This window comes from Castanea sativa, chromosome 2 (genome assembly GCF_040712315.1).
Source record: "Castanea sativa cultivar Marrone di Chiusa Pesio chromosome 2, ASM4071231v1".
Taxonomy (NCBI): Eukaryota; Viridiplantae; Streptophyta; class Magnoliopsida; order Fagales; family Fagaceae; genus Castanea; species Castanea sativa.
In genome coordinates, this window is record NC_134014.1 from 16,761,694 (window position 1) to 16,815,305 (window position 53,612).

Below are 53,612 nucleotides of genomic sequence, written 5' to 3' on the forward strand. Positions count from 1 at the left end.
TAAAAACAAAAAATATTGAAGTTGACAACAATGTATGTCACAAATTCTGCATTTTTCCAAATCTATATGTGCTATTGGCATTTCGCATATAACTTGCAACAACTCATATTTGCCCAGGAAAAGTAGCACCAAAAAATACCGCTAAACCACAAAACTACAATCAGTTTGTGTAGGAGTGTACACGGCTCGGTGTGATCAGTGGAACTGGCCAGTTTTGCACCGAACCTCATGGGTTAGTTTGGTCTATTCCCCAACTGCACTGCACCAAGTCGGTTGGTCTTAGCCGATCCCATGCAGTCTACTTTTATGGTGTCAGTGCGTTGGGCTGATATTGTTCGGGTCACACCATTCTTCACTAACACACTGACAAACCCAATCCCAAACCTAAACCCAAACCCAAACACGAGAAGGTATCCAATGAGACAGGTGCATGCGCCCATTGTCTCACCCAAGATTTTTTCACCCAAACACATTGTACCCACAACACTTAACTGTTCAATTCCTTTTTTCTTTTTTCTTTTTTGAGAAAGAACTGTTCAGTCTAGCAATGAGGAATGTGGATTTACAAAAAAAATAGCAGGACTTTATAATTATAGGTGTAAATTACAGTTCATATTATCAAATAATTCTAGTTAGCTGCAATCTCCATCAAAGAATTCTGTATGCTATTCATCATTTCTCCAAATTTGATAATATGAACTGTAATTTACACCTATCAAAAAAATAAAAAGAAAAAAAATCCCCAAATTTGCAAATATATAATGACAACAGAGAAAAATTGAGGCTGAGCACTACCTTGACTGAGAAAACTCTTATCATTTCCCCAAATTTGCAAATATATAGACTACAAAGTTCGGGGGCGGGGGTAGGGGTGGGGATGGGAACACTGAATATTGCCTTCACTAACCTGAAAGTCAGAAGGAAACATTGAAACAGTTGGTTGAAATTCCTGTAAAACACAAGACCAAAATATCAAACAATCAAAACAGAGAGAGAGAGAGTTACCTGGCATTGGCAAGATAAAGATGACGATGAGTTGTTGAACAAAGAAGGACGATGGTGATTGGCTATGGAGAGAGGAGAGATGGAGACACAGAGGACAAAGACATTGAAAGTGAGAAATGAGAAAATATAGAAATTTTAGACCTTAGAACTCCCAAATGGCGTCAATGCCTTCTAGCTCAATTAATTGGCACCTCCTTGCGTTTCCAAGACAATCCAAGGTTCAAATCTTTACTCTCTATTGTAATTGTTGCATTGAAAAAAAATATAAATAAATAAAATAATTCCCAAATGGAAATCAAAAGTCATTTAAGTATGCATGAATACGAAGAAGGTTTTCTTCGAAACTCCAGTTGTCTTTAAAATTCAAAAACCCTAACCGGGCACCAAATCAGTTGATGTTGGTTTTGCCCAAATTCCATTAACAGTGAAACTGAGAACCTTCAACAGCCGTCTGAGGCTATCCTTTCTGATCAGCTGCTGAACGCCCCTAAATTGTTGTGTGTGAAATGATGGTCACTATTGCAGAAAGCAATTCTTTTATCCACTTAAAAATATAGGGTAACCACGCTTAAAAAGATTCCTCCTTCACATGTTCAAGATGACATTCAAAATAGAATTTCCTACTTTCAACTAGAGATTCATGCTTTGCACATACAATGTTGCAAACATAAATTTTTTTTTTTTTTAAAATTTACATATGCTACATAAGAATGCTTGTTAACTGTCTTACTTCTCACTTTGCATTTGTGTGAGTTAGAATTTTAATTGCCGACACTAATAAAGATATAATGTCTGAAATCAGGAGATTCCTAGAAGCCTAACACTTTTCTCTTTTTGACTTTCAAATTTAAATCTTCTTCAGATGGGATCTGGGCACCATCCCTTGAGGTTGCACTCCACCATGCCATAAGCTCATCCTGCAAAATGTGGTGGGAATTTAACCACTTCACATTGAATGGGTAACAAGCAAGATTCAGAATATTGTCAATCTCACTACTAGGATGGAACCTTGCTAATCACCATCCCTCAACTTTGTGTACAGTAATTGACCCAATTGATATGAAACCAATTGATCTAAACATTAAGAGTGACCATAAAGGTGAAATGTAATAAAAATTAGCAGTTGATATTATACTATATAATAATCCATTAACAGATTTACATGATATGTAGCATTTTCGAAGAATTATGTCATCCAGTTCTTGAACTGATCATCATGAGGCATTTTTGACCTTATACCGTTAGAATTTGCCAAGTTTGAGAGACAAGGCCTGACTTAGCTTTAAGTTGTGACTCCCATGATTTTGAGATTCCATAATCGCTTCCAGTTCAAATGTTAAATTGAGCATTTATGGGTCAAGTTATACCATTTTTTAGGGAAAGCAAAAATTTTAGTCCTAAAAGTTTGGTCCCTAGAATTTCAAAAGTGACAATCAAATCCTTAAAATTTGTAATATGATTCAATTTGGTCATTAAAGTTTTCACCGTTTTCCAATTTAGCCAATAGAGTTTCAAAACTTTGTAAAATGATTACTCCCATTTTTTCCCCTTTTATATTCTTGTATTTTCCTCACATATTCTCATAAACCAAACATGGAAATACGGAATAGACAATTATTAAGCAAATTCATATTCAGAAAGTGAAAATTATTATTCTATTTTATAAACTTGGATAATTTTATAAACTTCAAGGATTTGATTGCTACTTTTAGGCCTCTAGAGATCAAATTGGATAATAGAGCTAACTTTAATGACCAAATATGGTGTTTGCCCTTTTCTTTTTTTAAATGTATACATCTATACCATATTTGACTGAAGGAATCCAAAACATTGCTGTGTTGCAAATCAATTTATTTTTCTAAATGACACTGTATTGGATATGAATCAGATAAATATATATGAGATGATTCTCAAAAAATAATAGTAATAATAATAATAATAATCAGATACATATGAGATCGTTAATACATGCAAAATCAAATATACAAAGAGAATTCCAGATGGATGGTATTTTTGGTGTCATCAATGAACTGGATAAAATGATAACTAAAACTTTCGAAACTGTCGTACACAATGTTCCCTGAATTGGAAACAATGTGCCACTTTACAGAGTACTTTGGAAGGGGGAAGAGAAGTAAAAGAAAAAACATAACTATCATTTGACTAAGTCATACCGTCATGCATTCTAAACGCGTAAATGGATGTGTCAATAAGGGAAGAAAACCTCAAGTAGCCATATAAATTTTATGTAATGCTATCAAATATTTCAAGCTTGCAAGATCTAGAGAATAATAAGTGAATTGAGCTTGAAACTGAATACTAGTAGCTTAGAAGCATAGACAAATATAGTGTGAGGAAAAACTGATATGCTGTCAGACTATTACTTACCTCAAGGAAATCATGGTTGGAGACATATTGACTCTCAACCAAACATTTGATTCCCCCTACGTTTACAGAGATAGAATTTTTTGCATTTTGTGGTGCATTCTCTCTTTGCTTCCCTGTGTGTCCAGAAAAATAAAAACGAGTCAATTACAAAAGTAAGACTTAAAGAAGTGCATTAAGATAATCCACAAATTTGTTAACAAGTATGCAAATTATCTCCCTATCAAATTGATTAGTTATACAACACAATAACAAAATAATGAATTATACCAGTTATGTAAGCCACATGGTATCCAGTTCCACCTAGTCCTTCTTGCCACTTCCCAAGCCGTAGACGCAAGAAAAAACCATCAAGAGGTGATAGTGACATATGGGAATTCATCCATCTGGTGGCCATGCAACATAGAAAAAATCATTTTTTTTTCATTGCACACAGAATATCAAATTACAGAGACGATGTACTACAGCAAGACTAAAGTTTCAAAGTCAGCCCTTGCAAGTGCAGTTCTCTAAACTATGCATCTACTAGAAGTCTAGAAGAACGAGTTCTACCACAATAAACCAAAATTCAAGATTGAAGAAAGAAGAAAGAAGAAAGAAGAAGGAAGAAAGAAGAAAGAAGCAATTTGTAATTTGGTTGATCTCTAAAAGGTATTTTTGGAAGCCAAGCATTTCATTAAAATTGAAGAGTACCAATTAAAATTAATCCTCCCACTGAAATTGGGGTTTCTGATGTCACTTTTTGTCATGTAGACATGCAACAGATTCTCTAGAACGCTAGCATTACTATGCCATCCCAACCATAAAAATAGGCTTAACTTATGTAAAACGAAAAAAGAAAAGAAAAGAGTGCTCTAGAAAAACAGGAAAACTCTATTGCCTACCATATACAAGAATGACACACAAGCACGGGTGTACTCACGCCACTGATGAAAACTGAGGATCCTGAGGACTCAAAAGAATTGAGAAAAGATCCGATCAAAAGCGCAAAAAAGACCACCATATCTGTTTAGCTTGAATTTACATGTTTGTAAATCTCCTATACATCAAACATACATTTATAGGCTGACTACTGTATGGCGTTCATATCATAAAGGGATAATTAAGCAAATTGTTAATTTTGCTGTATCCTTGAAATGCATGTGCAAACTGTCAAGAGTTAATATCAACTGTAATTAAACATACTAGTTGCCATGTATAAATGGAAATTCCAATCAAACGAGTAATTAATAATGTGAGTTTACGAATGACAGGTTAATTAGTATGATCTACTTACTTTAGGATATCTGAGCGAGACAAACGAAGGCTTTTTACGGCGTTAAAGATTCCTTTTGGTACATCAGAAAGTTTCCTATTGATAGACATGATCTGATTTTCTTTTGAATAGTTTTCCACAGGACTTGAAGCAATGTACTTCTTCAATGAATTTGCATTAGATCCTATTTCTTCAGGGGCTATGAATTCATTTGGTTTCCAATTAAAATTATGGTCTGATATACTAAGAGCACTCCCGTCACAAGCAGCTGGAAATTGATTCTTCCAACCAGTTAGCAGCTTTGAATTTTCTTTACCTCCTGTTTTATTCTGCATTTCTCTAGGACCAACCAAACCACATCTTGTTTGATGTCGCCCTCTTGAGGATGTACTGGGACATGCAACAGCCCAATGATTGAACTGGAAACATCTAATGCACAAACAAGGCGATTCTTCTGCCCCATTGTAGGAATTGATATTCCTTAGAAGATCCTCAATCTCACTTTCTGTTATCTCAGAACACTCTTGTAAATGGTGACCCTTTATGCCACAAAAGAAACAGATTACAGTATCTTTTACATCTGATGGCATGATGTGTTTTAGGGCATCCAATCTTCTTGCAAAGATAGAAGCCATTGCCTCTGAACTTTCAAACTTTGGAGAAGGCAATTTAGGGTTCAATTTATTTACAGATTTCTGGTCATTGTGGCCTTTGATCCAATTAGAACCAACAACCGCGTCAGTATCAGCAGGACACTTCTGTGATTCTTTGCCCAAAGCAAGCATTGGACCTTCAGCAGAGAGCTCCCTTACTGCCACACTTTTGTGGTTTTTGGAAAAGCCAACATAATTCTCAGGACAAGGAAGAGGTCTTGTGCAATCAGTGGAGCACTCAAGACCTACACCAATACTCTGGATGCAATCATCCACGTTTAACACAGGGCCAGAAGTTTTTGCACAAAACCGAGTTATCCACAAGCTATTTCTGTAATCATTAGTTGTCTTCCCTTCAGCTGGCAGCTCAGAATCAAAGTTCTCAGCACTGATAGTCCTACGCTTACCCAGAGAAGAATTGGAGCTTATTCCATCTTTCTCATTTCCAAAGTCCACGTTGCATGACTTTTTATTCTCCCTGGAATTAATCTTGCTATTTTCCTTGCTGGAAACAAATGTCACTGGAAATGTTTTAGGCTGGTTTAATGAATCTGCTCCATTTCCAGAGGTTGATTCATCAAGCTTATCATTTGGCAGCAGATTTTGTCTGCATATTTTATCACCATCCCCACAAATGGATATTGGAGTAGCATTAATGTTGCACATCTTGTTATCCAGCTCATGCTCCTTAGATCCTTCTCCAGTTTGATAATTGGCATTAAACAATGTTGTTTCTCCTCCTGCCTTTGGACAATATAAGGACTGAAAAATTGACTGAAAACCATTATTTTTGAATCCTGGATCATGATTCTTGTTGCATGTGAGAAGATTCTGATGTCCATGATCAGGATGTGCAATAGCAAGAGAAAGAGAAGGTGCCTCACCTTGCATTGGTTTTGAGAAACCCTTCATAATGTTCGTTATCCAATTCATAAAGGAGCTATCTTGTTTAACATAGGATGTTGAACCGGGTGTATCTTGAATTTGGCTTTTGATTTTTTTACTCCCAACAATCATGTGTCCTTCAACGCTCCACCTCTTCTTGCCTGTTGAAAACAACCCACTGTTGCAGCTTTCAACACTCTCATGGCTAACATCCTCCTCTTTTGACAATCTTCGATCAATATCTCCATCAGATAAAGCCTTTTCCTTGCCTTTGCTTCGAGGCATATGGATTCTGCTGTTAGTTGGAGAGACTTCAATCAGAACGGTCTTGCCTCTGCGAAGTACAACTTCATCCGGCTGAAAGCCAGTTTTACCTTCATTGAACTCTGGTTCTACAATCTTATTCGCTGCACCACAAGCACTATCACCAATCAGAGTTCGTAAATCATTCTCTGCAGTGAACTCCAGCATTTCCAAAGGTCTTTTGCCTGGGGAACTAAGATTCTGGACTGGAGTTTCAGAAGCTTTGCATTTATCCACGGGGAGAACATCAGAGGCCAAATTAATATTCTTTCCCAATATATGATTGCCACTTCCAAAATCTCTGCCTCCACCTCTAGAGTCCTCAGAAAATGATTCATTCGCCACCATGTCAGGTTTAGGTTCAACTATTTTGGTTGGTATAATATCAGATAATCCTCCATTTACCAGACCTGTAGGTAAATCAGCAGGTTAAATACTTAAATCATAGCAGATGTCAAGAAAATAATGAATGCTCCATCAACTTTGAGAAAAGTAAGATATAAATAAAATGTCCACTTAACATGGAAGGAAAAACACTTTGCATGGCTTGTGTGGTTGAGGCAAAATAGGAAGTGCCAAATATTTTGATGGTTCTTGCAGAAAGCATATGATCCATTCCTTTTGTTAAAATAGAAATAACAAAATAAAGAGACGTACAAGGAGAGAAGGTAGAACTGTAGAAGCAAGGAGAATTAATGTGGTTTAACCAAATGGTACGTCCTTTGTGGAAAGCCCATAGCAGCTACAGTTTTGCCATTTAGAATTGTGTATTACAAGAATCCAATATAGGGTATATACACACAATGGTTGACTTAGGGCCATTGATTATGCCTGGGATCAAGGAACAGGACTAAGGTATGTACATAGTAAAACGTAGAGAGTCAAACAAAGCATGTGCAGATACTAACACCCACCTCAAACTCAAGGGGAATTATAATCTCATGAGGAAAACCATGACCATGAATGACCGGATTAGATATAGAATGGACCAGCCATAATGTGGAATGATTGTGCGAAATGCTAACAATAGTTGATGGCAACTACCAATGAAAATCTGCAACCAGAGAACGGTTGCACCAGTGACCAAAGAGTAGCTCCTATGGTCAAAGAAAGGCTACACTGGTGGCCTGAGGAATATCAACAGAGGATAACATAGATTGAACCTAAAAAGAATGAGGGATATACCAATTTGGTGGGTTTCACATAGATTGAACCTAAAAAGAATGAGTGATATACCAATTAGTGTGACTTGGGAGCCTCAAATGGGGAGATAGAACCCAAAATTGGAATCTATGTGAAAAATGGACTAGGAAAGAGGTTGGGACAGTGGCTGGCAATGACTGGTCCAAATGATGATCAGCAGTGCGATCTGAGCGATGGTCAGCAGTGGACTACTTGAATCTTATTGATAGCCACAGAAAAGTGCCTCTCATACCATGCTAAAAAAGAAATAAGAAAATGAGGTGATGTAAAAAGAAAGAAAGTGGAACCAAAGAGAATTAACATAGTTCGGCCTAACAACGTACATCCAAATCCAAAAACTCTTAGCAGCTACATCTTTGCTATTCAGAATTGTGTATTACAAGAACCCAATACAGAATAAATATACACACAATGGTTGACCTACTCATTGATTATGCATAGATCAAGGATAATTGATATATCTTGGTTCAAGGTATAATAAAAGGCCATGATGAAGGTACATACACAATAAAACACAGAGAGCAGATACAATAAGTCATATAAAATAAGTGCATATACTACCACGTTTCTAGAACAATAGAAATAGATCGGTTGTAGACCAAAGACCAGAGTAACTTCAAAGGACTACCTAGAACTGTCTTCTGGGAAAAAAGAGTAAAAAGATAGGGGCATGCACCTGGCAAACTAGGAACATTGTTTTCTCCGGTCTCAGATATTTCATCCATTTGAACATTGATTGGGGCACAAATATCATCACCTTCACTCTTTCTTATATCCTCCTTTCGAGTAACTTGTAGAACAGATGATCCTACCATGTTGTTCACTTCCTCCATATTACAAATAGGTCCTGCCAAACAAGAGTCCTCAGGTTTTGTTAAACAAGTTTCGAGGGGAAAACATGAAACAATACATATAAAAAGATTGATCTTGATAGGTCCACATTCATCATTATACAACTTGATACCATAAACTTTTTTCTCCATTACTAAGAAAAATTTAGACCAAATATCTAGCCCAACCCCACGTACCCTACAATTTAACATAAAAAATAATTTACCTAACCTGTCTTATGTTCATGATTTGGCTGACATTCTGGCATGCCACCACCAGCACTTGTAAGAGATGCATTTGAAGTATTTGCACCAGCAAAATCATCCTTTGTATGACTTGCCACTTGTGGTGTAATGACTTCATCTACAGGTTTGTCAGTTGTAGAACTCCCGCCCATAAAGCTTTGAGGTGCTGGAAAATCCACATTGCTTGGTCCTGCACCCCACAAAAGTGAGGGTTTTTTATTGGCAAAGCTGGAATCAGCACATTTGAGACTCAAACCTTTATGCGGAGACCAAACTAGTTCAGAAAGGGGATCAGAGGCCACAAATGTCATGTCTATCCTTGAACCTGCATTTGCACCTGCACCTGAATCAATGTTCATTGGTCTCTGAATACACTGATTAGAATAACTCGGTGCAAGTCCTAATTCAGTCACTGGTTCTATGTTCTCATTGTCCACATTCATATTTGGTTGGATGGATTAGTAGGCAATCCTGAAATGCCAACAGGGACCAATTAGTCTGCTAAACATGTGAATTATTAACAATCACAACAATCGCCTTTTTTTTTCCTCTCTCTCCCTCTCTCTCTCTCTAGTTTTTAAATGGGGAATGCAAGTATCACAATATAGGGAGAATAATTGGAGTTTCCAGATTAAACATACTGTAGCAGCATTGCTTTGAAATGTGTAGCATAGGAGATGAATTAATCTTAATATGTTTGTAAACCTTTTAGACAGAAGGTCAATAAGATTACAAAGACCCTACTAAAGAGAGGTGAAACTTTTAATCCAATTTATGGAAGGAGATGCCTTAGTAACTTTCTCTTCCTTCTCTTAAGAGAGAAGAGCGAGAAAATAAACAGGACCTATTAGCACATCGGAAAAAACAAAACCTCATTAAATGCATCTTCGACTATGAACACTTTGATATGCCAACAGAATGTGTTGAAAGTATGAAAATCAAACGTAAATGACAATTGACGAAGATGTTATCTTAGAATATTATAACGGCAGGAATTGGCATATTGACAACGTATTGAGTTTGTACAGTGAAAACAAAAACTCATTTCAAGAAAAAACTTTGATTGAGACATAGAGTAGCATATCAATCACTAGATTGCATCCATAAACACACACAGAGAGTGCATAGTCATATTAAAAGCCAATGAGGATAATCATGATACTAATTTCTAATAAATGAAAACCCATTAAGTCAACCCACAGTTTTCTACTATTCAGTTGCTCCCATGCATATAAGCAATAATTCAAATTGCTTATGCAATCATTTTCCATTTTACCTTCTCATTCAATAGAAGAAGCATTTCAGAGAAAAATGTTTTGAATAAATATGAAGAGAGTAATTACAATTTAGCAAAGCATAACTTTGAATTCACACAGTGACATTACGATATCAGAATATTGCAGGACAAATAATTCAAAAAATAACATGGAGTATCTTTTGCAGACAGAAGTAAGAATTAAATTTAACTAAAAAAATAACAGACAAACATTAGGGGTAGTACGAAGGTCCTTTGAGGGTACACATTATCCTTTGAATAACAAAACATGTAGACTAAGATAAATTAATAATGAGGAAATTCATAGGGAAAGTTCAAAGATTTCAACAAAAGTATAAAAAGATTGTCTGAGAATTTTGGAATTAAATTAAAATAGCAAACAAAGGAAGGAAAAGGGATTGTGGCCATTCAACTTGATTCAGAAAAAAAAAGCCATTCATATATTTGTAAAGATATCCTTCAAACTTCGAAGGATACTATTAAGTATTACTTACAAGTAATTTAATTGTTAGGAAATTTAGGGGAAATCAAATGAAAGTACACAAGAACAAACAGGCCTACAAGCATGGATGAATAATTATCTAGAAGAAATTATTTTCCCCCACTTGAATGAGTTTCCTAATGGGTTGCAGCCAAATTGTCCTAGTATACAATAAGCCAAGATTCTACAACAGCAAACTTGGAGAATCCTATGAATTTCTCTCTAATGGTGTGCAAAATCAGTAAAATGTTAAAATTCCTTTTCAAAATTATGTAAATAACTATATATAAATGCTTATTTATAATCAATGAAGAGTTGCCAATAAAAAGTCACCTTTGAAATGTCACCCATGATAGGAATGAAGAGTTTCCAAAGAAAAGTCACATTTGAAATGTCACTTAAGAATGGGTTTAGCACCCTAAAACGTTGCCAATGCTATTACTAGCTGTTTGGAACACAAACAGGTTCATTTTCCTTATTTTCCACATAATTATGCTGAAAACATACTTTCTGCAACTATTGCGCACAAGCAAGATGGAGTGAAAATGCACTTTGCTCGGGCAAGCTGCCCTGCTTGCTTGAGTGAACTCTTCAATAACCAAAATAAAACTCCAACAGAAAGTTTCGCTTGTCCCTTGCTCCTCTCTTGCCTGTCCCTCGCTTGGGTGAACTTCAATCTTGCTCAAGGGAGATTCTTAAAACCAGTTTTTTATTACCTTAAATCTTTTGCCATACTTCTACTTTTCTAGTTGAATCTTCTCACGTATAACAACCTACATGTGAATATTTATATATACAACAATCCCCCACTAGGTTGTAATATCCATATCCAACTTAGGTTGACATTATGTCACGCATAAAGAAGGTGTTTTTCAACTTAAACCTCCCACTAGTTTAGTAATCTCACGACTCCAAGAAGACTCCTAGAAGTTAATGATGGTCAAAGCTTAAAGCAAAACTATTTGCCTCAAAGCAAGAGAAAACATGCATATGAAAGCATCCTTTACACCAAAACCTCACATCTTGTTAACACTATTATGGCTATGTGCTACTCCATTGAATCCTAACTCTAGTTTAAAAATGGCACTTTATGCCCACATAAGTGGAATTTCTTATGATGTCCCTGTTACACAAAAATTTAAATGTATATTGACCTTCATTAATAGTATAAACTCATCCTCTATAACGTGTTACAGTAAGCATTAATCTATTTTGAATGTGACTTCAAAATTTTAGTTCTCAACTAACCACTTATTAACACACCACTTATTAAAACATTGTTGCTACCCTTTAAACCTCTTTAGATTGGATCTATTTGAGGTTCATTTCTTGCTATTGGTAATTCTATACAAAGGATTTTAGTCCCATTCAAATGGATATGGTATACCAATTCTCAAAACACACAATTGATAGGTGGGTCTATTAAGTTGCTTTTAGATTTAACATAGACAACGGATAATCCCATTAACTATTACGTTTTCTAGTTATTCTTGTTTGAGATTCATATGTCTAAAGTTCATTCATTTAAATATAGTGGATGACTACACTCAATGCACATATATTTACTTAATGAAACATTGATCAAATACCATTTCGGCTATACCCTTTTACAATCTTTTGTCCAACTCATTGAGTTGACAAAATCATCCATAGTGATAACATACCAAAATTTGACATTCCTTCATATTATTCCTCCAAAGGCATTATACATGAAACTAGTTGCACTACTCTTTCAGGGCCACCGACCTAAATATTTTTGGTATTTGATCAATAGGACATGCATAGCCCTCCTAAAATTGTTTTAGGTCCAGCCTCTTATAACCACTTCAAAGTTTTTGGTTGCTTTGGTTTCGCCTCCGCCCACTTCCAAAAACCCTCAAAATTGATGCATGTGATACGTAGTGCATTCTCCTTGGTTATCTTGTGGCCAAAAGAGAAATTACCTTTGTCTCTCGGGATGTCCTCTTTTATGAAGACCATTTTCCCTTCTCTCTTACAACTTCCCCCTCATTATCACTTCCATTGTCCTTCCCTTTTGACAATCCCGACATCACCCACCCCTCTAAAGCACCATACTCCTGACATCTTTACCCCTATCCCTGCCCCTCCCTGAAAATCATCATAATCCACCAAGCTTCCTACTTAATTTCACGTAGAGGTGGCAACTCATGTTCACATGTCAGGTTTGTGTCGTGTTGAACCATGAGTATTCGGCTACATGGGTTGACCTGAACCCGACCTATTTAGTAAACGTTTCAAAAATCCTCAATCCTAACACAACTATTTATCAAACAGGCCAACTCGACACAACACGTTCAACCCATTTAATTAACAAGTCATATAAAAGTCAATATAAATGACCCGTTTAATAACCTATTTGTTAATAGGTCATATTTGATCCAAATAACATGTTATCAATTTTCATATATCTAAAATTAAAATACAATACAACCATAACTATAGTAATAAAAATATAATTACAACCATATATTAATCAGTAAAAACAAAATAATAATAACAAAAACTAATACATTTATAAGCTAAACGAGTCAAACGAGTTCGCATGTTGAACACAAACACGACCTATTTATTAAACGGGTCAGCCACGTCAACCTGAATATGCCCGAACCCATTTAGCCTTAACCCATGGCCTCTTTATAAACGGGTTTGTCGTGTCGGGTTTGTGGGTCGTATTAGATTTTGCCACCCCTACTTGCACGATATCCACCTTGGTCAAGCTCTCTCAACTCGGCCCACTACTTCATCCAACTTAGCTTTGGTTAGCCCTTCTGGTACTTCTTACCCCTTTTCTTTCTCTCATATGATGATTTATCGCCCTCACCAGGCTTTCACATTTTATCTCTCTCTAGAAAAAAATAAAAAATAAAAAGATTTTCTTGCAAGCTATGCAAGATCCTAAGTGAAAAAATGCCATGTGCGCCGAAATTGATGGCCTTAGAGCCAACAACACAAGGACTCTCACCGATTCTCCACCCAACAAAAAGCCCAATGACTGCAAATGGGTTACATGGCTCTATGGAAGGCTATAAGGCTCTCTTGATCGCTAAAGGATACAATCAACAAGAGGTCCTTGCCTACTTTGAGACTCACCCCAGTTGCCAAGTTAGTCACTATCTATGTCTTCCTTGACCTAGCCACAACACACAATTGGCACCTTCACCAGCCAGATGTCAAAAATGACTTTCTGTACGAGATCTTGATGAGAATGTCTATATGCACCTTCCTACTAGTTTTGAATAAAAGCGGGAGATAAGAGTATGTAAACTCAATAAATCTCCAAATAGTAACAAACAAGCTTCCCGGCAATGGTTTGCAAAGTTTTTTTCAACTATTCTAGATGCAAGATACAAGATATCCAAAGCAGATTACTCATTGTTTGTTCGATCCTACTAACATGAGTTTACCACGGCCCTTATCTATGTTGATGACATTATTCTACCAAGGAACATTTTGGAGCATATAAGAACTCAAGAAATTCTTAGGAGAACAATTCAAGCTTAAAAACCTTGGAAACCAAAAACAATTTTGGGTTTTTGGGGATAAAGGTTGCACAATCAAAGAAGAGAATATCCATATCACAACACAAATATGCACTTGAAATTCTTGACGAAATAGGGTTTCTAGGAGCAAAGCCATCCTAGTTCCTAGTGGAGCAAAATATGCTACTCAATGAGTGTGAAGGAGACTTCATTATTGATCCCTCATCATACCATTGACTAATTGGGAGACTACTCAATGAGAGTTCCATGCCTGATCTCAAGCTTCTATTTTTCTGAACCTTACTTGACTGGTTCTTTGTGTGGAGAAACCAACATTTTTCTTCTCTTTTGGATTTACTTGACTTTTGTAATGTTCATTTTTTATTTGTTTCCCCCTGTATACTCCCTGTGTACCTGGGTGTAATGTCCCTCTCTTTTTATTATCAATGAATCTTTATTACTTATCAAAAATATATATATACTTAACCATTACCAAGCCAAATTTGACTCATATAATGCATATTATAAGTTAGTTCACGGACAAGCCTCGAATACCCCATCTAGATGGGGCACATCAAGTATTGAGATACATCAAGCAAACACCAGGTTTAAGGAATTTTCAAGGATGCTGGTAAATTAGTCACTACATACTAAATATTACTTGGCCAATCTCTCATTTCCGGAAGACCAAGAAAAAAACAAATGTTTAACCTTCATCAGCTGAGGTAGAATACAAATCCATGGAGACTTCATGTTGTAGGAAACAACTCTTGGTAGACCCCAATATCTCACACCTAAAACCATCTAAATTATACTACTACAACAACAACCCTGTCATTCATTTAGCTTCAAACCAAGCCTTTCATGAATGCACAAAACATATCTAAAGAAATTGTCATGTAGTGATAGAAAAACTCCAAAGTTGGCTCATCCAAATTGCACATGTCTCTACAAATCAACAGCTAGCAAATTTGTTCACTAAAGCACTTGAGGATTTACAAGCTGAATTTCTACTTGGCAAGTTGGGTGTCCTGAATTTTCACTTCAACTAGATGGGGAGTGTTGAAGATCAAACATATAAGCAAAACTCACCCACCAAATTTGTTAAGGAAGACTAGATCAGTATGGAAAGTTCACCAACCACATCAACATCTCCATGTAATTAGCAAAATCAAGCTTATAAGGAAACTAACGGCAATATCAATCAAAGTAGATTTCACAAGAGTAGGGATTATGTTTGTAAGAAACATGTATATATAGAAACCTATATAATAGAACAAAGCATTGCAAAATAGAAAATAACACTAACTTTGTGGATGTAGGCTTGGCTTTCATAGCCGAATTACGTGCTCCCTTTCTTCATAGTCATATATGTTTTACAGCTTCACCATTATTGTACCAGGAAAATGGCTCACAAAGGTCATGACCGCAACTCTATAGATTGGAATTAAAGAGTCCTATTTTATGGTTCTCTTAAGATAACCAAGAATTCTATGAATCACTTTCCAATGATCAACACTAGGATTACTGTACTTTGAAAGTTTGCATACTGTGAAGACTATGTCTAATATGGTGCAATGCATAGCATACACCATGCTACATATAGCACTAGCATACTCGATATTTACTATTACCCTCCCACGATTCTCACTTAACTTTATGCTGGAATCAAAAGATGTATTCACCTCTTTTATCTTGAGATATTCAAATCTAGTGAGCACTTTCTCAATATAATGAGATTGATACAGCAAAAAACCTCCACTATATTTCTTTACTTTAATTCCCATAATAATATCCAATTCATAATTAAGATCATCTTAAACATAGAAGTCAAACACTTAGGTCCATTTGGGAACAGCTTATTTAACTGAAACTGAAAATTTTTTTTTGTTGAAAATACTGTAAATAAAGCTAAAAGTTAGCTGAAATTGTATGATGAGACTCATGAATAATACCAAAAAATGAAATAGGACCTATAAATAGTAGCAAAAATAAGTTAAATAGTAAAAAAGCTGACCAATATAAGCTATCCCAAAAGCAACCTTATAGTTTCAAAGTCAGTCCCAAATATAAGCATATCATCGTATCATCAACATAAAAGACACAATAAATTTGTAAGCTTTATGGTATATAAACTTGGAAACTTAGGGCTAGACTAGCTTATTGTCCTTAAACCTATTGCTGATTACATTTTAATTAGTGGTAAAAGAACAAGATGATTGCAAGTAGAGTCAGAAAACCTGACCTTTACTACTAACAAAAATTTTCTGAAACACTGAGAGCACAACCATGACTTAAAGAGGCATGATACTACAATTTGATTTGCCAATGCTAATGGGCTGCATTAATTTAGCGTAAGATTATACTTGGACCTTATAAAATGAAAATCTATGATCTAACCCCTACTTCATAGCTAAAATTTGAACTTTATGAATAATAGTACACAAAACCTCACACACACATAAACTATACATTAAATATTTATATATAATTTAGCGGTGGGGTAAATCTAGCGTAGGTTCTCTTGCTTCTTGTTCAGAATTAAAGCCCTAACTTAGAAATAAGGGAAAGATCATACAAGAAAACCATTGTTATTTGAAGAAATGGAAGTTTCAGAAGATACAGGATCAAAGCAATGAACTTATGGCAAAAGCAACAGAATTAAGGAATATCCATTAAGTAAAGCATGATTTGTGAAGACCCACATACCTGTTTTTCCTTAAATCCATGGAACTTGCTTTCCCTCTGTCACTTCTTTCTACTACTTATGCAGGATACTATATATACACTGCACTCCAAAAGGCTTAGTACAAACTATAAGAAGAAAAAAACTATATGAAAGATTGTAGGAGAAAAAAGAGTGAGAGTGAGAGTGAGAGAGAGAGAGAGAGAGAGAGAGTGAATCTTTTTTCTTTAGAGAGAAAGAGAGAGAGATGAGACCACCAAACCAGTTGCAGAGTACTTGCAAATGCCATGCGTCATGCTAGCAAAGTTACATGAAGCTCACAGCCTTTTCCTAAGATTCTGAGGTATGAGGTTAACAAAATGCCACGCGGCACATTGTCTGCCAATTACATATTGTTTATTTTGTAGTAACATATTTAAAAATTAATATATTATTACCTTTTCAAAAGTATATATATATATATATTATGGAAAACTCTTGTGTCACACTAAAAGACACAATTTTAACCGCAATTTGTTCATATGGCAAGCTGTAGTTAGCGAAGGGATGATGATAGATCCACGCGGGACACTCCTCTACAACCACAACTTGACACATAAATAAGTTGTGATTAAAATTGTGTCTTTAGTGTGGCACCAGAATTAGCAGTATATTATTACAAAGTGAGTACTGTCTACTGTGTATAATATTATCAGCTGTCAAAAGCTCGTGTTTCCTTTTTGAGTAATATATGTATATATATATATATATATGTGCGCGTGTGTATGTATATTGGATTCTCTCAATTAACAAACCATCTCGGGAATGCCTTCTTTTTAACGTTATTTGACTTTGGGCTCAAAAGCATGCAAGTAGTTTTATATATATAATTTTACTCACTTAGGACACGGAATAGTATAATATTTTTAAAGATAAATGGTTTAATGTGTACTTTTAAGCGGATCAATATTATATATATATATATATATATATATATTTTTTTTTTTTTTTTTTGACAATCATCATCATTTTGTTAATGACAAAATCTGTACTTCAGATTTGGAGGTAATGATAGTTGTAACAACTATATATATATGAAATGATTGAAATCTTTAGAGTATCATCTAAACAGGATTTTGGCTTCGGGATGGGAAATTATTTTAGTTTTTAGTTTTGAACATTCATGTTAAAAATAAAAATTATTTTAGTTTTTATTCAAAGGGTAAATTACCCTTCCAAGAAAAAAAAAATCAACGGTAAATTATCATTTTGATCATGTATCAATTTAGCCTCTAATATTTTAAGGGTCATGTTAGCAGTGTTTTTAGGACAATTATTAATTAATTATTTTTATAAGAAATATTAAAAAAGAATTAGAAGAAAGAAATATAAAAAGTTATAAAAAGAATTAAATTTTTTTTCTTTTCCCATATTTTTTTTATAAATATACTCTAAATAATTTTTTATATAAATATATTATAAATCAATCCTCTTAATACATCCGTTAAGAATTTTTATATTTTAAATATATTAATCCATTCTCTAACATTTTTGTATTGTGTGAAAATAATTTGTATTAAATAATGAATAGAAAATACTAATATAGTTAACCATCAAAATAAAAAATACTTCTTACGTCATATAGGATGCCCATGAACTGCCACGGTCAGATTAATTAAAAAACAAAAGCCAGTCAAATTAAAATTAAAATTAAAAAATATAGAAAAAATTTCATATCCATTTTCCCTCAAACATCACGAACTCTGGTGTATCATTGGAGGCGTGGAAAGTGGAAACGGCTAAAAGTCATACCAACGAAAATAATAGAACCCTTAGCAAATCAAGAGATTATTTAGTAATATATGTCTATTTGAGAACAATTTACTTTTGGCTGCTTATGTCTATAATTATAATAATAATAATAATAATAATAATAATAATAGTAGTAGTAGCAGGTGAAATTGAAAGAAATTCAAATTAAAATTCTAAATTAGAATTTTAATCTTGAAACAAATTTGGTTGTAAACTGAGACTACAACTTCACTTCTTCTTTTTTATTGAGGGTGAATTTTAACAAATTTACCATTGAATTATATTTTTTTCTTGAATCCTACATACTTGCAAAATTTAAATAAGATCAAAGATCAATAGTTATGCCATCAATCAAATGTTTAAATTTCAAGTTTTTGTAGTATAAAATTATGCATATAGAAGAAGTTCTGGATGGAATAATAAACAACATCTGATTAGCATAAAATTTGGTATGTGTTTTATAAATATAAAGAACATACAATACAACAATTAAATTTTCAAAATATGTAGTCATGTTAATTTTTTTAGTGAGAGTTGTAACCTTAGGTTACAACTAAGTTTGTAACCAAACTTTGTCATTAAACTCTAATTTCCTTAATAATATATTATGCCCTTACAATCAAATAGGGGAAGTCCAAGAAAATTTTGATTGAACTAAAATTTTGAAAAAAAAAATGTAACGTGTAGCATTGATAATGTGAGATTATTATGCAATGATTTCGAAACAAAAAATAAAATAAAATAAAAATTGTAAAAGGAAATTATAAGACTTTATGTGAAAAAAATTTCTATACCCGCCATTGATCAGAGATAAAAACCAAGAACTTTTCTTCCCTAGTGACATAGTGTGCGTTTGGTTAAATGAATTTTGTCAACTTATTTTACTATTCAGCTTATTTTTGTTACTATTTATAGGCCCATTACACTTTTTGGTACTATTTACGGGTCTCACTGTACTATTTCAACTAACTTTTATTTTTATTTATAGTACTTTCAGGTTAAAATTTTCAGTTTTAGCAAAATAAGCGATTCCTAAATAGACCCATAATCTCAAAAATTTTGACCGCAAAGAGAAAGACACATGCTTTCAACTCAAGCGTTGTAGTCGGTGACATCTATATCAATTTGGATGGGCTAGATAACGTCCTGGGAGCTGCTTCTAAGAGGATTTGTCATTTTTAGAGTTGTAGAAGTCTCAAATAGACAAACAGACACAAAAATAGAGTCTACGTGAACAATGAATGGAAAAGTATTGTCCTAATAAGGAATTGTCAAAAGTAGAATCTGCATTCTCACTTTTATTGATATTTGTATTTCTTTTTTTAAATGTTAAACAAGTCATTGTTAAAAACTTAAAAGTATGTAATCAGTAATCACGGTGTTTGCAACTATAGCATTATAATTAAGTGGTTCATATGATATATTTAAGGAGAAAATTCTCAATATATATAAGGAAAAAATTTACAATAGGCTCATATGTGATCATTAGGCCTATTTTAATACTATCTACATGTGGTTTGGTCTTTATCACTTTATTCAGCTGAAGTGTCCTCCATAACCCACCTCAACTTCTCATTATTAAGAAAAAAAAAACCATAAAAAAATAAAGATCAAATAGCTAAGGTTAGGTAAAAATCAAGAACAAACCCATTTTACCACTGCGTACCTTTGGTGCGGTGGTCACTTTACAAGTATAAATGCTTGTGGGGTGTGGAGGGTAAGAGCCGAGGTAGATGGGTTCTTTACACACATATACACTTAGATTATGATAGAATATGAATTCTATCTTGTATAAAATAAAATAAAATAAAATAAAAAGAACAAATCCATTTTCTCTCAAGAACAAACTTGAGTCATCAAGCACATACTCAAGATTCATTTCATTCCCTGAGGCAGTAACTCTCTCACTCACTATTTCGTTTAATCAAAACACCACTCAAACAAAAGATAGGTTCGTCTTCTATCAAAATTATTTCATTTGTCTTCTAACAAACCCAAAGGTTCGTCCATTCATTCATATCCATTTTATAATTCTTCTAGGGTTTATATCCAATCCTTTTTCTTTCTAATTTTTGGAACCCGATTTAATTCCAAATTTCCTTCTAATTTTTTAAATTATCATTGATATATGATCAGATTTATTACTTTGTTTATTTCATCAATGCATTATTTATTTTGCCTGTAGAAAATTGCTTCCAAAAATTTGAGAAATCCAACAAGAAATCAAACCCTTAAAGAAAAAGCGAGAGAAATTAAAAGAGAAAAAGTTTGAGATGAAATTGGTGGTGGATAAGACTGTGAACTCTGCAACCTAGGAGGAATAGAGCAATACCAATGCTACTCCGAACTCAAACCCAACACCAAAACCGTGAGGGTGATAGCAGTGGCAAGTGATTGAGGTGGATGGTGAGGGCTTGGGACTTTCAGCCATGGAGGCCCAATTTGATTCTTGAGAGAGAGAGAGAGAGAGAGAGAGAGAGAGAGAGAGAGTTCCAAAGACCGATTTACATTTTTTGGTTGGCCTTTCTATAATAGTCAATTTTGTGATGTCTTGGAGGTGGATTTGGCCGGCTGTGGATGAAGGTTGGTGGTGGAGATTAGGGATTAGGGTTCTTATTGTTTGGGTGGAGGAGAGAGACATAAAAGGTGAGAAAAATAATATATTTATCCCTTGTTTTTAATAGTGAGAAGTTGAGATTGGTTACAGAGGCGTGAGAAATTGAGATTAGTTACATAGGCATAACGAAAGACATTAGGACATCACAAGTGGATAAAGCGTTAAAGTCTAAATCATAGGTAAACACTATTAAAATATGTCTAATCATATGTGGGTTTACTGTAACTTTCTCTATATATAATGATGAAATATGAATATATAATGGCATTTATAATCTCAAATGACCAATTTTTAGTAAGTTTCAGTTAATTCAACAGGTAAAATTTTTTATTATTGAATAAGGAATTTAGGATTCAATCTTTACCTACACAAAAAACTAATTAAAAAAGCGCAATCATCATAAGCGGACCTAATAGGTTGAAACTTTGAAAATTAAAAAAAAAAAAAAAAAACCAACGGTTAACTGTTAGTTTTGAAAAAAAAAATCTTAAAAGAAAACAACTTAAACTAGAAATAAATGTTAAAAAAAACTTTTGGTTAGACAATATCCATTCAAGGTATAAATATTAGTAAATAGTTAGAAATTGGGAGGTCAAATGTGAATTCATGTTCAATGAAACTTAATTCATTATATGGTTTTCTTATTTGTTGTTTTTAAAAAAAATAATAATAATAATACCCGTGTCTATTTTATTGTAGAACCCTCAATTTAGGGGGAAACATATTTTAGGTAGACTTCCCACGTTAAGGGATATTAATCACAATCTCACCCACTCTCACACTGTAATATCCAAAAGTCTTTTAAAAAAAATATATAAAATTTGTGAGGAACGATCCAAAATTCATGTTTAGTAATTAGTTAATGCCAACTTATCATGTCCCTTCTAGTATGTTTAGGTCATTACCTAACAACTTCAAACAATAATTGGTTGCCTGAATTTTTACTTAGGTCATTACCTAACAGCTTCAAACAATAATTTTTTTTTTTTTTTGAGAAAAGCTTCAAACAATGATGATAGGTACTTACATGCACTTTTATATAAAGCAACCATGATAGGTACTTACATGTACTATTAAATGAATTCTACTAATGTGTGCCCATAGGATATACAATAGTATACTATTTTTGAAAAATGTTTTATCGGAAATTGAAAAAGTTGTTAAATAAAACAATCATGATAGGTACTTACATGGACTGTTAAATTCTTTTACACTAGATTACAAAGGGGGTCAATATCATTGACAACTTTCACAACCACCAAAATCCAAACCTTTTATGGCAAAAGAAACTTTGTATTGTGGATTATTCAACAACAATGGCAAATGTACAGATTCGTGCCTCACGCACTGTCTGAGTGGATAGAGTAAACAAAGCATGAAAGAGACCATCGCACTGTCATATAGATGTAATGAACAAAGCATATAAATGGTGTTAAATGACCATATGAAGTGTGGCTTGATGGTAAGACTTCTTATCTCAACACTTATGGCCTGTTTGGGAGTTTAGAGAGGGAGGAGAGTAGAGGAGAGTAGAGGGGAGGGGAGTAGTGGGGAGGAGAGTAGAGGAGAATGATTACCCTCCACCTTGTTTGGATGTTTTTATAATTAGTAAGAGGCAAGGGAGTAATTAGTCATTCCCCTTGTTTTTAACATTGTAATTTTATAAATATAATAAGGGTAAATTAGGTAATTTACTTTATCAATAATTTTATGTGTTCTACTCTCCCTCCAAATCTCTCCAATTTGGGGGAATTAAAAATGAGGAGGTTGAAGGTAGTTGAAACCCCTTCAAACTCCTTCAAACCCCTCCCCCTCTTTCCTTAAAAAACTCTCAAACAAGGTAATTGAATTACTCCCCTTCCCTCTACTCTACTCCCCCTCCTTTTTTAAACATCCAAACAGGCCATTAAAGATGAATAGTTAAGTGATAGTTCCGACAAAACTCATATGATACACGTAATATATATTCAATTATCATTACATAACATGAGGTTGATCACTTCACACCAAATACTTTTTATTTTTATTTTTTATTCAGCCAAAAAGAGAGAAGCGGTGTTTTACTTCCAAAAGAGAGAGAGAGAGAGAGAGAGAAAAGTCTGGTGTTGAATGGTCACACTCACACAAGGTTGGCGGTCGACATTGGCGTAGGCCCCAAACCCTAATCTTGAAATAAATAATTGGGTTGGATTTCATTGCATTAGAAATGAGGGACCCATCCTCAAAAAAAAGAAAAAAAGAAATGAGGGACCCACCCTGAGCATTATCTAAATTATTTATAGAGATGAAATGCCTATTTCAACTTGCCAAATTGCTTGTCTTATCATTTCTTCTGGATCCCTCAATTACATCACAGCTTTAAATGGACACGACGTTTAATATCCACTTTTTATGAAATGCTTCTTGTCTTCTTTTTCGTCATCCATAACTGACAAAGTAAGGCAGGCCAGGGGCACATGACCCCTTTGACTTAACACCCCTGTCTTACTATTCTTCTTCTTTAAACCAAAAATATAAATAAATAATTAATATTAAGTCTCAATACTTATCCAAAAATCTTCTTAGAAAAAAAAGTACCGACCCAAAAACAAGTGCTAGCATTTTTTGTCAGCTCCAATCAAAATAAGAAAAGTATTTTGTGTTCGGCTCACTATAATTTATCATTTTTTTTTATAGTCCTCAACTTTTCACTCGCAGTCCCATAAAAAAAAAAAAAAAACTTTTCACTCTTAGGCTCTGGTACCTGGGATGGGCTTGAGAAGGACTGGCCCATTTTCTTGAAGGGCTCTTGCTGGGCCATCAGAAATGGTGTGAACATGTGAGTTTGGCAAGGATTTCCACAAAAGCTTTATTGTTGGAGTTTTACTACCCCAACAAGACAATTTGTTCTTAAAGATCTCCTCCTGGGCTATTGACAAGTTGTGAGTTGGGTGCCCTTCTTTATTCAGACAACCATGGGTTTTGTGATCGGCCCAACGAAAGAATTTGGCATGATTCCCCAAATGGAAATTTTGGGCTTATATCAACTTATATACTCGTTTTTTTTTTTTATTGGAACTTACTTTCGTTAGTTACATTAGTATTTCTAATGATATTCCTTTAAGGTCCATTTAGTTGGAAGAGTAGAAAAGAGGAAAGATATAAAAAAAAAAAAATGAGAAAAGGGTGGAAAAGTGAAAAAATAGAAGAGATTTTATTTTCCCTTACTTGTATTTGGTTGGAAGGGTGAAAAAATAGAGGGATAAAAATTTTTCTGTTTGGTTGAGAAAAAAATGAAAAGATAGAAAATTGAGTTGGTATATATTTACACTTATATCCCTATTATTTTTTTTAGGCAACATTAATTTTTTTTAATGTATATAAAATAGATACAAACAATTTATTAGTATAAAATTTATGGATAAGTATCCCAAAAAAAAAAAAACACTGTCAATAAAAAAAAAAAAAGTAACAATGAAAGGAAGGAAGCAGATTAAAAAAAAATGCATCCAGATTTAAAAAATAAAACGAAGAAACGAAGAAAGGTACAAAAGATTAAAGAGAAAAAAAGAAGCAAGTACATTGAAAAAAAGTAGCGAGTAAAAAACTCTAAAAAAAAAAAAAGAATGATCAAAGAAGCACCAAGGACCAAATAGTCCTTTAACATCCACACAAGTTTTCTTTTTTATTTTCGCTCCATTTTAGAGAGATTGTGATTTGGTGGGCCTGGAGAGAAAATAGCCGAGTCCCACCAATTTTCTCTCTCCCTCCCGCTCCTAACCAAACACACCTCAACCATTTTCTCTTTTATATATATATATATATATATATATATATATATATATATTTGTTCATTCTCCCTAAATCCACCCTAACCAAACATACCCTTAGTTGCGTATGTTAAGACTTTTGTTTTGTATCTAGATATATTAACTATTGGGCCTATAATATAGTCAGTTGATATTAGGAATGGCAACGGGCCGGATTTTGGCCAGTTTTTTTTATATCCAAACTTGTCATGCGGACGCATACCTGTTACCAGGACCTGGCCCGTTTGGCAAACGGGTTTTTTCCTGCCCAGACCCACCCCGTCAAGCCCCGTGGGCCCTGTTTAGCCTTGCCAAATTTGGGCCCAAGTCGCGGCCCAAATCGTGGCCCAATAAAAAAAGAAGATTGAATTGAAGCCTAGATTCATTTTGCCCAAATTCAAGTCCTATGATGTCCAGGTTCTAACGTGGCCCAAATGCCAAATCATAGGCTATTGATCATAAATTAATTAATCACTTGTTAATTATAAATCAATAAATCATTGCTAATATCATAAATCAATAAATCATTTGTTAATTATAAATCTATGAATCAATAAATCACCTAGTTAAGATAATCATTTAATCATAAATCAATAAATCATAGCTAAAATCACCTGCTAAACATAAAAATAAAATAAATCCAACAAGTCCAAGAAATAAGTATCACAAATCCAAGAAATTAAAAACCTACAAAAATAAATCCCAAAAGTTTAGGATAATTACAAACCAACAAGTCTAAGAAATTAAAAAGTATGGACAACCTCTATATATATATATATTAAAAAGTATGGACAACCTCTACAGGGAAGTTCTTTCTTTGGCTTCATCATGTACACAATATCATGGTTGGGGAAGCCATAGCTTCCAGAGGTCTGAATATGTATCGATTGTATACACGGTGAGGCCGGGGTACAAATTAGCTATTCATCTATTGAGTGATTGTTGAGTCATGAACATTTTTGGAACCAACTAGGATCCTAGGCTCTTGTATTTCCCTTTGAGCTTTTGGTTTTAGTGCGGTCGCAAGCTAATTGCAAGTCTCTGGTCCTTTTTCATTAGCATCGAGAGCCTCGGAAAATTATGTTTCCCTTAGGTCTTTGGTCACTTTGGCTCCACAAAAATAGGCTGGTCTTCATTCTAGATGAGGTACAATCATTTGGACTTATAACTATGATTGTTGATAAATGATTTCACAGGACCTCTGCATTCTTTTCTGTTTCTGAATTATCTCTGAATCCCTATTGCCTGGAACCTACTGTTGTTATTGGACCTAGACGGGTTGGTCAAGCTAAATATTGATGCGTCCTCTTAGGTACTCCAGGAGACTAACAGGTGGTGTCATTAGTGATTGCTGTGGTCTGTGGATTTGTGGATTCTTAGGCCGTATCGGCATTGCCACAAGTACTAATGTCCATGGTAGTCTCATATGAAAGTGATATTGTATTAATAATAATCATAATCTGTCATCTCAACAATTGTAAAATTTTTTGTGTCGGTAGCATTGTTGAAACTTTAAACCAGAGGTTTGATATTCATTATTGGAAAAATCCAAAACAAGTTGCCAGAGCTGGTATCCGGTATAAATATAATGGCATTAATTGACAAATTGAATGTTATGCTAAGCCCCGCTGGCGAGTAAATAAGAGGAAACTGAATCCCATTGGGCTGCTAAATGATCATCCATAAAATACTAGCAAATAGACCCATTCGGGCCTTAAAATCTTGCAATAATTAGGCCACGTTAAATTGCTTTCTGGAATGGTTTTTAGAATAAGCTTGGCATTTCTGCATATTGCATTCAATCCTTTGGAGAGTCTTTTCAGAAACGGGTTTGTTTCCCTTGTCAATTTTTACTGCCTCCCACAACTTTGCCCAACCTTGTGAATTTGCCTTTTCCATTTGGCCTTGGTGGCTGTTGCTTAAGCTTAACCATAACAACAGAAATTTTCAACCTGATCAAATTAATCGTGGCCTGATTGCCTCTCTTGCATTAATTGAGCTGTTGAAAAAATTTTCCTTAGGTAATTCGCTGCCTATCCAAAAACCTATGATTGAGATAAAGTTGAAATGGAACAAACCACACCCAGTTGGTCTAACCTCATCATAGGTAGATCTTCCTAGGGAAACCAGGCTTGGCAAGGTGTAAGAGGGAGGGTACAAAATGAAAATACATGGTCTCTGGAAGCTTGGATGCTTTGAGATGATGCTCAAGCCATGCCAATCAAACCCCGGTAACATGTCATTCCTAACTCCCAAATTGCCACGTACCTTGGGAGAGTGGTGCTAGCATCTCAATCTACAACAGTAAATAAATGAACAACTATTGCAAACAATTGACAGTAAAACCATAGCAAACTGAAGGGGCATATAACTCGGTCTGCATAACAATTTATGATTTATCCCAGCATACTTGCACAGTTAGTGTGCACACATACCATGATAAAAAAAAAAATAAAAAAAAAAAATTTAAAGAAAAAACTTTATATAATCTCAATAAATAACAATCAATGTGTTAAAATGTAATTTTCGTGATTCCTCAAAACAGATAGAAATACAATGTCTCTTCTCCTAGGCTAACTCTCACCTTTGTGCAATTCTTCGCCCTGCTCCAAGTAACAAGACTTTCCCTATTGCCCCAGAGTGAAGTCCAAGAACCAGAGCCACAGTTCCACCAACAGCTAACCATTTCCAATCGATGCCATGATCATTTTCTCTCCTATTGACCATGCCTAGATTTGTTTCCTCTTCATCAGAAGCTTGCTCTAAATAGTCCATGCTTCCGCCCAAAGAAATCTTTGTGGTGAATCCTGCCATCCGTGCACATCTAGACAAAGGAGCCCCAGACTTCCTCGCATTCTGGTATGCCCTCATGCCAGAGTGCAATTTCTTGACAGCCCCCCACATTCCATGACGGACCCCCAACTTTGCCACATCCTTGGGAATCCCCATGTCTTCGTAATGTAAAAGTGTAACCTCACACGCAGACAACTGTCCATCACCCTTACGAGATTCCACTGCATAGATTTTCCAAATTCAGCAAATGAGGCAGCAGCACTAATTTGTCACTTAACTTTGCTCACCAAATTCTTGCAAAAGCCAATTAAATGGTTAACAATTCTTACCAGCCCTAATAATCCAACTGGAGAAATAAAGCTCAACACGTCTAGGCTTGTCTTGCTTGGGCAAACCTGGAAAGGGCACCCCCTGCAATATTGTAGCTCACATATTAAAACACCGTCTGTATGCTGGAAACACAGCATGCATCAGAAACAATCAACATCATGCATAAAAATGGGAATCAAGAATGTTTGTGAAGATTTAATACCAACAGATGAATTATGGTTGGAGACTTGGAGCAAGGAGTCCATACTAGGAAACACAGATACAGACAGAGGACACCAGTACACTATGATACAGATAAGGCGAGATGGTAGGACATGACATAACAGGGATACAGTAATCAATGCATATAATTTTAGGTAAATTTTATTTTAACTTTAGGTCTGAAAGATAAATTAGAATAATCAAAGTGTTTGAAAACACACAATTGGTGTGTATATATATATATATATTAATGTTTTTAAATACATTAACTAGCACTAATAGCATCCTTTGTGGTGCCCCATGTCTATGATTTGAACCCCATCTCCACCCTTCCCCACTATCATCCTATCAAAATGGCAGCTCCTCATTGATGGATTCCAACATCCAAGTCCAATACACTTCACGTAACTCCACCATCCACCTTTTCAACCAATCACTTAATGGTTGTCAAAAATGATCCAAATCTGTGTAGAATGATCAAATCCTGCCCATAAAAATGATTCAAATCTGTGTAGAATCTTTCATGAAGTAGGATCTGCATGGGATTGCAATCCTGGATGATCGAATGTAACATCCTACAATCCTACTCTATAGAATCCTTATGATCCTACCCCATAGAATCAATTAAGATCAGTATAGAATTTTTCTTACAGCCTCTAGGCAACAAAACCGACATCCATTATAATTATTTGAAATTATGTCTCTCTATGGCGAGATTAGGATTGTCTAGCCCTATTGATGAAGTTGTAATGGGTTTTGAAGGGCTTGGTATTTCTCATTATCTTAATACAATTAAAACATTTGCAAAATCTTTATAACTTTGGAATTGGGATGATTTTATTTTAGTAGTCAATGACAGATTTGTTAATTTAGAACTTTGTGTATTTTTTATGTTAGAACTTGGAACTTGTAAGTTTGAAATTTAAAGTTGTCATTTGTTCATGTATTGGTAATTTGGTATTAAGTAGTTAGTATCTTTTATGAGTAATTTGTATCACATTTGCTTTTTTTCTTATGACTCTTTCACATATTATCACTACTGATGACTTTTCATTAAGTTTTTTTTTTTTTTTTTTTATGAAAAGTAGAATCTTACAATTCTCAATCTGATCCTCCAATCCGATCCATGAAACCCTCTTACCAATCATAGCAGGATCCCAATCCTGACTACGTTGATTCCTGTACCCTCTCTCAGCATGCTGACCCTCTTTAAAACAGTTACTTATGTCAACTCCATCTCTCTCTCTCTCTCTCTCTGATATCTCCGCATGCTGGCACTAATTCTGCCAGTCACTTAAGTCAACTCCACCTCTCTCTGATTCATCCATTTCAGGATAAGAAAAGAAAGCACCCAAATTAGAAAGCAGCAGTATTGCAGCTGAGAATGATGTCAACTATGGCAGTGCTGCTTCTTGTGGGCCTATAATCAAAATTGTTGTATCCCACAGCTCAGTCAACCACAAGATAGAGAGGGATTTGAGTTCTGAATGTTCAAACAAAAAAAAAGCTATCCCTAAATCCCTCCTTGCATCCTGAGCTTATCCACACATATCTGAAATTAAAAACATTTTGTCACCTGAAACCGCTCAGACATGGAGATGCAAGGAGGTTTGCTATGTCCGTTCTTCCTAGCCTCCACTTAGAACTATGTGCAGTATTTTCACCTCCAAAAGGAATAACAACAACAACAACAACAACCAAGCCTTAGTCCCAAATTTTGGGGTCAGTTATGATTCCCCAATAAGCTAGTCAGGGTCTCCCACATGACTTCTTTTCCACAATGCTATTATATTCAAAAGGCAATTATATGATAAAAAGAAGGCTCTATGGGAGAAGGTCTTTAAAACTTGTCAACGGAACAAAATAAAAATTCCCTGATAATTAGTAAGACAAGTACCAGTAACAAAATTATTCCATAGCTAGGCCAAGTGAGAAAAAACACAAAATAAATAGTGAAGGCAAGTTTCTGTAAAGAATGGCACAAAATAAGAAATTCCCTGACAAAGAAGGCCAACAAGGTCGACTCATAAACACTGTATTTGGATAAATTGGTAAAGGCCAGTAGCTTAAAAATCATTTTACAGGAACACCCAAGTTTTCAATCGGATAGTTTTTGTGGGCACACCTCAAATCTAGATTAAACAAGAGTGAAACTAAGCGTACTTGAAATGTCCCAGAAGATAAATAGTACAGGACCATCTCTGTTATAACCTATAAGAGTTTAGCTTCTTTGTCATATAATTGCCACTGGTCTTTTCTCCTTATGGATGGATTTTAACCACCATTTGGGGTCGGACATATAACATTTTATTCCCTATTGTAGATTTACTAATATATTAGACTAAGGATAAAGAGGAGCAACCCAATCATTAGGGTCATAACATGCTACAAGGGCCCTTTCCCAAGTGGGAGGTAAAGAAGCAATAGAGGATAAAAATATCGATGTTCAAATGCAACTGATCAGATGATGCAAGCAATACCTTTGTCACGCAATAATACGTTTTCCCAGACTCCCATATTCTTCGACCAATGATATATTCTCGATCACTGCAGAAGAAAGGGAACTGCATATAGAAGGGAAAAAAAAATTTAAGGTATTATATGCTGTCTGAACTAAGAAGTGGTATTATGAAACCAAGATATACAAACAATCATGCAAATCCTCTGATCTACAAACCTTTTTTATCCAGTGAACAACTGATGTCCCTGTATGTGGACATTCATCCAATATTTTGAAGTATGCAAGCATGGTATCCCATTTAGGTCGAAACTCATCATCCCAGAAGAAATCTCTAACCACCTCTGGAGTTGCATCCTCAAAGACCGTTCTACTGCGGTAAACTGTTAGGCCTGTCTGATAACAAACTCATCATCAGATATTGATAGACTATTCAGTCAAACTACAACAAGAATGGGAAGGACACACAAAATTCTGAAGAGAATTCCAATAAAGAGATTCATGATCATGCATGGGATAGTATTATCAGACAAGAAACAAATAAATGTGGCAATGTTGGCACTGAAGCACCAAGCATCTCAGGCATCATTGAACCTCACAAATTCACACATTAAAATATGGATAAAGAAAGCAACATACGTATACCTTCTGCCAGACAAGAAGCCCAATGATTTCAATGAGAAACAAACACCATGCTTTTCATATGATCTCAGAATGAGTAGTCCCAACATAAAGGAACATTTCACTAAATGCAAGCCATGCATGCAGAACACAAAAATCAACTGAAGATTGCAATGAAAATGAAAAAAGAAAAAAGAAAAATAATAAAGAGGCAGATGAACAAATTAAGCATGCCTTTTATCATTAGCAAATTTCTCCATGACTTAAAAACATAGCCAATGTTCTTGTTTACACTAGATTCAAAAAATACTTGTATGCATCATATCAGCACATTAAGGATGATTTTTCATGTATGTCAGTCAGAATCTACCTCTGGTTCATGGCGCCAAGCTTGGTATGACATGTTAGGAGTAGACCTCTCCATCATACATTGCCATTCCATCTCTCCATCCCTCCCAAAAAGATGTAATAGGTGTTCTAAATCATTCTCTGTGACAATGTCCTGCTCTCTCTCCTCAGCTGTTGTGCTTGGGCTGCAATAAATTTAAGGTATCATTAACCAGTTAATCCAAGAATAAGAGACATCATTACTCAAGTATTAATAAGTCATTCTGATAACAACAGTCTTTTAAGGCAACTCTGAAAATTCATAATACTACTAAAACAGGAGGATCATGAATGACTTACCTACCCTTAATGGTCAAAGCACATCCTTTCATTCTGAATTAAAGAAGCATAGAATAATATTTTTTTTAAAATGCAACAGGAACTGTCTAAGCTCCAATGGGAGCAAATGCTCGGTGCACTCTGGTTATATGTGTCTTCTGTCAATCCAATTCTCATACAAGATTGTAAATTCATGGAAGGTGAAAAACTGCAGACCATACGTTCACATGAGGTTTCAAATGCATATCGTATTGCCTAATTCTGTGGCTTAACTCATTAGGAGATCCAATCTCTCGTTCACAAAAGTATCTTATTAACCAACACAAAAACAGGATATACCAAACTTGCCAGCTGCTTACTCAATTATCATATTAATCCAGAAAAATTACCAAATGAAATCTTCTTAATCCGTTTTAACTTTAAAGAAATATCTCAATTTTATTTTACATGTATGTTTCCTAGGGAAAAATGTCTCAAATCATAACATCTACAAGGTATTGCCACTTGCTGCACCACACAGAATGCAATAGCATCACCTTCAATGGATCACAAATTAATTACGTATTGTTAAAAAGAGAATGTATCCTCAGTCTATCAAATCATTGATTGTAGACCCAATATGCAGACAGTAACCATCAATTCTCACCACCGACCTATTCATATTCAAAAGAAGTACACTTAATTCCAAATTTCTCAGAAAGATAGAAGTAGCACAGTATCCATTTCATAAGGCATGAGTCATATTTCAAGATATTTCGTTTAAGAACCAGACAAGCCTTGTCAGCAAAATATCTCATATCTTTTTGTAGTCATATTTCTTCGAAAAGGTTCACATCTCAATCTTCCCAGGTCAATGTCTCATAGCATTATGCGTAAGCAACCTGACTGTGTGTTACATGTGCTAAATTAAAGCATTGGAAGCTCCCACACAGTAAACCTAGCATCGTCATTGATAAAAAATATGTAGGATCCTATACACCAAGGCCAGCCCACAGTTCTATATATCAATACATCAAGTACCAAATTTTGACTTTAGCCCTAACTTTATACAACAAAGAAGCATCAACTATCCCCCATCTCCCAATTCCCACAAATAGACATTCTCACATGCCCAAACATTATACATATGTCTTGGTTACTAAACCCTGTCAATAGCTTGTTAAATCACTCGCGATTTTCCACCAACTATGCGCAAACTTATCTGCTCTCAAAGCAGCCAATCCCCTCTCTTTTTCTTTTTTTCAATAATTTAATTGTTACAATGAGTAGGAGAGTTGGGATTTGAACCCTGGTTCTCATATAGAAGACCAGGAAATGCCGCAGAGCCATAAGACTCTTTTTTGATACAAGATAGAATTTCTACTCTAGCCTAATCTAAGTATATATATGTCTGAAACTCTTTCTTTCTTTCTTGGAGACTTAAACTCGGCCTTTGCCCCCACACCCACAAGCATTTATACTTGTAGAGTGATCAAGGGTGCGCGGTGGTACAGAGCCACAAGACTCTTAGCGCTACCTTTCAAAAACAGCTACCCCATAAAAGCATTAACATAAATCCAATCTTCTACCCCAAAAAAAAAAAAGCCTTCACATTAAAGCAGTAACATAAGTTCCAGATATTAATAAACAACATTATTAGCCCAATTCTAATAGCAGACAATGATTCTCAGTCTCACTAAAGATATAAAAAACCTTAAAGAAACCCGGAATTGAATACACACAAAAAAAAACACTCACCCAACAGAGTCGCCGTCACCTTGGTTGCAAACCTTGGAAGTCGCTTGCTGCGGCGATTCTTTGCTCCGTCTGCCATTGAAATTGGACCAAATGGTGCGGCAAACAGAAAAGGCAGAGAGAGCAGTAAAGGCGAGCCACAACCGGCGAGCTCCGAAACCCGGCGGAGCCGTCCACAGAAACCGGAATTTAGAACGCAAACCTAAGAAGACGAGGCCGGTCCACCTGGGCCGCCACGACCACCCAATAGCCAGTCCAATCATGACAGCCAGCCATATGGGCACTGCGCAAAGCAAAATGTCGACGAATGTTTCAGCGATCGATGGCTTCTTCAAGAAATCCACCAAATCAAACCAAGGCTCCTCCATCAACATCAGCTTTTTCAAACAAAAAAGAATTTGATTCTGCGAAAGTGAGCGCTCTTATCTCGCCTTCAAGGACTCGATCTACATGGATTATGGTCACAGATCAATACAAAGATCTTACACAGAGAGAGCGAGAGAGATAGAGAGCGATAAGACTTTTGTTTTGGAGAGAGAAAGCTGTTGAGGGTGGGTTAGGCGGTTGACGTGGACTTGGACGTGGACGTGGAAATAGTATGGCCGTCGATTGGGTATGAGTTTTGGGGTTTGATGGGAGGTGTACTTCACGCTATTGGACGGAGCGTTGGGCATGGGAGGGGTGGTTTTTTTTAAATTGAGGAACAGTTAGTTTTTTTGAGGATATGGTTTAAGTTTTTTTTTTTTTTTTTTTTTACTACTATTAGATATTTTTATTTATCTGTATTTTTGAGGAAGATGCTTTTTCTGTTTTGAACAGTTGCTGTTGGAGTCGGGAGATATTCTCTCTCTGTCTGTGTCGGATTGGGTGATATCTTGTGAATGGTCAATTTTTTACTGGTTTTACCACTTATATTATGCCGCGTGGATTTTTTTTTTTTGGGTAAATGGTATAAAAATAAAATACAAAATTTATCTGTTTTGGATTAGAGAGGTGCAACGTCCACAACATTTTTACAACATTTTTACAACAAATCATAGGTGGTTAGTTGTTATTGGTTCAAATTTGAACCTAACACTAAGATTACTTTTTTGCTCCAACAATAACAACTAGTAACATCCTGCCACTTAGGATTTGTTGTAAAAATATTGTAAAAATGTTGTGGACATATCATTTCTCTTTGGATTAAGGGAGGTGCTATATATTACCGAGACTTTTTCAAAAACTCTAATTCAAAGCACACTTTAACTTTATTTGAAAGTTGTTTCTCAAAAAAATAAACCCATTATTTGAAAGTTAATTAGTGTCTAAATAGTCAATGTTGATAAATCAACTAAATATTGACAAGAAACATGAAGTTTTCAAGTAGTGTTAAGTGACACTTATATTTAGGGAGAAAATTGAATATTTATAATAATATTTGGCATTAACTTAATGATAGTTTTTATATTTTAATCTTTCAATTTTTAAAAATATGTTTCGATACTTCTATTTAAACCATGGATTCTAAGGTTTCTAAAAATTAGGACATTATCTACCTATTCTATACTACTCTATTTACGAGCTTTCAAGTCACGAACTTTAAAGTTGCTAAAAATTAGGACATTATCTATTTGGTCCTAAATTAAATTTTAATTTTTCAAAAAGATAACTATCGGCCTCATCCCTTAACCACAAAGAAATGTGCAATCCCACTAAATCAGCAATTTTTTTTTCAAGACTTATCTTTTTAAAAAAATTCATAGTCAACTAAACGGCTAAAATTTCCTATTAAAAAAAAAAAAAAACTAAAGAGCTAAAGCTTTTTTTTTTTTTTTTTTATGTGGCTAAAGCTAAACCACTACACTACCAACAATATAGAACCACTCTTTCTCTAATCCATGTCTTTAAAACAAAATTATTTATCAAAAAATCAAATTACCTAAAAAAAATTAGTCTATACTAGCCATTTATGATTTATTGTTAAATACAACCAAACACGCATGTCAAGCGGCTTCAAAAAAAAAAAACACGCATGTCAAGCTTCTTATAAAGAAAACACTTCAATTGCCAAGAGCTTTTGGTAGGCACCAAATGCCTTTTTGGTTTACATTCTCTAAAAAAAATTTATTTTCAAATTAGGTAAAATACAAATATCATCCTAAGTATTTTGGCTAATACTGAATACTACTAAGCCTTTTCAAAAATATTTAATTTACTCCTAAAATACAAATGACACGTAACACCGTTTGAAAGTTCCCTACTCCAAATCCCTTGCCTCTTTCCAACAGTTTGCCTTGATTGCATAGTGTCTACATTATAAAAATGGGTTGTTGATGAGCACTATCTTTTTACCATTGGGTTCGTTTGGATACAGCTGAAAATTGAAAAGTACAGTAGCAAAATAATTTTTTAATGTGTGAAAATCACTGTTCATTGGCCTAAAATCACTGTTCATGGCCAATGAACAGTGACAAGTGCGTGTCCAGGAAAAAAAAAAGGGCTGAAACGCAATGCAACTGCGTTTCAGCCCAATCCAAACATTACCTAAGTCAAGACACTTAAATACCAATGGATTTCGTAGATAAAATTCAATTACAAATTTCTTATTCGATGATAATAAACTTTACTAATTGAACTTGGTCTTAATTCTAGTTGCAGATCATGTTTCCTATATTCTTAATTTTCTGATACAAAATACATTGTAGTGCATGTTGGTGGTGGATATAAATTCTAGACATATTTAGCATTCCGGACACCCCTTGACTTTGACTTTAAGGTTAATCAAGAGCGATCAAGAACAAAAAATGAGGTTGAGCTGACCTGTGTACCAAAAAATAATCCAAAGAATTTTGGGATTGGCTTTAAGAGGCGTGTCCCCTGGATTTACTCCCCAATTTGTATCCTAATTGCAGTCAAATATCAAGAATAGTTGGATTTACCCTTAAAATCAACCACCACACACCTAATTATATAAGGGTATATTGGCATCGATCTAAATTAAGCACAAAAAACCTTACACTTTACTACCCCTCCTCCCTCCCCTTCAATCCAAACGGATTATTAGACATCATCTTGTAAGACAAAAAGAGCAAGACCTCACTTTTGTTAACTTAAGCATGGGAGAGTTTCCTGTCGATGAAAGCCATAGCTAGATCCGATCTGGTGCTATTTTCTCCCTTAATTCAGTTATTCATTAATCAAGGTCAGATAGTGCCATCAACAAGTATGACAATGTATAAGGGCACCAAACTACTTTTTAGTGTGAATTAATTGTGAAACATGCGTTTCTATTATAACAAAAAAATCATGTAATTGCAATGGGTTTTAGTACTATATATAAAAGAACAAAACAAAAGTCCTTGTCTAATAGATTTTTTACGCAGATTATGGCTTTTTGAGTTGTGAACGAAATAGAATCTTGAACGTGATTCGTTATCTGACAAACAAAAAAAAAGAGAAGAAGAGCAAGTTGTTTACGTGAAGAAGTTGTTACAAGATGTAGAATAGAAGGCCTCCTGTTCCTATACAAGAAGAAAATTATTGAGGGATTCCTTCACCTCTGATCACATGAGAGGTGAACCCCACTGGACGGACCTAATAATTTCGCTACTATATTATAGTTATATATGAACTTTTGCTGATGTAAGGTATACATCCCATTCTGGCATAACATCCCAGGCTAATCTTTTGGAAAACTTTGACATTGTTAATTTGTTTTTCTTGGGACAAAATGATTGTATGACTGTTGTTCTTTAAAGTGTGTCAAAGTGATCATAGGGCCATCAGAGGGATTTCGTGTAAGAAACACGGGTTTGAAACTTTGAATAATGAAAATTAAATATATATGCATTTCTAATCGTGTGCCCAATTTCATTATGATTTGTATCCAAGCTACTTGAGGTCGAAGATATGTTTGAATCGATTTTACAATCATGCGGATCATTATTAATTTGCATGTTGTCTTCCATGTTCAACACTTTTTTTTGTTGATAATCTGCAATGATATATTAATAAGAAAAAGGGATTACAAAGAAGGCGATCTTCACAGACGGAACTAGGATTTGAACCTAGGAGGGACCAAAGCATGAACCAAAAAAAATTCATATGACATGGCTTATTAAAAAAAAATTATGGTAGACAAAAAATTGCACTTTATTACCTAAACATTTAAATCAAGAAGGATATAATATGAACCAAAAAAGTTGAAAGTTACAATATGATATTTTAACATTTTTCAAAGAAGAAGAAGAGGACTTCAGATCTCCATATTTTGGGTAATTGGAATTAATATGTTGATTTTATCATGTTGACCAACTCACCAATATGATAATCTCATACTTTTGGATGCAACTGAAAATCACATTAATGAAGTTTTTCAAAACTTTATTTGAGGATTTAAAAAAATTGAGATATCAATATTAAGAGTTGGCAATGCTATGTCATCAATATTGGCTTCCAAAATTTTTTTGGCATTTTATCTTTTGAAAAAAATATAAATATTGTAATTCATTTTCCCATAGTTTATAAATCAATCAAAAAAGTCATATAAATTGTTGCAACTCCCGTAAGGGAATTTTTTTTTCTATGAGATTTTTTTGGTTATGAATTATTGAATTATGATATTGGTGAATTGGGGATTTTTTTTTTCCATCCTATATACTATTTAATTTTTTCAAAAAAATTGGGGGGTGGGGGGAGGGCCCCCCCAGCCCCTTAGTGGGTCCGCCCCCGGCGATCTTCCTTACAGACTGACTTGATGACATGCGGAATATTGCCATTATTGAAAAATAAAGACAGTCTAGATTGATCAGCATATCTAGTGGCCACATGGACTGCTGAATTGCAGCATCTTACCCAATAGAAAAGAACAAAAAGGAAAGACGTAGACATAAGGCGAATCTTATAACTATAAGTATTGATGGTCCAATCAGGGATAAGAGCAGGATTAGAGAGAGGTTCGAAGCACGCCTTAGTGTCACCTTCAAATACAACCTGGTGACACTTCTCACAGATTGCAATCTCCACAGCCCACTATAGGGTAGTAGCTTCTGCTTGAAGGGATGAGCACGAAGGGTGACGACGACCCTACACACCAACTACATCTCCAAGGTGATTCCTAACTGTCACTGCTAAAGCCGTCTTGGAGCCCGACAATGTTGCATCAACATTGATTTTGATCCATGTTCAACACAAGGTTAATGCTTAATTGACGCTTCTTGATGTTTCTACAATTGACACACGGGCTTCTATATCGGCAGCAAAAATGAAGAACAGCGATGGGACCACATAGTTCGGCCACTGGAGATGCTCCGGTCTCTCTCTCTCTCTCTCTCTCTCTCTCCTCCTAATTTCTCTTTGTATCAAACTGAACTGTGGTGGAATTTTCTCTCTCTATCTCTCTCAATCAATTTGGCTTTATTAAATGAAGGTACATGTGGATCTCACATGATTACTCTGTTAGTGACTTAAACGACAATCTAATAGGTGCATTTCATTTGGTACATATGTAAAGTTTAGGGAGTCAATTGGCTAAAATATGAGTTTAGGTGGTGTAATGGCCACTACCCCAATGTTTAGGGGGTCTCTTGACATTTTCCCCCCATGTGGATCATTATTTGCATGTTGATCATTATTTGCATGTTGTCTTTCATGCAATGTAGTCTATACCGTATCGGTATGTATACCAGTATCGAAACACCAATATTTCGTACCGGTTTAAATACTGGCCGTAACGGCTATGTACCGGCCATATTGGCCTATTTCGGGAAATACCGGCCAGTATCGAATTTTTTTTTATTTTTAGTTTTGTAATTTTTGAATTTTTGTAAGGGTAGAATAGTAACTTACTTGCATTAACTTATTAGTATTATTTGTTTTTTAGTATGCAATAAATAATTAAACTTTCTATTTTTTATATTATGTTTATTCTTTCTTTTAATTGATACTAAAGTTTAAAATTATGAATTGAGGTAATATTTTATAGTAAATTTTTATATTTATTAGTATAATACACACACACACACACACACACACACACACACACACACACACACACACACACATATATATATATATATATATATATATATATTTATAAATATAAAAAAATAACGGTAAACCCGAAACGGTACATCGGTATTGATCGGTGCCAAATATATCGTTCTACTAGTCAAATAAGTACAACCTCTTGTACAAGATTGACTCCCTTGATTTTATGTTCAAACACATGGACTAATGATTAAATGAAACTTCTCAGTCAAAAACGTGTAATATTCAAATTCCCTTTTTTATTTTATTTAAGATGTTTACAAGTAAAATATATATATATTTTTGGCTGAATATACAAGTAGAATATATTGATGCATTATATATCAGCGCAATGATTATGAACTACCCCCTATATCCATCAAGAAATCCCTTGTTGCTATTGATTTACCCTAAAATGATAGTGGACTTTCATAACTTCGAAGAGACTTGCTGTGACAAGCTCTCTATATGCTAAATAGCTAGGTCGGTGAATTACAGCTAGTGTAAGATAATAACTAGTGTAGTGAGTGAGTATATTGAATTAATGTATAAATGGAAAGGGGGAAGTATCACTGTTGCTAAAACAATGTACTTTGTGCTTGCAAAAAAATCGTGATTGTGATGGCCATTAAAATTTCTCTTTCACTCTTTTAAAATGGACTTTTCCAAGGATTTCCAATTTGCTGTTGAATGCTTTATGGAGTTTAGAAATTAATGGTCAAGTCACAAAAAAAAGTGACTAAAAGTAGTGTTTGGGAACCCATCTACCATATTGAGAAGGAATTCCACATATATAGCTTTATCGAGCATAGGAATTACTTTTTGTCATGAATACTCAAGATGTCGCTCTTCTCTTTTGACTCCTCTCTCTGGGGATCGCAAGCCAATTCTGCGAGTCATGGCTAGTATCTAAGAATCCAAAATAATTAATGCCATTTCTGATTGATTGTACGGATAAATTATGGTCTATAAAATCAATGAAAAGGCTAAAGCAAGATTTGTCCGCTATGATTTTCGTTTCATGTACACCATTTCAATTATTCACCCATTCATTTCACGCCATGATTTCCTTTTCATATACGGTATTTCAATTCATCCATTTCAACAGACTACAGCAAATAACCTAGTGTGTTGTTGCTACTTATATTTTCCTTTGATGTAATACCCACGAAATGCAAGTCTCTTTGACGGTTTAATACTAATTTTTTGGCCTAAAGTCCTTATTTGATAATGGTTAATTATTAATTAAAGCAATACATAAATTTCCAAATTGACTATTATTATTAACTATATATGATGGATTTGAAAAATATACATTGTGGCACCTTGTTGGAACCAGCTGTGGTGATGCGAACACGCTAATTCGTTTAGTATTTTAATCGTCGTTTTTTGACATTTCTTCCAAGTTGTAATTCTTGGTCATGTGGCAAACAAACATGTGTAATAAATGTTTCCAATGGCAAATCAAAACGAAGGAAATGTACGTTGCCTATTGACCAATTTCCATGTGCCAAAATTTCATTTGAATTGCAACAAAATGCATACACTCATCATCATATGGGTCACTCTCGTTATAGTAATTAGAAATTTAGAATATAATTTTTTAATGTCCACTTTTCTGTAATTTGAAAAATAATTCTATTATCTAATTAAATTGAGACAAATTAAGATTATAAAGATAAAATGAAAAATTTTAATTATTAACTTTGGAATATTATATTTTTATAATATATATATATATATAATGAATAGTTTCTGAACATACGCATAAGGCATACGAAGAAAGTAGTGAAACTATATATTTTTATCCTCTACCAAGATAAGAAAACACTAGAATATTAACAATGAAGTTTGGACAACCTATTGGATGCCCAACTTTTAGTAACCCTATTTTAAAGTGGCTTCTCGGTTTCTCCAAATCCTAGAGACAAAGATAGAATGGAAGTACATAATCAATTTTAATTTCTTACCAATAACTTGTAGAGTCAAATTCACAAAAGATTACTAGTTATACACATCAGAACATTTTGTCTTTAATTTTTGTTTCTTCCTAAATTTCGCACATTCAAGTGACATATTGGTATCGTCTTTATGACTTGTATGTGAACCTTTTTGATAAGGTGTTAAATACTTTCACATGCATGTATGAGCCACAGTAGAAAATAGTGGGGCATAGCCAAATAGTAAGATCCAGCAAGCACAGACCCACATGGTCGTATAGGTTTTTCATGCACAACCCTGACCCACATGATGTTAAAAAGTGAGAAACGGGCTAAGACTAAGGAGATGGTTATGATGGCAGTCTTAAGGTGAAAAAGGAGTGAATTCAAAGCTCAACTTTGATGGATACACACAAAGAATATCTCCCTCCCCTCATGCAACACACAAAGTGAAAGCTAGCTCCCAAGCTTATATTCTTTGCAACTCCCTGCAAGCAAAGCCAATTTGGCTAAAGTTCAACCACAAAAAGATAAAACACAACTTTGTTTTCATTTATTTGTTTTTTTTACTTTTCAGTCATATTTTCACACTAACATTCATGCCAGTTTTTTCAACGAATTTGGTAAAATCAAAGAAATGGGGTGTGCAGACTAGGGGAGCATTTGAAACCAAACTCCTAGAAAGTATGATTTCACAATGGTTTGTTAAGTGATCTTCCTGACCTTTTCAAAGATTTGAAATAGTGAAGCTGAAACAAATGACTTCAAGAAATTTCTTTCTCTTTTCTCTTTCCAAATTGTCCTAGTTTGCTTCTCATTAACAAATATATATAGTATGTGCATTCTCTTGTGAGACTTAGATGACTAGTAGTTTTAGCAACTTGCATGATAAAGTCTTTCTTTTGATCAAGGAAAAAACAAAACTAAGAAAAAATAGCCTCAATATTGTGGCATACAATTCAATTTTATTTAAAAGCAATGGTCTTGGTAGTCTACATCCCTTTTGAGATCAGAGTTTTGGTGCACTTCTAGTTGCATGTTTCGAAGGAAAAATATGGTTTTTTATTTTTTAAATCACGTTGAAAATTCCAGGAATCATTGAAAGTGATGCTTCCTAGCTAGGCCATGATATTTACCTGTTAGGATTAGTGAACTTCAATTGCAGCTTGCCTCCCTCCTTAGAAAAAAGAAAAAGAACAAGGAAGAGATGCATAGTATATGCATAAATACAGTTGAAACAGAAGTATATTGAAAAAAAATAAAAAGAAGAAGCTAAAAAACTTACATGTTAAAACAGGAAATGATATTGGATCCTTTGATGTTAGGCCTTGCGAATATAAATGATGCGTGAAGGGTTTAGAGCTAAGTGGTGAATGCGGCAGAGTAATTTATGAGTTGGGGGGAATGAAGCCTGGTCCGAGATCATTTGAATGATGCTATCTGAGAGCTTCAGAAGAAATGGTCTCGAACCAGACAGCATTCCCCTCAACAATTTTCATGGAGAGAGAGAGAGAGAGAGAGAGAGAAGAGAGAGAGAAGACTGTTTTATTTTGATTTGGCCATGCATAGTTTTTTCAGGGGCCCTTATATACGTGGGAAGGGAGTAGGGGTCTTTTGCGAGTCAAGTGACAGGGAGTCCCACTTTCTACAGCTCCCCCTATCTAACTTTTCACACTTTCAAGTGTATGTTAGACTAAGGCTGTGTTTGGCTGAGTACCACCTAGATGGGTTATTATCATATATAAGGAAATCATGTACCAACCTTTTGGTTGAACATTCCAATTTCTTTTTACTAGTAATTCGAAAATTCCATCAACTAATAGTATGATAGATGAAATTTGAAATTTTAAGATTTATATTCATCATCTAGAAATTTCCAAAATGATAATAACAATATTATTATTTTGTGTAACAGTAACATGTCAATATCGCTCTCACATGGATGTAAACTTTGCAAATATATGATCTATTCTAATGTAAGAGGAATTTATATGCAATTTTAGAACCAATAATACACATACATGTACACACTCTCTACCTTTTTTCTTTAACATGTCTCTCCTTTAGTCATCGGGTTGGTCTTTTATTTGTTACACCAAAATTGTCATCTTGCATGCGTGTACAAATCAAAGAAATTCTCTAAAGTCAATGTTGATTTTTATATTTTTATAAACAGGGCCAAACAAACCTTAAAATTAGGGCAATAGATAATATATAAGATGTCAAAATGATTAATTGAAAAAGAAAATAGAATTATAGTTTGGTGAGAGAAGTTAAAACCACTTAGCATTGATAATAAATTTTGTCACATCTCCGAAGGGTTAGTGCAAAATTGAGGTCAAAGCAAAGAGCTTTTAGTATCTTAAAAAAGACTACCAAAAGCTCTATTCTAACCCCCCATACCCTCTTTCAAAAGCATTGCCTTACAAGTCCTCCAATTAAAACATGTGGCATAGCTTATCTCCATCCGATGGGCCAATCTTATCACAACATTGATCATAATTGCTTAGAGATTTGATGTTATTGTTGAAACAGAATGGAGCTTAAAGGAGGAGATTTGTGTATGATGATCTTGACATGGGTGCTTAAAGGAGGTCTCTTTTGCTTCCCACTTGAAGAAAAGGGGAATATGAGAGAGGTGGTAGTACCGACATTCATGAAGGGCATGCCCCAAATAGTACGATTCCAAGCTTAAATGAAAAGAAATAGAGGTTGGCCTATAAAGCTTAAGCAGAGCCAACATAAAAAAAGAAGAAATGGAAGTGGACATTGGAAATAAAAGTAGAAAGGTTCCATGAAGTGATGCCACTGATAATATTCATCATCTTTCTATGGTAAATAACTTGCTAATTTTTTTTGGAAAAAAGAAATCGAAAATTAATGAGGATATTGGTATAAAACTTTGAGATAATAATAATCCATCCCAACAAATAATCTATATTAGAGGGTCATAAACATAAGGAGAAAATGAATTGAGATCAAATCAACCAAATGCGGCACTGAGTAGAACATCTCTTAGTGACTAGTTTTCAGAAGGGTGCGGATGTTAATAGACAGATCAGTGGTACAAGTGAGAACGACTTGCATTATTAGAATGGTACTACATGGCCTATCTTGAATTACAAGCTACCATGTACTCTCCAACATAAGGCCCGTTACTCAAAGTTGTCCTCAAAAGGCAAATTAAATGTTCAATTGTAATCACTTTCATACTACGTACATGCGCCCTCAACTATCTTGCCTTGCATTAAATGAGAAATGGTCTATCCCCTCCAAGATGGAATTCCCAAAACCCACACCTCCCAAACCCCCAAGGGCAGCCATTTTGACTATGGTATTTTCTGATAACATGCAAGATCTCTCTCTGGAGTGGAATTCCTCAATTGTTGGAGCCTTCCTGATCAAAAGAACCATTATCCACCCATAACTAGCATTACAATTTACATGCGTTGAGTTTAGTTTTTAGGTTGGCAAATCATGAGCAAAATATGTCTTGTATGTTGTTTAGAAGTAAGTTTGTTAAAAATAAGACAATTGCCTAGTTTTGCATTTCGAATACAAGTTTCTGCGAGTTTGACAGCTTTTTTATAGTTGTTCAATAGCAGTGGCGACTCCAGGACTTTTTTTTAGAGGGTTCAACAATAATAGAGTAAGAAATTTGTCATGGGAGTAAATAAAAAATAAAATGATATATTTTTTTTGTACATACAACTTCCATATTATATACAATAATTTAAAATAGTATTCTACATACAATTCAATATATAATACAACTATATTGTACAATAATATAAAAAAGTTATTAATAGTTTAAAGTTCGGTAAGGCAACAAATATAATTAAATAATTAATCATACATTTTTGTCAAATTAATAATAATTTATTATATTTATATGTATTATCATTTAAATAAAAATATATGATAAAGAAGAATACTAACACATCTAAGAGTAGAACTAAGAGTAATGTGAAACAAAGAAAAAAAAATAGTAACTAATATAAGTTTTTGCTTTTGAAGTGTATGGTTTTTTTTTTTTTTTAAGAATCATGTATGGCTTTTTAATCATACATGTGATTGCTCTCTTGGAATTTAAGCAATTTCTTGGACTTGAAAATCTGTAAAGTATTTATCAAACAATTTGATCAAATAGAGAGAAAACTAAGAAAATACAGAAGAGAGAAAGAGAGATAAAGATAATGGGAAAGAATAACAAATGTAGATAGAGATATAATGGTTGTAACAGTAGTGTAATTTTTTGCTTATGGAGAAAAAAAGTGCATGAAAAAACAGCTGCATTTTGCTGTTAACAATAAAGTAAGCCAGAGTCCTGCAGAGAATATACATATATATTTTTAACAAATGAGCAAAAATGAAACTTTTTTTTAATAATATTCAATACACAATACTTTCACAAAAATTTTATAACAAAATCTAGATGGCAAGTTGTTAATGGTAGGTAAAAAGTGATGTTAATTATGAGTCTAAATAAAAACTAGTTACAACTTGTCATATAATATTTATTGTGAAAATATTATGAAAGTAGCATTAAGATGATCATATTCAAATCTATTTTTGTTGGGTTTAAATAAAATTTAGGATCAGGGTGTTCAAAATTTTATTTTAGGGAGGGTCAAAATAAAAGTTAAAAAAATTATATATATATTGACAAGTCAAGGGGTTCATTTGAACCCCCTGGCTTGAACATAACGTCACTATTTTAAAAATCGGACCTAACCGACCGGTCCAACTGGTTTAACCGGGAACTGGGAGCCAGTCTGGTCTGGTAAAAACTGGGGTTGAATCAGAAATTTTTAAAAAAAGATTTGATGCCCGGTTCGGTTTTTAAAACCATGCATAACACCACCCCTGTTCAATAGATCAAACATATTCAATTTGATCAAGCCTATTTTGGATTGATCAAATTGCACAATTCATAAACACAAATTAAGCCCATTCAACCGATCAAGTCATTAGGGTTTCATGTTTTCTAAGCCTAAGATATTAAGAAAGCCCTAGAGGTCGTGAAAAAGACTTTTGGAGAGCAATTGATTGTAAATCTGAAGGTTTTGTGCCTCTTGCTCTCAAAAGTCTCTACCAATGATCAAGATTGAAGCATATTCAAATCCAGTGGTATCGAAGTTGCTGCAAATTCTAGAAGACCAAGTGTTGGGCCATAATCTTTAAGTGAGTAATTGAAGTAGTGAATGGAAGTTTACGTGCAACAAACTCCATAACTTAAGAGTCAATGGATTCAAAGCTGTGTTGGGTAACGTCACTAAATACTACTAGGTTGTAGCAATTTATTATATGGTTATTCTATAATTGTAAAATTTCAATTCAATTAATAGATTTCTTTTGCCTTAAGGTTAGTAAGGTCAAGCCCTCCCAGTGATTTTTAATTTGGAAAAATTGTTGTATTGGTTTTCTTTGGGTCACCATATTATGTGCAATTTCTCTGCTGCTATTTATTTTGGTGTACAATATTGGTTGTTTTACTCTAACCAAAGGTTGTTCAAAATTGGATTAATTAATTACTTGGCCTTAAAATTGGTTAACTAGTGCTTCTAAGGCCTAAAAAACTAACAACATACTTTACTTAAATTACATCTTAACTTTAGGCATCATTCGGGAGTTCGTAAGGGAATGAAATGGAAATGAATAATCATAAAGGAATAGAATGGAATGAAATGTATTTAAGTAAGGGAAAAGAATAGAATGGAATTAAATAACCTTGTTTGGATGTTTTAAAATAAATGAATGGAAATGATTGAAATGTAAGTATCCTTGTTTGGGAGTAACATGGAGAGAAATGAATGGAATTATTTTATGGCAATATTACTATTAAGCTCCTATTTTAAAATAAAAGGCTAAATATATAAGGGTATTTTAGTAGTTTTAGTAAAAAAAAATGGGGAAATTAAAGTAAACCCACTTGTGATTAGGCTTGTTTTCACTTTGCTTATCCGTAATTCAAAACTTAACACTTTGCCTACCTAAGGTAACTTCCATTAAGGATCTGTTACCCACATCTCCCTTTGCCATTAGAAAAACATATTTTTAGGGAAAAACAAACATAACAAAAATAAAAAAGTTAGGGTTTTGATTGCTTAAGAACTTCTATGAGAACAAAGTGGAGGAATAGCACACGAATCAAAGGGCTCAATGAAATCACTTTTAATCTATATCAATATCAACAATTTCATAACAACTCAAAATTGTGAACCCGTTTTTACAAGAAGACCAACAATCTCAAAACAACCAGCAACATTATTAACAAATGAGAGTGAGATAGAGATAAGCAATCAACAACTGAAGAATGAGGTAAAGAGAAATCCAGTTGTGGGTTTGAATTGTGGTAAATCAGCCATGGGTTTGGCGGTGTGATGGCGACCCTAGGTACTACTTGTGCCTCTCCTAACTCTCAGTCCTTTTTCTGCACAACCAAACACTACCAATCAAGGAAAGGGAAGGAACCTTCCAACTTCAAATCCACCCCCAATTCCAACCTTAAACCCACTCTGATTCCCAACCACAGTAGCAAACCCACCCCCAATTCCAACTTCAAACCCATTCTGAATCCCAACCACAGTAGCAAAACACTTGAATCATCAAATCCAAAAAATCAAGTATCTAAATCGCTAATAACCCACAAATTACCCAATCAACAACGTATCACTTGGGACTTGATCTTAGAAGAAACGAGTGGATTTATGGGTTGTGGCTTTGGTTGTTGAGAAAAATAAGTCAGCTTCTGCGAAGGGCAAGCTTGGCGACACAGATCAACAACCACAGAGATTAGCAAAGATCTAATTTGGGAGATCAGAGTTGGAGATCGGCAGAAATTGAATTTGGGAGATCAACGGATATCGGAGTTGGTAGATTAGAGATTAGAGATTAGTGGTGGATTTGCTTCTCTCTCTTTGAAATTTGGAGAGAATCTTATCAATCCCTCTCTTGGCTGACGTGATATTTTGATGGTTTGAAAATGAAATTGCCAGTTATTTGGTAGTTTTTAAAACCGGTTGGGTTTTTGGATTATCTTTTTTTATTTTTTGAATAACGGATTATCTTTTATAGAACTTTAGAACTATAGCATATTTGATCTTCATTTCTCTTATTTTTGTATATTTTTTAGAACTTTAGAACTATAGCATATTTGATGTGTGTGCTATTCCTTCACTTTGTTCTTATAGAAGTTCTTAAGGGTCTGTTCAGTTGGAGGGGTGGAAAAGTGACAGGATTGAAAATTGTGGGAAGATAGAAAAGTGGAAGGATGGAAAATATTTAGTTTTCCCTCGTGTGTATCCGGTTGGAAGGGTGGAAAAGTGGGAGGGTAGAAAATGTAATTTATATAAATTGATTGTTATACTCTTGTTATATAATATGTAAGAAATAGATTTATTTGTACTCATTACATAATATAAAATGTTTAGGTAATGTTAAAAAAAAAACATTCAGTAATGTTGAAAAAAAAAAGTTCAGTAATGTTGAAAAAAAAAAGAAAAAAAAAGAACAACATTCAGTAACATTGAAGGAAAAAAAAAAAGAGGAACAACGTTCAGGTGGGATGGGGGCTTTTTAATAAAAGGCCCTATCCCAACTTTTCTCCCCACAGTTTTCCTCCCAATTTGGGAGGAAAAATTTTTGTGGGCCCGGGAGGAAAATTTTCCTCCCGGTTTTCTATCCTCCCTTTGTTTTCTCTCCAAACGAACAGTGGAAAATGTCTATTTTCCTCCCTTTGTTTTCCATCCTCTCTATCTTCACTCCAAACGGACGGAGCCTAAGCAATCAAAAGCCCTAACTTTTTTATTTTTGTAATGTTTGTTTTTCACTAAAAGTATGTTTTTCTAATGGCAAAGGGAGAGGTGGGTAACAAAGCCCTAACGGAAGTTGCCTCAAGTGGACAAAGTATTAAGTTTTGAACCACGGATAGGCAAAGTGAAAATGGGTCTAACCACAGGTGGGTTAACTATAATTTCTCCAAAAAAAATTCATTAAATTTAATTTCATTCCCTCCAATTCTTCTCACTTTTGGAGGAAATAAAAATTCGAGATTTTATGAGAATAGAAAAGAATGAGTATTCTCTCCTACTCATTTCATTCCCTCCACTTAAAGTCTCAAATAAGAGAATAAACTTTTCATTCCCTCTATTAAAACTCCCAAACAAATGAATAGAAGAGTATTCTAAATTTTTTTTTTCTTCCATTCTCTCCTCCCAATCGAATTATTAATCCATTTTACATTTGACTCCCTAAAAGCTGGCAATCAGCTGGGTTCGTAGCCAGTACAGGCGATGTTGATGGTAGGTGAGCATACAGGGAGTTAGGACAGGCAGTAAACTTGTGATGGAGGCTTGCTACAGCCTTTTGAGGGTGGGGTAGTTAACTATAGCCCATGCCTGCACTTCATCTAGAGCCTTTCCCTTTCCCAAAGGTTGGTCCAGGGAGTTTAATAAGTCGCTCATGCAATGCCAGGTCGAATTATGGGTGCAGAGTCAGCTAAAGAGGAGGAGAAAGTAGGCTAAATGGCAAAATCTCTGCCATTCTCCAATCATCAAACTGTCATTTTTAAACAATTTAGCATCATGCACAACAGCACAACTCGGTTTCAGCCTAATATTTATAAATTTTTTTAAAAAAAGAATTCCAAGATAATTGATTAGATTTAGCAAATTGGAGTTCCAAAATGTATTAAAAACATTAGAATCAAACACACCTTATAGGTGGGAATCAAGAGCATAAAGTAGAGCGAATTTTGGAACCAGCATCCTTTTTGACCAACAATTTTGCTTCCACAAATGGGACAATGGTCGGCTCAGAAAGTAATCTTTTGCTGTGTGATTGACTGATAGCAACTTAGAAGCTTTAAGTCTTTAACACTAGGCGCTTTACGCTCCATGGCATCTTTATTTTTTCTTTTGCTTTAAGACCTTTTCATAATGAGGCTTACCATAATTACGCAAAATAAGGATTTCCAACCCAGCAAAGCACAACTTTTTAAAGGGTCCCTTAACCTTAACTTTAAATCCCTCTTTCAATCATGGAACATTAAGCTAACATCACTTCTCGCACACTACCAAGCAAATTGCTTACACAATCTTCATTGAAAACGAAAAAAATCATCATTATGTTACAAGTACTATTTTGTACAATATCCCAAACCACCAAAAGAAAAAATTTCGAAATCCTAGTCAGACCATCCCTTCTGTCCAGAAAAAATAATTACACCACTCTGGGGGCCTATGTACGTAATGCCCTTGGCTGTTGTTTTTGGTGGATAGCCATTTGTACAACAACACTTTCACTTCCACTCAGGCAAATGAAAATTCAATAATTTTTACAGCCAAAATGAGGAATAACTCTTTATATATATAAATGGACATAACTTACAGAATTTACACATCATACATTAAATAAAGCACCGCAACAAGTCCTTGCAAGTTGAAGGAAATAAATTACACATTTTTGAGAGCAGTCACAAGAAAACTCGAGAAAATGAAGTCCATTTCCTCTTATAAATTATAAACTCACCAGAAACTCAAGAATGGACAGCAATGTCCACATTTCCCTGACCATTTATCTTGGTCACAATTGATTTGTTTATCTCTTCCACTTCATTGGGTTCATCTTTGAATTTGTAAATGGCATCACCATTGTGGATGTTGCTCTGATCCTTAATAATGGTGGAGCCGTTGGTGGTGGTCTCTTCTTTGAAAATACCAAGACTTCGACGACTTCTCAGAGCACCTGCTGTTTTAACCTTGTCTCCCTGGGATGAATTGACTGCATCACCGAAGCTCTTCCTTCGGCCCAGCTTTGGTGATTTTGCACGAGTTGGTGGCATCTATCAGTCATGCAAAGCAACAAATCAAATTTTAAGCTGCCATAAAATACTCATTTTCTGTCTTCCTCTTCTTCTTTTTTTCTTTTTTTTTTTAAAGTAAGGCTGGCCCCAATGGAAGGGGGAATGGAAGATTCAACCTAGTAACCTCCACTTTATGAGCCGTGGTCCCTAGCCAATTGTGTTACCCCTTAGGGTTTCATTTTCTGTCATTTTTATCCACTGAGAGTTTAGAGGTTCAAATACTAGCTAAAAATCCTATATTTTCATGTTGTGATAAGTAAATTTCATTAGAACTGAACCAAGGTGACACCACTCAAAGAACAGAAGAGAGAAGAGCCAAGGACAAACCAAGAACAAAATTAAAGGAGCAATGAAAATTAAACATGTAGAGATTCTTATGAAATTCAAAAGGCCAATCTACATTCTGGACAAGAGCGGTACTTCTTTAGTTCTTTAGGACAGCATAAGAATGAGAAAGGTCTATGAAGTACCTTTTTGAGTTCAACCTTTGGTGGAGGTCCCTCATGGTAGAAGCTTGGCATTGGATTTGCCTTAAACGTTAAACTCTTCCTCAGTTGTTTAATAGCTGCCTCTTTCTCTTCCTTCAAATTTCAAAATTGATGAAGAGGACAAAGGCAAAGTAAATAATTTTAGACTTTAATGTCATAGCCATACATCATTAATAGCCAAAACGAGTTGAGAGAAGCAATGGAAGAAGAAACACTATCAATTCACCATCATGAGAGAGAGGGAGAGAGTACTATATATTCTGGTAGACAGATACTTGAGAAAGTATCCTACCTTTGTTCTTGCTTCACTTTGAGATTTCTGAGCCTCCAATGCTTGGTGCTTCTCCTCTAATTTCGTATAAAACTGAAACATGGCAACATGATAGGGGCATGCAGTTTTGCATTTAGGTTATGTCATCGACACAATACTTAAAAATTCAAAAATAAAAGGAACTTCACATAGATATTTTTCATGAACTACCTCCTTCCGTTTTTCTGCACGTTCAGTGCATCTAAATGTTGGAGCCGATGAAGCAGTTGCCTTGGACTTAATTGCCTGTGTAGAAGCTGCAGTGCTGTGCATAGGCAAGGGGGAAATCAAATTCAAAAACTGAGAGTGAGGAAGACAGTAGACAACTAAGAAAGAAATCAAAGTAAAACGAGTAACTCAGACTGCAGGGTGTAAGAGCATACGAGGAAGCAACAGAACAAGAATCTTCTTCATCAGGATGTTTCTTGTTATCAGGCTGCAGTGGCTTCCTTGATACCATATGAGATATTTGCTGCATAAACATACAGAAGTTTCAAGATCATATAAAATCAAATTCTAAGCCTATCGTATAAAATCTATGTTTTACCAACCAGAGAACTATAATTTATTTATAATTTGAGGCTTGTGATCCTATGAGATTCCTTTTTTCAAATACTTGGTCAAAAAGGAGAATCAAGAATTTTTACAAGAAAACCAGAATCAGTCAGCAGTTACCTGACTGGGCTTTGCGGTATTTGGATGTCGCACAGTAGACAATTTATTCACACCAGTGCTTGCATCAGGTTGAATGCCAGTAGGACGAGCTCCAATGGAGGCACGCTTTTCAGTTGCTAGGGCAAATGGCTGTGGAACAGTGTGTTTTGTTCGAACATTTGCGGCAACAGGTCTACATGCTTGCTTGATAGAAACTCGTGACTTACTATTGTCCTTTTTATTTTGGGTTTCTGATTTTTCCTTTTCCTTAGGCAGGCAAGCCTTTAAGTGTGAGGTTACCGCATTCTCCTCTTCCTCATATTTCTCATTTTGATGGAGTTCAGATACCTCAACTGTATTTTCAGTGGTACATTCCTTCACTTCGTATTCCTTTGCTTCAGTGCTCTCTTCTGAACTTTGGATTTCAGGAGCCTCATTAATATGCTCATATGTGTCTGAACCATCATGATGATTGGGAGCAGTTTCATGATTTGAATCATTGGAAATACCATTTGAATAAAACGTGACACAATCTGGCTCCTTGTCCAAACAAACATCTGAAACTTCTACCCCCATTGCACTGTAATAAAGAAACATATGTATTATATTCTCATTCATTAGGTCATGCTATTCAGTGAC

General features: G+C 34.7%; 3 protein-coding genes across 8 annotated transcripts in view; all 3 read right to left on the reverse strand.

Annotated features, from left to right (window-relative positions):
* Positions 1-1,558: 1,558 nt before the first annotated feature.
* Positions 1,559-16,986, reverse strand: LOC142624570 (uncharacterized). Of its 6 annotated transcripts, none has more exons than XM_075798178.1 (8): positions 16,732-16,980; positions 9,022-9,236; positions 8,752-8,955; positions 8,366-8,536; positions 4,667-6,896; positions 3,661-3,776; positions 3,394-3,506; positions 1,559-1,949 (listed from the first exon to the last, which is right to left on the reverse strand). In XM_075798178.1, the coding sequence occupies exons 2-8, from the start codon at positions 9,206-9,208 to the stop codon at positions 1,815-1,817; spliced, it is 3,156 nt and encodes a 1,051-aa protein (XP_075654293.1). In that variant the 5' UTR covers positions 9,209-9,236; positions 16,732-16,980; the 3' UTR covers positions 1,559-1,814. The 6 variants fall into 6 exon arrangements, with proteins under 6 accessions (XP_075654293.1, XP_075654296.1, XP_075654292.1 ...); XM_075798181.1 differs by having other exon boundaries at positions 9,022-9,108; positions 16,732-16,979; XM_075798177.1 differs by having other exon boundaries at positions 1,559-1,922; positions 8,752-9,236; positions 16,732-16,986.
* Positions 16,987-27,369: 10,383 nt separating this feature from the next.
* LOC142625606 (uncharacterized) lies at positions 27,370-34,287 on the reverse strand. Its single transcript, XM_075799260.1, has 6 exons — positions 33,711-34,287; positions 31,678-31,840; positions 30,906-31,082; positions 30,709-30,792; positions 28,027-28,108; positions 27,370-27,918 (listed from the first exon to the last, which is right to left on the reverse strand). Exons 1-6 carry the CDS (start codon positions 34,079-34,081, stop codon positions 27,485-27,487), a joined length of 1,311 nt encoding a protein of 436 aa, XP_075655375.1. The 5' UTR covers positions 34,082-34,287; the 3' UTR covers positions 27,370-27,484.
* A 16,718-nt stretch (positions 34,288-51,005) lies between these two features.
* Positions 51,006-53,612, reverse strand: part of LOC142626320 (protein WVD2-like 3) — a 5,265-nt gene continuing 2,658 nt past the window's right edge. The window contains exons 2-7 of the mRNA XM_075800142.1: positions 52,995-53,553; positions 52,703-52,791; positions 52,491-52,584; positions 52,302-52,373; positions 51,992-52,102; positions 51,006-51,500 (exon numbers count right to left, since the gene is read on the reverse strand). Coding sequence (XP_075656257.1) covers positions 51,195-51,500; positions 51,992-52,102; positions 52,302-52,373; positions 52,491-52,584; positions 52,703-52,791; positions 52,995-53,549 — 1,227 coding nt within the window. The 5' untranslated portion in view covers positions 53,550-53,553 and the 3' untranslated portion in view covers positions 51,006-51,194. The remainder of the gene's footprint in view (positions 51,501-51,991; positions 52,103-52,301; positions 52,374-52,490; positions 52,585-52,702; positions 52,792-52,994; positions 53,554-53,612) is intronic.

Coding starts and splice junctions, on each gene's coding strand:
- LOC142624570 (XM_075798176.1), bottom strand. CDS start 9,208: ATGAATGTGGACAATGAGAACATAGAACCAGTGACTGAATTAGGACTT. Junction 3,777..4,666: donor TCTCGCTCAGATATCCTAAA/GTAAGTAGATCA, acceptor CATGGCCACCAG/ATGGATGAATTCCCATATGT. Junction 1,950..3,393: donor CCAACCATGATTTCCTTGAG/GTAAGTAATAGT, acceptor TTCAATGTGAAG/TGGTTAAATTCCCACCACAT.
- LOC142625606 (XM_075799260.1), bottom strand. CDS start 34,081: ATGTTGATGGAGGAGCCTTGGTTTGATTTGGTGGATTTCTTGAAGAAG. Junction 31,841..33,710: donor GGTGACGGCGACTCTGTTGG/GTGAGTGTTTTT, acceptor AATTTATTGCAG/CCCAAGCACAACAGCTGAGG. Junction 31,083..31,677: donor CTTGGCGCCATGAACCAGAG/GTAGATTCTGAC, acceptor GTTTGTTATCAG/ACAGGCCTAACAGTTTACCG.